Raw genomic sequence first — 72,089 nt, 5'->3', positions numbered from 1 at the left:
AACGAAGCAATGCAGCGCTACGATACCAGATGTCTGCAAGGGACACTGGGAGCGACCACTCAGCCCGTGAGAGAGGAGCGAGTCACGGCGCCTTCAGGGAGAGGAGCGCTATTTCTGCTCAGTGGGAGGGCGTCTCAGCTGGGAGGCGGGCCGGGCACACGAGCAGGATAACAACAAACAAAATGGAGGCGGAGGGGGGAGCACAGCGGAGCGCTAGAGGTAAACGCGCTAGCAGACTTCAAAAGCACAATTACATACACAAAGCGCTATTTCAGCAAAGCGGTAAACCAGCACACAGTAGGCAAAAGTAAATGGCAGTGTTTAAAGCAAAACGAAGCAATGCAGCGCTACGATACCAGATGTCTGCAAGGGACACTGGGAGCGACCACTCAGCCCGTGAGAGAGGAGCTTCTTGATGTCCCCCATACTCCTGGAGGAGATATCAGACGCGCTGGATGGCATGAGGTCTGAAAGTGCCCCCGGGACTGACGGATTAACTGTGTCCTTCTACAAGGCGTACAAAGATAAGCTATTGCCCTACCTCTCCACCCTCTTTGACGAAATCTGTGAGGAAGGCGCCATGCCGCCCTCTATGAGAGAGGCACTTATTGTAACAATATTGAAACCGGGCAAACCGCATGACCTTCCAGGCTCATACCGCCCCCTGTCACTTCTCAACGTGGATGCCAAGCTCTATGCTAAGGTGCTGGCGGCCAGGTTGGCACTTGTGGCCCCTGAGTTGGTGGCCCCAGAGCAAGCGGGATTTATTCCAGCTCGGAATCTCACATACAACATCCGCACAGTGATGGGTGCCATGCAGCACACCAAGCATGACGCCAAGGCCATCGCAGTCTTCCTAGACATGGAGAAGGCGTTTGACTCCGTGGAGTGGGCATTCATGCGCAGAGTACTTAAGAAGTTGGGACTTGGAGACCTATTCCTCCAACTCCTTGGCGCGCTTTACTATAAACCCACTGCGCGAGTTAGGCTGGGCGATGCAGTCTCGGAGCCGTTTGTCATCAGCAGAGGCACGAGACAGGGATGCCCCCTCTCGCCGCTACTTTACGCTCTGGTGGCGGAGCCTCTGGCCTGCGCGTTTCGGGAGTACCACTCTTATGAAGCTATCAACTACCCCACCTACAAGATTGGTATATCCACGTACGCGGACGACACCCTGCTATACATCAGAGATCCGGTGAATAATCTCTCATCGGTTCTGAGGGAGGTTGTACGTTTTGGAGCGCTCTCGGGGCTGAAAGTCAATTGGTCTAAGTCAGTGGCGTTTCCCCTGACCCCTGTCACCGAACCTTTCGAGATGGAATACCCGCTCCAATGGTCCACAGAACCGATAAGGTATCTGGGCATAATGCTACACACGGATCCCGAAATTATGCGGAGGGAAAATTACGGAGCTGCCTATAGCAAACTCGCAGATGACGTTGAACTCTGGATTAAGCTCCCGCTGTCATTGATGGGACGAATTGCTATGATGAAAATGGTGGTCCTGCCGAGGTTTTTGTTTCTCTTTAATAATATCCCGATTGTCCTCTCTAAAGCCTTCTTCACAACCATAGACAAACTTCTTGTGCGACTGGCCTGGGCTGGAAAGCAACCTAGAGTGCAGTGGAAGGTCCTTAAGCTGCCATACGAGCAAGGGAGGCTGGCTGCGCCCGATATGGAGCGCTATTATAGGATTGCGCAGGCCTCACACCTCCACACTTGGATACATGGTAATCAGGACATTCCGCACGTGATTCTGGAAAGGCTGTTCGCAGACCCAACCCCGCTCCCAGCGACTATCTGCGGCCCTAGGGACCGTAGAGTAGGAACACTGGACTCCCTCCTGTCTACTAACCATGCCTGGCACTCCATACTACAGAGGCAAGATAAAGAGCTGATGTACGCACCCAATATGCCGATGCATTGGGCGCTATGGCTCCCCACCTTGGCGGAACCAGGTGTACACAGGGCCCTCAGTGACCTGGGCGCACGCACTCTGGGAGACCTATTCGAGCATGGGAAGGTAAAGACATGGGACCAGCTGACACGAGGGAGGGAGCGTCCCTCGTTACTTCAGCGCTTCCAGTATCATAGGGTTCGTAGTGCCCTTCTAGACCTGCTAGGCCCCGACATGGAGGAACCCCCTGAAATACCGGAACTGGTATATGTCATAGATACTGCGGCACCGCAGAAGCTGATCTCTAAGCTTTATAAGATAGGGCACGGACATACGGCACTGCAGTACACGAGGGCGCGCTTGGCCTGGCAGACCGACCTGGACACCCAAATAGACGACAGTATGTGGGCATACTGCTGTGCGGCCTCCAGGCGGATTTCGCTGAACGGGCGACACCGTTTGGTCCACTTCAAATTTTTACAGCGAGTGTATCATACGCCAGAAAGGCTGCACAGGTATGGTCTCCGTGACACGCCAGGCTGTGAGAGATGCCACGCCACAGTTGCAGACTTCCTGCATTTAGCATGGATGTGCCCGGGGGTTCAGAGATTCTGGTGCAAGGTATTCGCTGAAATGAGCATTATCGTGGAAATGGAATTAGCCATGGACCCAGCCCTCGCCTTGCTAGGCTATGCAAGGAAGGTGCCCGGGCCTGTGAGAAAAATGGTAAGCATGGGCGTGCTGCTTGCCAAACGAGTAGTTGCGTTATGCTGGATGAGGGCCCCTCTGCCGACGCTGAAACGGTGGTCCAACGACATGATGTTCTATAATACTCAAGCGGAGCTTTACAGTGAGCTGCTTCCACCCCGAAGTCGACCCAAGAACTTCTGGGGGTTATACCAGACCTACTTAAACTCTAGGGTAGACGAAGATGACCTTGCAGCGGGGGAGGGGGAGGAACAGGGGTGCGACCCGCACCTGGACCCTGGGTGAGTCAGCCAGGGTAGTCCCTTACAAGGCAGCGCGACTTAGACCTGTGGGAGTTACAGCTTCCCTGGGAGAGTGTGGACCTAGGAGGCGTCCCCTGGAGCTATAGATGTAGCACGCAGCACAAGCCACAGCACGTCAACAGCTTATACACTGCCACACCTGAGGAGCACTGACTGGGGAATAGTTGGGGAGAGGCGGGGTTCTTGGGGTGGGGGGTAGGTTGGGAGAAAATGTTAAAAATATATAGATTTGTCCATATACACGCAATGCACATCACACTATCGATAGTATCAGCTAGCCGGAGAGGTCCCGACTCTGGATGAACATATGCTTGGCATGATGTTTGGTTTTTTCTTTTGGTTATGGCTATGAGTCACTGATAAGATAATTTGAACTACTGCCGGCCCGAGAAGGGATGTAGGCGAATGGCTACTTGCGCTTTGTGATTTGCTGTTTTGTGATAAATAAATTTAAATTTTTTTTTAAAAAAGTAGATAGTCAAACTGCTCCAAACCACCATGTGTTTGCTAGAGCAAGTGTGGGCATATTTATACCTTGAAGGTGCCTGGTTTGACGTAAAGTCGGACATAATAACGTCACCAAAGAACCCCAAGGGAATGGTAGTTCTTTGCAAATGCCATGATTTCTAGGACAAACCAATATTCAAGAAAGGGGATGTCCCTGACTGCTGAAGCCGAGTTTTTCAAGAAATCGTTGTGGCTTTTTGGAACTAGTTGAAGTAGCCATGCCTGTATTAGGACTGCATGGGCTATCTCTAAAGCTGGGTATGATTTCTATAAGGGTAATGTGAGCTATACCTATATAAGGGCATGAATCGTGAAAATTACACTAGGGTCCTAAAAAGCTATACAACAGTGCTGCCGGGACACTACCCAGATGCTCCAAAGGCCTCTGCGCACGACCGCTCCCTCAGCTCTGTTGTCATGTAACTTGACGATCATCAGGCACAGGTTACTGGGGATAACCACATTCAGTAGCGGTGCACTTCGCGCTGAAGTGGAAACAATCTCAGCGCTGCAATGTCAGATAAATGCAGGATATTCTGGGCTGTTGTCCCGGCCTCTGTGGAACTCTCCTGTTACATGGCCATTTTGGCTGACGCCAGGCCACGCCCTCTCAATATATTTAATATTAAGTTAATGCAAGGGTCACAAATACACCCATAAAGGTAATCATGCATGTTTACCATATACTGTCATTCGTACAGGTACAGTATTGGTGAAAATAGAGCTGTGCAGCGAAATGGCCGCACACCTGCAGGCCGAGTGTAATTAATCCGGCATAATCTGCAACACTACAGAAGACTGTGGTCGATTCATAGAGGAATGACTTTGGAAAGTGCCAGCAATACCGGAAATCAAATTTTGGCTGAGGAGAAGCATTTAACAGTCAGACGGATCGAAACTGGAGGAGGCCTGCCCGTACGGCCTCGAGTTGGTGTCACCCCGAAACATGGAATACAGACGCGGAAGAGCGAGAGTCGCAGATAGCTGTAGCAGCAACATGGTTGCGATGCAGGTTGGTGAATCATCCCCGAGAGCAAAGTCGTGTGCCTGAAGGTGGGATTGCTGTGCTCTGGGCTGGTGCGAAGCGGGTGTTTGTGCCGCTGGTGAACGGTGTCTGCGAGCATGAAGAGTGGCCAAACGCTGCCCGACACAAAGTGAAGAGGTGAGGCACTGATTTCCGACTGAGGCACAGCATGGAAGGAGATGGAAGGCACTGTGTGGGTAGATAAGCGTTTCCCCACGATCACAGACAGAAGTACACTGCTAGCTGTCGCCTGGCTGTATCGCTATACGGAGAATAGAGCTCCAACGAGGCCACCATTTTTTGTGGGACGCTGTGGAGATTTGCTTGGACGGTCAGTGTGGGGCCTGGGCTCACTGCGGCACCTGTGGGAGGACGCTCCCTGCAAGAATTAGACCGCAAGACTGGGAATAACGGCTGGGGAAGACACGCATGATCGGCATTTTCCTGCTGCAAAGTAGAGGCATCCGCTTCAAAGACTCAGAGGGGCGCTGGACTAAGACGAAGCAAATGGCCCATAGGCACGCATGTGGCCGATGCTCTGAAGTACGGAATATTGTATGAGGTATGAGAAGGTGTCAGCATTTTGGAGCGCACTGGTGACATTCTGGCTTTAATGCAGGAGTATGACTCAGACACCAAAGGACGGGTGAAATAACGGTCAAGGTGCGTTTGAGGACTGCGGTATAATTGTGCTTACCAACACAATCGCAAAGGATCGAAATTGCTGCATTGGGAGCAGCTGACGGTAGACAGCCCTGTGTGTGTGATGCTGCTGCCATTAACTGTCCCACCCTTTTGCACGGCCTGGTACATACTAACGTTGCAGGGGTGTTGACCGGCTGCATTGTAGTGGGTGCGGTTATTGCTTCGACCAGCGCTGGTTGCGGACAAGCTGCAAAGACAGGAACTTCCGGCTCGAGCGTCACTGGGCAGCAGCTAATTGCATATGGTTATTCGTGAAAGTGCACCCTAGATTCCCAAATACGGACACCGGGTGGGAGCGCCTGTGTGGCACAAGAAAAGGAACAGGAAGGGACCCCCGAGTGGCAGGGGAGTGACAGGACATGTGGCGGACGACATAAAGCACCCGGCGCAGGTACAAAGAGTAGCGGGCTTGAGGCCTACACAACAGCGGAGGCGGTTCGCTGCGATGGGGAAATCAGACACGCGCCAGCCAAAGATAGCCTTTGACAGGAAGACCAACAAAACAGCAGATAGTGATGCCGATTTTTGGGAGCAGCCCGAGGACAAGCCCACAAGTCACCGCCTGAAGAAGAGATTCGAGCAACGTTCAAGGATCTGAAATCTAGTCTTCAAGGCATTAATTCCAAAATGGACTCTCTGGCGGAGAGAATGGACAGGATAACACAGCTAGTTGAAAAACAAGAGGGTCGCTTAAGCGTACTAGAAACGAGAGTGACCGAGATGGAGGAAGGCCAAACAGATATAGACAAGAAGCAGCGGGACATGGATGGGGTCCTTTATGCTATACAACAGAAGAATGAGGACTTGTAGGCCCGGTAAAGGAGAAATAACATAAGCATCACCGGGATTGTAGAAACAACAGATATTCAAAATATGGAGCAATATATCGAGACGATGATGACCGACCTCTTTGGGCCAGACCTTCCGCTATGTTTTTAATTGAATGTTCACATCGATCTTTGGGTCCTAGACCTATATCGGGGGCGTCAGCAAGACGGATCCTGGCAAGAGTCCTTAACTATAAATAGACTTTCCTGTTTTCAGTTTCTATTTATGGTAAATTCTGGTGGGGTTTTTTCAGTTTTTTCAATACCTTAAAAAACAGTGTTTATCAGTGGTTACACATTTTCGTGCCATTAAAAACAACAGAAACATTGTTTTTCCAGTGTTTATGGAATTTATTTTATTTTTAATTATTGCTTGCTTTCTGCACTGATAGTGCATGTGTGTAGGTAGCGTATGCACAGGGTATATGAGGTCCAAATACATTTTTACTGCACCAGAATGGACTACAAAGTTAGTAGCATTCTTCATTAACTCTGAAGATTGTAAAGATGCTTTCAGCATACCATCTAGCAAGTGACAAGGATCTCTTAAAGGGAAGCACTTCAGCTCAAGTATCAATTTTGACAGACCATCATACAACTTTATCCTATACGTAGCTGAATTACAGTTCAAACAATATCACTCCAATATTTATTGAACTTTGATGGAATTTTTTTCAGCAGCATTCCAAGTGACACTGCATTCCATGTTTACCAAACACCTGGTGTCATGTTTTCACCACTATCTCAAATGCTTGGTGACAACATTCTTTTCACATATATCTGGCACTGCATCTTGCATTGAATGTTTAAAGACTCTGGTGTTTGGCAATTCACTTACAATCAATACTGACTCACTAGAAAAGGGGGCTGATGTATCAAAGGCTTTCACCCATTCTCTGTCTGCGTGTAAATGTGATGGTACATATTAGGAAAGATTCTTATGAAACAAGCCATTTTACCTATTAGTGAAATTAAATGTAACCAACATTTCGAATACAGTTTATAAAATAAATAAATAAGACCTAAAACATACTTCTAAACACTGCATCTTTAAACCAAAGACCACAAAACTGAAAAAGCAGAAGGACTAAGAGACAATGTTTTAGTGAAATCCCTAAACAACAAAACTCAAGCAGAATAATGTTAGCCCAGTCTTTCTTGATGCTATCTTGTATGACAAAGTTACATTGTATTGTCCCCTTCAGGAAGCAATAAAAATGACTCTTTCACTCATCTTTTCCTTTCCATGAATGGCGCTTAGTTTGTGGTTACAAAGGAGTTTTTTCAGTGTTTATATGTTTACACCGGTGATGGCTATTTGCCTTTTGGTGGGGTTTTATCAGTTATTATAGGTTTAAACCTAAAACCAGATACCCTAACTATAGAGATCGGGATACGATACTCCATCTGGTGAAGGAGAAAGGAGACATTCAATACAAAGGTAATAACATTGCCCTATATCCAGACTTCACACTGCAGGTGGATGCGGCCCAAAGAGAGTTTATTCCTGCAAAGAAAATCTTCTAACAGCTCGGAAGCAAATATGCTTTGATATACCCTGCTAAACTAAGGATACAGGGACATGGTAAGCCCACCTTTTGCACGGACACGAAAGCTGCCCTGGCATATGCGAAGCAGATGGCAAAGGAGCAAAAACAACGGGCAGCGACTAGTAACTTACAGACTGAGGAGAATCTAAGTGATAACGATTGACGGAACTGACCTGGACCCTGGATGGGCAGATACGTGTAATACATGGAACAATGTATTAATGTCAATTAATGGTCAGTTGTTGAAGTTGATATACTGGGACAACAGGTATGAATATGTACCTCAAATGCTTGTCACTTACAGTAACACATCTGGCGCATGTGGCTGTTTAAACTAGAATGGTTCCATGGTTCAAAGTAGCACGTTGTCTGCTCGGCCACCCTGCCAAAAGTACAGGGGTGTCTTGCCAGTGGCCTCACGTACCCCCATGGGATGATTCCCTTGTGATCACTACTGTGGACAGTTTGTTTACAGTTAACTGGGGAAAGGGAGGGATTGTTACAACCTGATTGGGGGGTTGGTGTGGGGGGATCAAGTTTTGTATCATGGGCCTGCCGTATCATGTACTTAGACGTACGGAACACAAGAGATTGATGACCACCTGTTTATTTTCACCGGAAAACCAGAACATAGAGGTCGGTCCGCTTTACACTACCACCACTTCACGTACTTTCACCTTCATCTTGGGCATACGTGATCAACCAGTGGATCACACATGCACGTATCACATGCACCGCTCATGACGACCCTAAAATGTATCTCATGGAATGTTAGAGGCCTAAATGATCGTAGAAACACCAGACTGATCCACTCTTATCTCTTGAGGCACGGTGTAGACATCTGTTTGCTACAATAGACACATCTAGTGCCCACAACGATGGGTACCCTCAGGAATAACAGATGGGAGGAGGTGCTGAAGGCAAGTTACTCAATTTATTCCAGGGGCGTAGCAATCCTAACAAGTAAAGGATTACAATGGAAACCATGTCACATGATAACAGATAGGGAAGGCCAGTATATTCTCCTACAGGGCACACTATACACCATCCCCAGGGTGATAATCAACACTTATGGTCTGAACATGGATAGCCCGTATTTCTTTCAGCACATATGGCAGAAAATTCAGGCACTAGGTGACGTGTCAATACTGTGGGGGGGGGGGGGGGGTGACTTTAACGTTGTTCTTTCTGCCATGGCAGACAGACAGGGAACGTTTTGTGAACACCACCTGAGAGTAGCCAAGATGCTGTCAGGCATCATGGAGGATCTTCAATTAGTAGACTCCTGGAGAGCGTTACATCCGACAGTCAGGGAGGGCATGTGTGTGACGCATCACCGAAACGCATGGTCCAGGCTGGATTACTGGTTGGTCTCTAAGGACAGACACACCTGGGTTATAGGACCCACACACTATCCACATACATTTTCTGATCATGCGTCCACTCAGATAACATTGCAAATCCAGCGTTGATTCCCATCACATGCATTATTAGATCAGGTCTTCCGGGAAGAATTGCGTGAAAAAATTGGAGAATACTTTGAGTTGAATGAGGGGACAGTGGATTCGCCTGGAACGCTGTGGGAGGCATTCAAAGTGGTCACTAGGGGCAACTGCATTGCACTCAAAACGGGGGTGCTCAAGGACATACGCAATACACTGGCTACATTAGTGCGCAAAATTGGAGAGCTAGAGCAATCGTTTCTACTACATCCCTCCCATGCAACAACAGCCCAAATTGTAACAAAATTGCCAGAATTCCAGAAGGAGGCAGAGAGGAAAACAACATACATGCATAAATACACACAGGCTAGACGTTATGGCGAAGGCGACTGTGCTGGGAAAATGCTGGCAGGTCTGCTCAGATCTCCGCGGGGAGCTGGTTACATCACAGAATTGCCAATGCCCGGTGGTGAGGTAGCCAGAATGCCACAGGACATTCTGCATACAATGGCCCAATTCTACCAACATTTATATACGTCCCAAACCAATCCATCTCAGTCAGACATGACAGACTACCTAGATACAGTGGCTCTGGCATGGTCTAACAGGGGTGCCCGAGAATATATGGAACTGCCAATTACAGTGGATGATGTTAGGCAAGTGATAAACAGTATGCCGGCCGACAAGGCCCCTGGGGCGGACAGGCTCACTGCTGCCTTTTATAAGGAATATGTAGACATCCTGGCTCCCCGTTTGTTGTTATATCTGGAGGCGATGGACACGGGGGGTGTCCTCCCCCCACTTTAAGAAAGGCCACCATAATCCCCTTATGAACCCTAATAAAGACCCAACTAAACCAGATTCTTATAGACAGCTGTCGCTAATTAATCTAGATTCTAAGATCTATGCCAAACTATTGGCAAATAGATTGCAGCCGATTCTCCCGCAGATAGCATTCCCTGATCCATCTGGTTTTATACCAGGTTGATCGACCGCGCATAATCTGAGGACGATATTTGAACTCCTGCATTACTTGGCCCATCATGTACAGGCAGTGGCTGCGTTGCTGGACGCTACAAAAGCGTTTGACTCTTTGGAATGGAAATTCCTATTCAGCCTACTGACCAGAATGGGAATCAGCCCCATATTTATTAAATAAATACAAATAATTTATACGAATACGATGGCGAGAGTGAGGGGGAACAGCAAGTATCGGATCCATTTATCATCACAAGAGGGACTAGGTAGGGCTGCCTTTTATCACCATTATTGTTCGCAATCGCCACGGAACCTTTGGCAGCCAGGCTCCGCCAACATCACATGCAGAGAAGTATAGGTTTTACATCTAGAGTCCTGCTGAAATTCATGTATGCAGATGATATGACAATATACTTAATTAATCCTAGAGCTAACTTTGACGTAGTCATGAGGGAATTAATTCGATATGGAGGTCTAACAGGATTACAGATTAACTGGGCAAAATTCTTGATGTTATCGCTCAGAAATGACACTGTACCATGCAACACTGAATTTCCGATTCAGTGGGCGGTTGGCGAAACACGCTATCCGGGTTGGATCAGCAGGTCCATACAGGAAATATGGTTAGCCAACTACGGAAAAGTGATAGATTGGATAGCAAGTAAAGTCCAAAGATGGAAACAGCTGCCGTTATCCCTTACAGGGTGTATAGCAATCACGAAAATGGTGATCTTGCCCAAAGTCCTATACTTGTTTGTAAACATACCAATGCCATTAAACACCCACTTTTTCAAACGACTCCGCACTACTATCCTTGAATTGGTCTGGGCGGGCAGACAACCTCGGGTCTCATGGAATTTATTGACTCTACCATTTGCTCAGGGGGGCCTGGGAGCGCCAGACTTTGAGCTCTATGCATATAATGCACAGGCGCAATATCTTCATTTCTGGCAGCATCCAACTCCTTTCCAACCTCATGTGGGGATAGAAATAGACAGAGTTGCGCCTATCCCACTAAACGCAGCGGTATATCAACCCTACAAGCTACCTCTTGAGGAAATAGATACTGTGGAAGCAACACGATGGGCATGGAGAGGAATAGCAAAGAGGTTAGGGCTTAAGGTACTATATGCGCCATGTATGCCACTAGGGGGAAACCCGCTTCTAGCGCCACTAACTGATAAGGTTATCACAATGAGGGCAAGGGCTCATGACTTTATTAAAGGTGGTGACCTGTATCCAGACGCCACATTCATGTCCCTTCAGCAGATGTGCAAATCGCACGCACCTTCAGCCTCAAGCACGCTATTGTGTTACCAATTTAGGGTGGCATGTAAGGCAAGATATACTGATTTCCCCCAAGCACCCCCTGCATTGCCAGCATTGGAAGGTGTATTGTCAAACTTGTCTCCCCGCAAATTGATAATGCGTATTTATAGCATAACACAGAATAAATCTCACTTATCTCCACTATATCTAGATAAGATTGGGAAAGAGAATCTGATTCAGCAATCACAGACAAACAATGGCTATTCTGCTGTTCCCAGCTAGAACATCTCTCCCCGAATTATAGATTACAGCTAATCCACTTCAATTTTCTACACAGGGTTTATCGTACACCACTTCAATTAGACCGCATGGGCCTATGCCCAGGCACAAGATGCTAGAGGTGCAGAGCTCAGGACGCCACATTTATACATTTGGCATGGTATTGCAGACCAATAGCGCAGTACTGGTCGGATCTCTTCAGGCATATTGGTAGCATCAGCAATACACATTTACAGGTTACACCATTGGTGGCCCTGCTTGGTTTTGTATTGGATGTCCCAAGGTGTTCTAGTAAACTTATTTCCATGTTACTGATATTGGCAAAGTATCAGGTGACAGTACACTGGAAGAAACAGCAACCTCCTAGGATAGCCGAGTGGTTAAATGCTGCAGCATATTGCAGAGATCAACTATCCCACTATTGGGAACTAATGCCTAGCAAATCCAGACCTAATGATATATGGGGGTCTTTTGCAAGCTGGTTGGAATCTGGGGAGGCTGACCTCCGAGGTAATCGCACCACGTGAAGATGGACGGTCCAGCTGTAGATGTTTTGCTGGTTTCCTTGAAATGTGCTAGCAGAAGAATGTATAATGATGCTTTGGGAGAGATGTCAATGACAGTGTAGGTGGAAAATGCTGGTTGGATCATACAGCACCACGATAACGTAGTCCCAAGATTTGACAGATGCTAGTCTGGTAACTTGAGAGAATGGCAGGACGGTGGGGGAGGGGGGAGTTTCAGTGTTTTAATTGTTGGTTTATGTGATTAAATAAATGTGATCGAAACTGCAACATTACTCATAATAACAAATCCTACTGCGGAAATCCAAAAATCACTGCCGGACCCCTGGGTTGTTGGAGTAACAGCTGTGCTCTACATGTCGAGATCATTCTGATACATGCTGCCGGCCCCAGGGTTGTAGTCGTAAAGCTGTGTAAGTTGTGTAATTTGCAATAAAACTTTATTAAAAAATTTTTTACAAAAATTAGTTCTTACAATATTGATCCATAACTTTACATTTTGAAGAAGAACACACAGATTGCTAAAGTTATTAACACCTCTTGGCACATATCAGGACATCAACTCACACAACCAGTTACACACAGACAAAGGCACTAACAGACAGAGGCTCACACTGATAGAGTCACTGACACACCTCAGCAGACGTTGATACACTTGCTAACACACCCAACTATACACTAATACAGCCACTGACACATCCAGCCAAACAGTACTGCATCCATTAACACACCCAGGCATAGACTGACGTATACACTTACACAATCAGGGACATAGCAATGCAGACACACCCAGGCATACAACAATACTGGCTATAAGACAGGTAGGCAGACATGAATGCATCAAATAACACACCCATGAATACTCTAATGGATACAATGACACACCCAGGGACATAGCAATACAGACCATGACACACAGAACCATATAGGAATGTAGACACTGACATAGCCAGCCAAACATTGATATACCTAATAACATATGCAGGCATATATTTACGCATGCACTGACACACCCAGGGGCATACCATTGCAAACACTAAGAAACCCAGGCATACAGCAGTGCAGACACTGAAATACCTGCTAAACAATAAAGCATGTTCTAAAACACCTAGGCAAACACTGACACAGACACTGACCCACCCAGGGACATTTCAATGCGCACACTAACACACCCATGCATACTGTAATGCACAGACACACAGCCATACAACATGAATGCATCCAATTACACACACAAGCATACACTGTTGCCTACACTGACACATCCAGGGAAATAGCAATAGAGATGTTGGCACACCCAGGCATACAGCAATTCAGACACTGACACAGCCAGGCAAACATGAATGCATCTAATAACATACCCAGGCATACACTGACACATACACTGACACACCCAGAGACATACGTATGGACACACTGACAAGTCCAGGCATATAGCAATGCGGAGACTGACTTAGCCAGCCAAAGAGTAATGCATCCTATAACACACTCAGGCAGTCAATGATGCATATGCTAACACACTGAGGCATATACTGATGCATATACTAATGCACCCAGGGACTTATCAACATATACACTAATAAAATACATATAGGCACACATTCATGTATATTCTGAAACTGACACATTAAAACAGAGAGTTATCTCTTTGTTTGTGTAGATGGTGGTTCTAACAAAAAATCATTTATTTTTCTAGAAGGGTTTTTTAAATAGCTTTTTGACTTTTTTCTTGTTTCTAGTTAAAGAATAAGTAATGAAGGTAGCGAATTAGGTAAAGATGGGAAATGTACAGAAGTAAGTGGCTTCACTCTTCAGCAAACATTGTGTACAGCAATGCTTCTTCCCTGTATCCAAGAATGCACCCATAGATGACATTTGTACAGTGACAAGCATGTGGCATTGTGTGCAGTGAGTAACCATGTTAGTTATCCTCATAGGAAGCTGGTAATGTAAGGAGTGCATCTGAAGATGGTTCTCCCGAAGCTGCTGTAGACTTTGTCTGTCCTGTTGCACATTCTTTATCTTGCATCATCTGGTTGTGCACCATCTCATGAAGTGTTTTTAGGTACATCCACATATAACTTATCCCATGGGAATATTTCTTTGCAGTTCTTCTGGATAACTACTTGCCACAAATTGTGCACTTGACATATTTTGCTGATCCCTTCTTTTCCCCAGTAGGTAGAGTTAATTGCTTCCACGCATCCCTTTCTTTTCTGTACTGTGCTGTGTCTTCTTCTTAATCCTCAAGAGGTTATGGATGCTCATCTTGGACGGATGATGTAGCTCAGCCATTGTCTAAGAGCACAGAACTCCTGATTTGCGGTTCCAATGTGTGAATTTGTGAATCCGCAAAACTGGAAAGTTAGTACATTTTGGGAAATCAGGTATAAGATGGTTTGTAAATACCTGTAAATATGTTCCCATTGATGTTATCAAGGACAATGGAAGGGTTTACATATACGCAGTAACTTGTAAAATTTCCATCAAATCTGTGGATCCAGAATCACATGGTTGGGAGTAAACACCGTACAGTAGCAGGCCGTCTATGTTTTGGGACCCCCGAAGGTACCGTAGTACCACAAAAATATATATTTTATTTAAATTCATTACATCATGACAACTTATTTTACTTTACATTAAGTACAGAAGTGATTTTTATAGTTTTAAATGGAAAAAAAGTTTATTTGTAAGTAAGAATGTCTATATGAAAAACGTAATAATAAAATAAAATGAGTAATAACCTTACTATTTAAAATAACCCCTACAAGCTAACTGAAAGAGTAAACATTCGAAGTAAAAAATATTTTGCAAATGCAATTTCGGAGCCCTTAAAAAGTCACTGAAAAAGTGAAAGGTTACAGGAAAGTTGTAGTTAGGAAATAACGTTAAAAAACCTAAACAATGTACTGAAAAAAGCAAAGGTTACTACAACATTATAGTTAAGAAATAGAATTTTGAAAACTTAGAAATTCACTGAAAAAGAAAACAAGGTTAAACACAAAGTTTTACATTTACTCACAAAGCTGTAGAAGGAAATTGTAAATGCCTTATTTTGTATTTAAATGTGTGATTTGGGTTTACAGATCTGTGATGGATCTGCAGGGTAGAGTAAACATTTTTTAAAAGAGGATTTAAAAAGAAAATGAGGAAGCGTTTGGGAAAAGTGGTTGCTCTGAAAATTTTGAGTTTATTGTGTGTAGATTATAACTACACATACAACAGAATGCAGTATTTCAAGTTGTTCAGGTACACCCTGTTGCCTTTCTCTGCAAAAGGAACTCCATCACCCGTCCATGTCAAAGTGTAGGTTGTTGTTGTAGATAGAGCCATGTGAAGGTCTCTAAGGAATGCAGAAACAATTGTATTAACATGCTTCCTAACTTTGTCCAGCTGAGCATAAATGACAAAAGAATTACAATTTTAAATAGCCATAAAAGAAAAACAATCCCCAAAAAATGTAAACTACATAACCATCTTATAATGTGCACATAATATCTTAAAATAAACGTTCTAAAAAAATTGAAAATACTACAGATAAAGTATTTGAACTTAAAAAAGATTTTTTTTTTTAAATCCAGAGGTTACGTAATTGTACTAAAGAAAAGAAAATTTGGAAAACCTTAGAAATTCACACAAAAAACAAAGGTTACAGACCATTATAATTAGGAAATGGAATTCTAAAAAGTTAGAAATTTGTTGAAAAAAACAAGGGCTCAGGGACGTTATTCTTAGGCTCAGATTTTACTCATACAAAAACATAGAATTTCAGCAGTCATATTTACGTGAGCTAACTATAACTCATGTCCCCTCAATGCACTGCTTATAGTCAGTGACATCACTGATGACATCACTGTTGACATCTCAAGCAAACCAAGCAAAAGCAAACAGGATCTGACCTTGGGGAGTGGCGGTCCCCAGGGCCATGTATGGGTCAAGAGGGGACATAGGCCTCCTAGGTGAGGTGGTGGTCCCTGGGGCTGAGAATTGCCCAGGAGGGGGGACAACTGGCCACCTCCTTTTTTAAAAATAAAAGAAATCCCAGGAAGGTGGTGGTGCATAGGGCCCAGGGTGGTCCATACAGTCCTCCAAATATTTTTTATAATTACAACCCCACTGAGGTGGTGGTCCCTGGGGCATGCGTGTGTCTGAGAGATCCCCCTGCGTCATAATACCATAAGTCCTGGGGAGGTGGTAGTCTCTGGTACACAAAAAAGCCCTTGGAGAGAGGCGCTGTGTGCCCCCTTTAATTTGTATATCAATATTGTCTTGTTCCGGGGCCATTGCCAACCCAGGGGCTTCTTGACAATCAAGCAAGAGAGACCACAGTCGCTTTTTTCAATTCATGGTCTTATTCACAAATATTTAATTAAAAACACTGTGGAATACAAAAATGCCTTTTTACAGTGCTGTGTCCCTCTTAGACACCCAGACTAAGGCTTGGGTTCAGGGTATACTTACCCTGCTTTCTATTCTATTGTCTCATGTCTTTTTGTGGGACTTGACTGAAGCTGAGTCCCAAGATGTTTGTCAACAGTTGCTGTTTGAAGTGTTGGCAGCCAATCAGAGCTCTGCGGGATTTCTGTATCATAATTAGTGAAGATATTTACAATTGTAGATATACAAATTTGAATTTGATTAATATCTCACAATGTACTAAACAGAATTATGCCAAATAACAAAAAGCTCAATTTGTGGACCAAAAGCTAACTTTTTGCCAACATTTGTTTAATTCCGTCCAGCAGTTCAGGCTGCAGGTGTGTCAAAAGAGTCTATAGGAATGAGCATGCGAAACACACTTCTTTTGACCCCCAAATTTTTTGTGTCCCCTACTTGACAGATCACCCCAAAACAATCCATGCACAACAAGACCCAACATGACAATTTTCTGGGAAAAATGTTGTGAAGATTTGTCAAATGGCCCCAAAGATATAGGCAAGTCAAAATGTACTTTTCCTACGGAAACATGGTCTTTGGGAGCCAACTACTCCTCTTATTACCTTCAGTAATTCTCACACTGTGGGATTGCTGAGAGGTCTTTGTGGCCCTGCCCCCTTTCTCCACCACTCTGCAAACATGACTCCTGGTGCACTACTATTTGGGGGATGATGTCCCCTTGGCTGCTGAGGGACCTTGGGGGCCAAAATGTTCTTCTGATTACTACTGTAAGTTCTACATAGCGAGATACCTAAAAGCTGGTTGGAGACCACACCCCCTTTCTCCACCACTCTGCATATGCAATTATTACTTAACAAACCATCGAAATTCACTGAAAAAAACAATAGTAACATGGACGCTATAGTTAGGAATTGACATTTAAAAAACTGATAATTTTCAAGCGCTGGCTAATGTAATTAACTGGGAATACAAGCTTCTCCATGCTCCAGTGCCATCCTTAAGAGCTCTTCTTAGTGAGGATCTAGTTAAGCTACCAGCTGATCAGATTACCTTCCTCAGAAAGTTACAATTTGCAGTTGATTGTAACATTGAACTCCTTAGGTTGTGGTCCACTGGGAACCTGCGATTATTTTTAAAAACTCAGGTTGCCCAGGTATTTTTCCCAAGGTGTGGAGTATTATGATAACCTAAAAATGTATACAAGTCTATTTTTTTTATATTTTGTTTGGCCAGGTCCAAACCGTATTTTCTTTTACCAAATCACTCACACCTAATAATGATGCCTCAAATGGGAAATCTTCACCTCAAGTTTTTGATTGTGAGAATGGAGGAGTTAGTTACTCCCTAGAGTTTTCAACTTCTAGTCTCTGTAAGGCTAGAACTCAAGATCTGTTACATCTTTGGCCAGTTTTAATGTATTTTCAAACTCTGTATTTATACCATTAATTATGAACTTTAGCATTAATACTCAACATAAATAAATTTAATTAATTATGTATCTTCTGAATGTTTTAATGTTCTTACTTTTTTAGGTGCTTCTTTGAAATATTCCAGATGCTGTTTTAAAAAGACTCTATTGGATTGTGTTACTTTGTACTTTATATGGTTTTACAGAATATAATTTGAATAGTTTTGCTATATAATAATATGATATATTGTTGATCTCAGTTAAGGAATATAATAATTTTTTGAATTTTGTAAGCAAGCGTTTCTCTTACTGCGTGTGAGTAGGCGCCTTTTTTCTGTCTCATGAAAGTACAAGTAACAAATAAAAATTCCTTTAAATTCAGTGTTTATTTTGTCACATTTGCTGCACTTCAAATACAGATTTCAATGTCAGTCTATGTCTTCTGCTGCATGTTTCTTTATATGGGGACAGTAGTTTACACACTCCTCTCACTTTGCAGTCAGAGAAAGGAAAGGAACATGAATTATGTAACAATGTCGCTGCAGTATATAAAGTCTGAAAAGAAAGGCTGTAGCATGTCATTCTTTTATAACATACAACAACATGTAAATACCAGTAAATTAACTATACACCTTCAGCAGTTATAAAAGCCAAAATGAAGCACATGTTTTTGTAATTCTCACGTGTGATGGAAACAATGGTTTTATTAGGATCAGAACAAATCAAGACACTTTATTTGGTGTTTCACAAAAAGTAAATGTTCACTGAAACCCGATTTCCACACTTCATTATTTGTGTGCAATATAGTTTTATCAGTAAAACTGTATGTCTGTGCAAATGTGGCAACCATTTCAAAGGGAAATGTGCTATCTGTAAATGAAAATGCACATTCACACAATACTTTAGTTACCTTTAAAAAATTGCCCCCCTCGGTCCATTAAAGAAAGAAGGGTTGCAAATGTGTGTTGTACTAAAAAGTGTGTCATGCTTCTAAAATGTTTGGGAAGCACTGATTTAAACTATAAACTAATTTAGAATAGGGAGTAACACACAGTGTACCATAGGTCTGACATTCCTAATCCTTTCTTTTATTATAATATTAATAATAATAATATTTATAAAGCGCATGGTTACGCCATCTCGGCGTGTCCCCCCGCTAAGTGAGAGGGAAAAAACAGAAGCAACACCAGGAACTACCTTACACTAAGCAGAGAACAGGTAGGTTTTCAACAGCTTTCTGAACTTAGTTTCAGAGCACTCCAACCTCAGGGGGATCGGCAGTCTGTTCCAGTTCTGAGCTGCTAGACACCGAAAAGAACAACCACCCATTTTGGCCTTTTTTATCTTGAGGATTACCAGCTGCCCCATCCCGCTGGATCTAAGAGATCTATTGGGAACATACTTGTTAACTAAGGGGCCGATTATGATGGTGGACGGACCTGAGTCCGTCCGCCACCATAGAGTAGCAGGGACCGTCCACAGGGGCTGCGGAGGTCCCTCCGTGCAGATTAGGATGTGACCGCCAGGGTGGCGGTCACATCCTCAATCTTTAACATTGCGGCGGGTGCAGCTTCAAGCTGCACACGCCGCAATGTTAAAAAAGCATGCACGGCATTTGCGTGCACAAAGCAGCAGGCACCGTGCGGTGCCCGGCGCTTTGTGCACGGAAATGCAGGGGGGTACCATAGGTACCCCCCATGTGCACCCCCTCCCCCCATCTCCAAGGGGGCCCACAACGGGCCCCCGAAGGCAATCTCCGTATGCTTTTCCACGGCGGAAAAGCCGCAGTGGAAAAGCATATGTTTTCAGCTATCCTAATATGACTGGCGGTGTATGACAGACACCGCCAGCCATGTTAGGGCTTTTCCGCCGCGGTCGGAAGCCGACTGCGGCGGAAAAGCAGCGGACGGATTTTGAGACCCACCGCCATCCTAATTTGGCGGTGGGTCTTCTGTGCCTCCGCAACGGTTTTCCCGCATCCTGCGGGCCGGCGGTGGCTTCCGCCGGCCCGGAAGATGCGGGAAAACCGCAATCTTAATCAAGCCCTAAATCTCCTAAATATGCAGGACCCTTGCCCTGGATAATCCAGTGGCATATGACATACATTTTGAACAGTACTATTTTCTTAACTGGGAGCCAGTGCAATGAGTCAAGAGGCTCCCAGATAGAGTACATTCCCATAATCAAGGCAAGACGTAATTAGTGTGTGTATCAACGTCTTCCTAGCCCCTAATTGGAGAAGATCCAGCGTTTTCCGTAGTTTTGTTAAAACGCCAAAACATTTCCCCACCACTCGTCGAATATGACCCTCATACGAGAGAGTAGGATCAACTCAAATCCCCACATTTTTTGCCTTGGTGCAAGTGGTAGGGATAGGACCCAAACTCGGAGGCCACCATTCCGAGGTCCAGCTGGAGTTATTGCCTCCCAACACCAGCACCTCCGTCTTGCTTCCATTCAATTTCAGGCAGTTCTTATCCATCCAGGAGGCAAGCTCCTGCATGCAGGCTCTGAAATCGGAAGCAGCCACTCCAGGTGCCTGGGATAGGGAAATCAGTAGCTGGGTGTCATCAGCATTGGAGACTACATCTACTCTGAAGCCTTGCACAATCTCCGCCAACGGAGACCTGTATAAATTGAACAGGGAGGGACTGAGGGCAGAGCCCAGGGGGACTCACTGCTTCAATTTAATGTCTTCAGAGTAGTGTACACCCTGCCTGACCTGGAAACTGCACCCAATTAAAAAAGATCTTAACCATTACAGGGCTGCACCTGAGACACCACCCTTGTTCAGACACTGTAGCAAGGTGTAGTGTGCCACAGTGTCGAACGCGGCACTGAGGTCAAGCATGATCAGTGCCATGGTGTGTCCCGCGTCTGCCCCTTGTCCAAGGGTTTCCGTAGCGCGAAGTAATGCACTTTCTGTGGAAAGACTTGCCCGAAAACCAGATTGTGAAGGTGCAGGAGACAAGCAGCTTCCAGATGGGCCACAAGTTGGTGATTGACCACCTTCTCAGCCCCTTTAGCCAGATAAGGCAAGAGAGAAATTGGACACAGATTTTCTAATATGTCCAGGCTTATATTCGTTTTTTTCCTGATAGGGATGACAATTGCTCACTTCTAGCTATCAGGCAATGTATGCTGTGTGAACGAGGTAGTTAATACATGCCTGAAATACGCGTCAAGGGCGTCCAAACTAGCCCCCATCACTTTGGGTGGGGCAGGGTCTCTAGGAGATCCAGATTTTACGCTCAGACAGATGCTCTTTAAGGACTTATACCCTTTTAACTTATCAGTTCATGGAGTTCGCCAAGTCAGATCCCTAGGATTCTTTGTATCCCCTGGCGGTGTCTAGCAGCCAAGGATCCTGACTCACTAAGGTCCAATTCCCAGAGAAAAGGGCTAGTCTCCCCCCCACCTTTATAGGGGTATCTGAAGGGTCTTTGGGAGATCTTACCGGTAGAGAAGGGTCTCGTCTTCCTTTCACCTCTAAATCCTCTTCCTCTGGATCGTTGTCTCTGGGGAAAGAAGAATGACTGGAAGCCATAACCAGACTGAAAGGACCTTCCTCCTTGTCCTCCAAAGGGTCTTGTTGAGCCATTTCCACGGCCGGGGAATCGACCCCGCATCCTCCCGGCCCGGGAAAAAACTCCTCTGTTATTGAAAACCCTCTTTATATCCTTCTGAGATTTTTTAATGGAATTAAAGACTCCCACATATTTGGCGATATCCCTGATGAATTCTTCTCTGAAGAGGAGACCTTGGTAGGAAGCACTGCCTTCTTTGTTAGATAGCTCAGCTAGTTTGGGGTCAATCTTGAGAAGCACGCTCTTACGCCTTTTGTTAGAAAGAGCAGTGTTAGCGTTGCCCAGGAGGCATATAGCCCTTTGCGCCCACTATCGCAGTTCCTTCGGGTCGATGGGAGAATCAGAAACATAAGCTCCTTCGGCCATTTCAAACATTTTGGTCAAGGGGCCTGTAATATCCAGCAGTCTGTCTTGGCAGGTTTTTGAGTCCTTTGTCAAGCTCCCTCCTCGGGTCTTTCCCCGTCTTGGCAATGAAAGCCACTATCTTGGTGTCCAATTCAGGGGTCATGGCTATTTTGTCGGGAGGGAGGGGCGGGGGCATTCGGACCTGAGCCGGGCCCAGACCTCCTTTGGCATTTCTTTACGGAGCCAAAAGGACAAATATTTGCCAATATGTTGGGATGGGGTCCACTCAGGGGAGAGCGGATGTTTGATGAGGAGCGTGTCAAACATATGTTCCCCGAAGGGGTCAACTATTCCCATCTTTGACCCTGAGGCCCCTGATGCCTCACCAGATAAATCTTTACTTCCGCCTTCCTCTTCATCGGAGTTAAACTCTGAGGAGCAGGACAGATCAATTCAGTCTTCTGCCTCATCGTCGCTATCAATGGGGATAGGAAGGCTAGGGCCTCTTAGCTGCCCATCCAGGGTGCCCGAGGCACCAGCATTGTCACCGCCAGAGCGTGAATCCAAAAACATGGGCTTAGAGCTTTTGCGTTTTTTAGGATTTTCAGAAGGATTAGGGGTGGTTTGTCTTTTTCTGTGGCTCGTCGAAGCCTCAGTAGGATCCCCTTGGGTCCTCATAGGTGGCCAGCCTGATTTTGCCAGGGATTCTAGTTTTTTGTTAATGGTGTCATCCAGGGATCCCATTACCTTATCTATAGTTTTGTTGATAAGGCCCTCCAATCTGCCCTCCATAGAGGAGGGAGAAGGGTTAGAGGACATAGCGACAAAGGTGAGGTCTAAAGGGATACTTGTTAGTGGCAACAACTGACAAAGTAAGAATGTTGTCAACAAAATGGATGTTATGTAGTCAAGGCAACAAATGTAATGGCAAGGGTCTTTCCTCTAACCATTAGAATAAAGTTGGTAAGTCCTTTATCGATTTTGTTTAGTGTATCCTGTTGACATTAAGACCTTGGTAGTCCTTCTTCATTGTTTATATTCTCCCTTTTTTTTTTTTGTGCTTTATCTATTTGCCTGCCGGGTATCGGAGGACGCGAGGCCTAGCAGCGTGAGAGGGGCAGAAGAAAAAATGGGTAAGTCAGCTTGAAAAACGGCAAATATCGGACGGGAAAGGCCTCGCGCATATAGCGAAGCTCAATTTCCCGTCCTCGAGTGAAACTCGGTCCCCATGGTAATGCAGCGCGGCTCTAAGTAGGAGAGAGGCTGCTGCAGCGCCGCCATGGAGACGCGAGTGATTATGAAGCACGGGCCGGTGTTCAAAAGACACCGGTCCCGAGTAAACTCGCATATGATTAGAATCGGCATGAAATGGCCGAGGGGGACATGTGAGGAGGTCGAGATGCGGGCGAAAGCCGCATCCGGTAATAAAGCCACCACGGAAGGGAAAGGAAAAGAAAGAGAGTGCGAGGGGAGGCAGTAAGCACCGGAAGCGAGGGGCTAAGAAGAAACAGCGTGTAAACACGCGAAGGGCACTGAAAGGAGGCAGAGGGCACAACAAGAGGGGCACTAAAGCCTAAAAGGCCCAACACAGATAGCGGAAGGCAATAACTTGAAAAAAGGTTAGATATATCAAATAACAACACTGCTGCCAGGAGGTGGGAGGGAGAGGGTAGACACGCACTCGATCAAATAACCTCCTCTAGTCCAGAATAACCCATATACAAGAGTACAGGGGAGCACAAGGGTAAGAGACAAACAGAGTACTTATCTTGTGAGCAGCAGCAACAAAGTAGGAAGTCTACTGTGTGTTCATGGACTATATCCTCTCTATTGGAATGTTTATTCAAGTTCTAGATCTTTCATTGTTGCTGCTGTGACCTACGCAATAAAGGAGATTTGCATAATCTTAGCCTCCGTGTCCTTAATAAAATTCAGATTTTCTGCCCAGCAGGCTGTGAAAAATCTAAATTCTGCCCCCAGTGCAGCACTGAAACAACCATGATCAGAATACTACATGATGAGCTAAATACTGAACATTGATGACCCCAAAATTACAAATTTCTTTTGACACTCGCTGAGACTTAGAACAAGTTTGATCATTGAAACAATGAAATCCAAAATATCCAGGAACATGAGATAAAATAAACAGGTCTATTGAAGTTGGCTCCAAGTACAGTTAAATAAAGTTAAATCCCAATCAAACTGTCCCTGGACAGTGTATATTCGTGCTCACCCCATTTCCTTTTGAGACTAAAATTCTCACTGTCTGAATGTCCTAAACCATTTTTTATATAATTGACGCAACAATAAAACACCATCAAACACAGGACACTGACAAGGGACTTAAGAAGGTATCTGTCCCTTTAACAGTACATAGGTGTATGAAATAAGGTCATGGGATGTTTTCATACTTTTTAGAAATCAATATCAATTCATCAGGATATGAAACAATATTCTGATCATACTATTGTGACATGTGGGATCCTCCAAGGTTTTCTATTAGCCTAAACCCTGTATCTTTATGGAGCCAATGAGAACTAGAAGTTAACTGTCACTGTTCACCAGTAGTAGTAGTAGTAATAATCTTTTTTCGATTCATAATACGACCATGAAAGTACAAATTTCTTATTAGCGACATACATACTATTGCTATAATAACAGTATTAAAATCAGTGAAAAATGGAAAATGGAAAATTCTGCTCACCTTAATAACTTAACTTAAAAACAATACGTGCAATGGACATAATTAATTAGTACACATTATGTACACAATAAAACCAATCACAATGTATCACATACACAATTATTTGAGAGTCATCAGAAATGTAACATTTGACCAATACATGAGAAGAGCCCAATTATTATAACTCGTTTTAAGGTCCCAACCACTCCTTAGGAGGCAACATCAATTCAGACCTGCACAATTTTTACTTATCCTGCCCTAGCATGCTCTTGCATCTAAAATGCCATGTGTTTAACAAATATCTTCATAAAGCGAAAATCAACCATGGATCAGTGTCACTTCTAAAAATCCTAATAGTGGGCCTCTTTTTTCTTGCAGACATTATGCGACAAATAGGAACTAACCAAGATCTTCTATTTGCAGGATATCTAGGACAAAGAAATAAAATATGCTCTTCTGTTTCAATACTATCTGGAAAGAAAGGGCATAGGGGCGAGATGTTTTGGCCATTAGAGCTGCATCGAAAGACAATAAGTGGTAAAATGCAGTATCTGAATTGTAAGTATGGGAATTTCGCTTTCAGGGATTTAATCGGGTTCAAGAACTCCTCACAATACAGGTTGTCTTTGAAATCCAAAAACCTGCCAGTTAGATCCCCCACGGTGTTCAGGTTCAACCATTATGAAGTTGCCAATCAAGTGTGCCCTGCACTGCCCTCCATCAAGACCATACTCTTACTTTGTTCCCTGAAAAATAAAATACAGTCCTGGATGTCCTAATACCTTTATGATTTGTGTTTGTGACTCCAAAAAACAGCAACATGTTATTTAAAAAAATATGGACAATTTCACTAAGGTCAATTCCCCTGGTTTCTATACTAGATGACTAGCTTACCAGGCTTCCCACAATAATCAGACCTTAGCCATACAATGTACAAAGCATTTTTATTTTTTGAAAGCTATAGAATCAAATATTTAACACAAGCTACAGCAAAGAAATGCATGTAATTTAGAAAACCCATTCTCATTTAACTCCTTCAGCCATCATAAGGCCTATTAAAACCAACCTCCATTTGGCTGTAAGATTTATCTCTGGAACAAGAACATTAGACCATGTATCCTGTATCTCTAAAGAGGCTTTGGCTACCATTCCAAATTAGGATCATTTTAAAAGTGGCCTGTGTCAGGAATCTCCATCAGAACACAACCGAATACCAATCTACCTTAAAAGTTGTGATGTTAAAAAGATGTCTAAACCAGACAGTTCCTCTGTTATTAAATACCAAAAAAGTAAACAGGCTCAGGCTATAATGTGAATGTGAATGACATACCTGAATAACGAATGGTTCTATCGTAATAAATAACAGTAAATTTAGTTTAAGAACATATTTGATGGGAAAGGCGCTAAAGTTCTTCTTTTATCCAATCTTCATCAGCTCAGTATCCTCAGCTCCCGCTCAATCCCTTCAAACACCCCCCCACTCCCCCCCCCGCCGCCGCCTTCTAACACCAGAAGAGGGTTCCACAGTAGAAGGGAGAAATACATGCAACCATACAAGGGAATTACCTACAGATCAAGGAAATGTTAGACGGTTGGTATTAACATCTGCCCCTTCAGATGTGAACCGCATCACCCCTATGTGGCCTTTTTTTCATGAGGTCTTGAAATCTGTTCTGGTGACTGTAGTGGTGCCACTGCCATCCTAACTTAGCTGGCTCACAATATTTAGATATTGTTGATGAGTTGATGGCCCGTTTCCCCCTGATGAAGGTCCTAACTCTGTATGTAACGCCATTTTAAGGGACAAAAAAATGTAATGGCAGTTCTGCCATGCAGTCATGGTACAAATTTCGATTCTGAAAGCAAAACTGCCAAACCAGCATCTATCTATTGTAGAACAAATAAACAAATATTAACTAATTGTAGAACAAATAAACAAATATTAACTAATGTCGCCGACATGCTTGGGATTTTCTCCCCAAGTTGTGGGACATTTGTGGGTTTTTCCTATTTGGAGATACATGGCAGACCGGAACAAAAAAAATAAAAACACCAGTGGAAATACCATCAAAGGGGCCATCCTCAATCGGGCACCTTCTCTGACGCCATTGTTGTTTTTAAGCCCAAATTATTTGCCCTAGCCATGCCTTTCTCTAAATTCTTCTTTTGTGCGTTCGATTGTTTGTCACTTTGACCTTTCTTGTAAAAATCCTGCCGGACTTGTTGGCGTCATAAACTTCTCTTCCCTTCAGAATGCACCATATGTAACGCAGTTCTCTACAAAGCCCTCTGACACTGCGCAGTCTGCAGTACCACCATATATAACAAATATATCAAATATACATAGGATCAAATAGCCCGGAAAAAGGATTCTAATTTCAGCACGAGGTGTACATATGATCTGCGCATCTGATGCTGAACCTCCCTTTAAAACAGTCCTTTCTTTTTGTAAGAGAGGAACATGCTCATGTAGCATGTGTTCATGTGTGTGGGGTGCTCATTACGAGGGGCGTGGTTCATTGTGATATATGCAGTAAGTGCCGATACAGCAGGTCCCGCAGTTATGACTTTGTGATAAATATAGGCAGGTCAAACCTGTTGATGTATTTCGGTGGAAAATGCACTAGGACAGATTTACCATGAAAGTGACACAATGCGTTTCGCAAGCCATCTAGCTGCGCCGCACTGAGTCACTTTCAAAGCACAGGGTTGCAACATATTTACTACAATGTGTTGCATCTCTGTGCATCCCCTGGGCTGGCGGACAAACTGCAGCCATGCGCAGGCACCCTTGCACCATGGTGCAAGGATGCCTGCCTCATGGGGAGATTGTTTTTGTGCAGGAAGGGGCACCTTCCTGCACAAAAACAATCACTACAGGTCTTTTCCTCTTTCAATGCGTGTTGTAGAATGCAGCACGAATTGAAAGAGGAAAAAACTAGGAGAGATTAAAACATTTCTCCTCGTTGCGCCTCCATACGCCTCCCCTGGGGAGTCGTAGCATGCACACGCATTTTCAGATTTACGACTCAGTGTGAATCTGGAAATGTGTCTCATTCCATGGGTGTTGTCTGGGAACACCCACAGCAACACCCATGGAACGCCCCTTTCATGCAAAGTGCTGCGTGTAAAGGGGCCATATTTACAAGGACAGGAAAAACCAGGCCGGGTGGCTTTTCCTGCCCTTGTAAATATGGAGCAGTAAGATACGCCACCAGTACGTCACAAAAAGTGATGTACTGGTGGCGCAGGGGGCTTGTAAATCTGCTCCACTGTATTTACCGGAACAATCTGATTTTGGTGCAATAAGCTCCAAAAGCTGCTTGCTATAGTCCATAAACTCGAAATTGGGTGGTATATATCACCCCAATAAAATTTAATTTATCAGGTGCAATAAATATCACAGCAATTACCGGGCCGCTCGTGATGAGGGCCAGAGAGCCCATCAGAAGAAAGCTTGTCAAGGCAACAGTGACTTGTCAGAGCTGTTTTAGTGGCCAGTGATTGAGTTGTACATGACACAGTAGAAGATGACCATCAATTGCACTAGTATTAAAAAGTATGTATGCGAGGAGAAAGCATAGTTGTAGAAAAGCATTCGCCACAGAGGTATCTTTGGAACTCGAAATCCACGGCTTCTTTCCAGTAGAGTGGTTTTAAATTGAAGTGCTCCTGAACGATGGAGAGGGCGTGTAGGCTGCCATTTCTTGAACACAGCGAGATGTGTTCTTATTACCTCATCTCTTTTAGGGCTGTGCTATAAATTATTCTGCTCTGTGTGGCATACCCGCAGCGCTGCCGGTGCAGTCCGCTCTCTACATTTAAAGGGTGTTTCTTTTCTCTAATAGACCCGTGATGAGCAGCAACACTGGCTCAAGAGTATTTTTTTCATATTTCCATTTAGTTTTGTCAGATTTTTTTATTTCAAAGCTGTCATCAACATTCTTTCGCAGATAAATCATGAATTTAGCCTTGATTGACTGAATGAATTTAGAAACACCATAGATCACAAATGAGTTTAAATTGTGTTGTTTTAGAACATCTTTAACCGAAGACATTGCCATCAAAACTCACTACATTTACAATTGATGTTTTTGCCATGCACATTGAATTACATTTATAGTAGGGCATGCTTCTAAATTGTAATAGTGTGTTACCACCAAAGTACCCAGGGCCTGTCAGTTAAATGTCACTAGTGGACTGCAGCACACACTGTGTAGACACTAGGGTGACAGGGCAAACATGACTACAAGTCCTGCCACCGGTAAACTGGCTGTTCAGGTTTAAACAGCAAAACAATATGTGAAAATAACTCCTTTTAAACATTAACAAGTAACGCCTAAGTAGGCCTTAATGCCCAATAAGACAGTGTGCGTGGTATTTAAAAGTGGGACATGAAAGCATTTAATGAAAAACATGTCCTTACTGTGACAATGCCCCAAAAGCTATTTTCACTGTATCAGGTTTAGCTGCTCCATAAGAAAGCATTAAGAGTTAAGAATAACATTAAATAATGTTGGGCTGAGAGGAGAACATGGCGGCGGTCGGCTGACTCGCCGCAGTACTCCGTGACCTGCGCTCCTGTAATTGAGCCTTCCCTTTCACAGACATGACACTACTTACCGAAAGTGCCGATTTTGCTGTGTAGGAGTGTTTTCTGGCCCCCACGGAGTTCCTGTCGGAGAGGTGCCGGTGAGGAGACATCGGATTGAGGGTCCCCGAATGCGGGCTGGGTCTTGCAGTGTCTCGAGTCTCCCAGGCGTTTCCTAACTCGGCTTGCTCGAGGAGGCGGGGTGGAGTCTGCTTTCCATGCCAGATTCAACGCAGAGAAACAGAGGAGGCTGCAATGATCGTCTAGAGCCCCAAGGGAGGTTTGATTTTAGTTTGTTTTACGGACCTGAGCCAGTGCGCCCCCGGGTTTCTCCAGGGCAGCAGAAGTGGGTGGTGGCCGCCCTGGAGTTGCGGAGGGGTAGAGAGCGCAAAGTTTGATTCCAGCGGTTGGGGGCAAGACCGGTGTGGCGCAGGGGCAAGATAGCAGCTTCAAAGAAACTATATCTGAGGTTGTGCCTGTCTCTTTGCCTGAAATCACGGCGGAAGTTGGTACTGAGGTGTCTCCCAGGAGGGATTGTGACGGGGCTAAAAAAAAAGTGTGCAACATTTAGCTTTACCCCTCTCCTCTCCTAAGCCTCATAAAATAAAAGGCAGACGAGGGCGAAGGAAGAAAGAGGTATCTAAGGAAGTAATTGTGGAAGTCGAGGTGGATGATCTTCCTACTCTCCCAGGCAGGTCTGAGTTTGTGAAAAAGAAGGCCTCATCCTATTTGTCTTCAGAGGTCAAAGCAAAGAGTCTAAGATCTGCCAAATCCTCTAGAATTCTTGGGGGTAACCTGGGCGTGGGCTCCAAAATTACGCCTTCGCTCCGTTCCTAATTTAAGGTTGTCCCACAGGTGCTTGACTTAGGGGAGGATACTCTTAAAATGACTACACCTCCTGCTACATTGCCTGTATCATCTGTATTGCCTGCATTGCCTGGGTGTGAAACTGTGACCCTTCCATCTGATGTTGCCCTCTCTCCTAACCAAATTTGTCTGGCCTCCTCCGAGGGATCTTTGGGCCCAGTGTCAACAGTCATGGCGATAGCCCTCTTGCCTGGCTCATCTGTCTCAGTCCTTAATCCTATTAGCCCTGATTTTCAGGTGGGTCTGCAGGGTGATTTTCCTGATCAGCAAACACTGGTTATACCCACAGGGGGCCCTAGTAGGGTTGGTCTACCTGAAAATGTACATCCAGGACCCTCAGTGCAGATATCTACCTCTGCAACAGACGGGCAGGCGGCTATTTTAGACTCCCTAGTAGTAATGTTTTCTTCCTTGTCTCAAGACATAAAAAAGGGTTTTGAAGAGTCTTCGGCTAATCAGCTGGAGATTAGGAACTATTGTGAGCTGCTGGACAATAAGATAGATGGTCTTACTGCCAGAACCGTAGCCCTGGAAGAGACAGTAGCAGTTTTAACAATTCACTTGGACCAGGCTAAAGATGACATCTCTAAACTTTAAAAAATGGATATGAATTAAGCTGATAGAATGGAATTGTTGGAAAACAACTCGAGGCGAAGTAATATCCGCATTCTTAATGTCCCGGAGGGCTGTGAAGGGTCCGAAATTAAGCAATTTATTGTCCTTCTGTTAAAGGAGTCTTTGCCCCTAATCCACTCAGTGGAGGATCCTGCCCTTGATATCCAACTAGTACATAGGGACCCCTTTCGACGTAACCCCCAAAGGACTAAACCACGCAAAATTCTAGTGAATTTCCATACGTACGCTGTGAAGGAGCATATTCTAAATCTTGCCCTGAAACAGCGTTCACTGGAAGGTAAAGGATTTGCCTTCCTAAGAAGATCTGATTTATCACACACCACACTTGAAAAACAATGGGAATTCAGGAGGCGCTTGGATGCCTTTAGGGGGTTGGGGGCAACAGCGCAATTGATGTTCCCGGCGGCTTTGAAAGTTATGCACAATAATAAAATGTTTAATTTAAGATCTGTGCAGGCGGCCGACGAGCTCTTACTGTCATTGGGTAGCAAATCCTAGGAGATCCCGAGTGAGTTCTTGTATATCAGGAGTAGGGTATGGGTAAGCATTAATACTCAGAATAGGGTCAGTAGTGAAATAAGTTTTGGAAAAAAAAGGAGAGAAAAAAAAATTCTGTGTCAATTATATAAAAAAACAGAAGGCAATAAAAAAATGGGTTTAGGAAAACACAAATTACAGTGAGTATTTCACTATTTATATATGGTGCTGACATCTTTAAATTCTGGTGTCCGTTTTGTTTTTTAGGCACAAAGAGAGGTAGGGGGGCTCTTACAGGAGCGCAGGGAGGGGTGCTATTCTACTGGAATTTTCCGGTTAGATATAGCAAGGGTTCTTCATGGGGAGGGGGGAGGTGAGGGAAGAGGATACAGGGGTTTGTGGGTGGGATGGGTGGTAGGAAAAAAAAAAAATCCTCATTTTTCAAGTCTTAGTTCATTTGTATTTATGGTGGTCCGTTCTGGCATTTTCATTGTGCTGGTTTAAATATAGAATGGTCATAGGGGTAAGGCGGATGTTTTTTCTTTATGGGAGATATTAAAATAATTTCCTGGAACGTTAACGGTTTGCGTTCTAAACCAAGAGCTAATAAAATCTCGTAGTATCTGCGTGACTCTGAGGCTCAGATAATAATACTCCAGGAAACTCACTTGACCCTGGCTGAATCTATGACAGAGATTAATAAAAAGAGGTGGATTGACTTTGCAGTCTCCACTTCGCAAAATCTTAATATCAGAGGAGTATTGATTATCTTTAAAAAACAACTTAAAGCGAGGATGGTAAAGCAGATTGTCGACCCAGGTGGCAGATGGGCAATTGTTACGGTCTGTATTGCCGATACCCAGTACACTCTAATCGGCTATTATGGCCCTAATATAGACAATCCCTCCTTTTTGGAGAGTATTGTGTTCCATCTTTTGTCATGTCCAAATCCTATCATATGGGCAGGAGATTTTAACATTGTCCTGGACCCTTATTTGGAGAAATCTCCTAGCAGCCGCCCCTTGATTCCTTCCAAATATAGGTTATTTCTTCTTGCATCTATGAGGCAATATGCCTATGTAGATATCTGGAGATTAAGATCAGGGAAACAGCAGGGTGTTTCTTTTAGGAACTATAAGTACCAGCACAAGTCTAGGATCGACTTTGTGCTGATAAGCCAAAGTTTGACCGACGCTGTAAAATCTATTACTTACCTTCCCCTACACTTGTCAGATCACTCAGCGATTTTTTTGGTGTATAAAGGGTCGTCTAGAACAGTTCCAAGAGGTTGGTCCCTTGATCGCTGTCTCCTTACGAAAGCTGAGGTCAAAAGTTTTATTAGCATTAATGTTGGCTTAGCTGCCTTGGATGTTGTTTGGGACTCCCTAAAGGCCTGTTTGAGAGGTTTGATCACAGGGAAAGTGTATTTCCGTGCTAAACAATACAGGGAGGAGGTCGCTACCATTGAGGCAGAGATAGTTAAGATCCAAGCTGATATCGATTTACTGTCAACCCCGTCTGAGGCTGTATACAAGCCGCTTAGAGAGAAATTGTTTAGTTTAAAATCATCTCTGGGGACAGTTCTTGGTAGGAGAATTCAGCAGAGATGGGAGGCCAGTAGGTTGGTGCATTTTGGGTATGGGAGGGCGCGGGCAAGCTATTGGCATTGAAGGCCAAAACAGAGCAGGTTCGGAACAACATTGCCACAATAGTTTCTGGAGGTTCTATAATCTCCTCAGATGATGGTATTAGATCTGCCTTTAGAGATTTTTTTAACGCGATATATCATGAAGATAAATCCATTAATCCTGCTTTAGCCAAACAGTGGCTTAGTAAAATCTCTCTTCCTGCCCTATCTGCCGAGAAACGTATGCTTCTAGATAGACACATTTCAGAGGAGGCGGTCAGGACTGCCATTCGGAGCAGTAAAAAAGGTAGAGCTTCAGGACCGGATGGTCTCCCGGCTGAAATGTTTAAACTTCTGGAGCAAGAGATAACACCTCTGCTGGTTGCTCTATTTAACTACATCTTGATAGAGGGTCATTCTCCCCCTGAGTCATGGAATGGTGCCTCCATTACGCTAATTCTGAAACCGGGCAAGCCCGCCACATCACGTGGGTCCTATAGGCCAATTTCTATACTTAATGTATTATAAGATATTTACTACAATATTGGCCAGGCGGTTGGCAGGGGTTACTCCTGAGCTGTTACATCAGGATCAGAAGGGGTTCGTAAAAGAACGACAGCTGTACGAGCTAACCTACGATCTTATTGGGGCCATTGATATGGCCACGACTGCGTCCCTCCCCCTGGCAGCTATAACATTGGATGCCACCAAGGCCTTCGATATGGTAAATTGGATCTACCTTGCGGAGGCCTTGGTGAAATTTAACATCGGGGAGGGTTTTCGGCGCACTATTGAACTTTTGTACAAAAGGCCCTTTGCTCGAGTCCTGGTTAATGGGGTACTTTCTGATCCGTTTAATATCTCCAGAGGGACGAGGCAGGGCTGTCCCCTTTCCCCTTTACTTTTTGATTTATACATCGACCCCCTAGCACAACGCTTGAGGGATGCCCTAAATATTAAGCCTTTTGTATATCATGGCTGGGTAGCGTAAAGTTGCACTCTATGCGGACGATGTGCTTATTTTGACATCTAATGCACAATCCGCAATCCCAGAAGCCCTTTTAATAGCTCAGGAGTTTGGGGATATAGCGGGCTATGAGGTGAACGCTGCAAAAACTGAAGTCCTGGTTTGGAATGACGACATCGGCGATACTAACATCTTACCAGGGTCTTCAATGCGATACTTGGGCTTAAATATCCCGAAGGATATAAGTAATCTAGTTACATCTAATTTTTCTGCTGTAGCAAATCATTGCCGCCAGTTAATGCGTTCTTGGGAAATACTTCCATTAACTCTTTTAGGAAGGGTTAATTTAGTTAAAATGACCATCCTACCTAAAATTTCTTTTTTATTTAATACAATACCACTATATTTTGAACCTGCCATGATTGCGAAGTTCCAGTCAGACATTACATCTTTTATCTGGAACAGGAAACAATCACGGATCTCCTGGAAAAAACTTAGGAGGCGTTGAGAGAAAGGGGGGTTGGTGGCTCCGGACCTCCAGCTCTATGCCTGGGCTTTTCAATTATCGCATGTTAGAATGCTTTTAAAGATTTATTTATTTATTTGTTTATACGATTTGTAGAGCGCATACGTTTGCCCTTGGGCGTCTTGGCGCTAAGATTACTAAAAGGATCTCTGAGTAATGGCAGCGTTTAGGCGGAAGATTCATTACTGGTTGAATAACCAAGTCTTCACCAGCTTCCTAAACTGAAGGAGAGACTGTGCCGATCTGATAGTCAGCGGAAGCGAATTCCAGAGTCTGGCTGCAGACACTGTAAAGCGCCTGTCTCCCCAAGTAAGCGTTCTGGTACGGGGTACTGCTAACTGATGTAACTGCATCAATCTCAGTTGTCTTGATGGGCAGTAGATGGAAAGCTGCTCTTGCAGAAACCTTGGGCCTTGGTTGTGAGTAGCTTTGAAAGTTAGACACAGGGATTTGAATTTAATGCGGTTTTTCATTGTTAGCCAGTGATAACTCTTAATTATGTGACTGACTGATTTGAATTTAGGAGTTCTGGATAATGCCATTAGATTCGGGGGTAGGTGCCCATTTGTCAGCCTTGATTGATGGGGAGGGTTTAGGTAATTCAGGTTTATTATTTAAATTTGGAAATCAATGCTTTTTTAAGAAAATTAAGTTAAAGATCCTACAGGGTGTATCCAAAACATGGGCCAAACTGATGGGCACATTAAAAATAGGCCATTATTGCGATAAGACTCCCTTATGGGGACTGCCGGAAAGTCCAGAGTGGCTGGGTGATAGCTTGGCGATCCCGATTAAAGATGCAGGGTTGCTGGTTTGGGGGGACTTGTTCTCTGAGGGCAGCCTGCTCCCATGGGAGTGCTTGAGATAGAAAGTGGGTCCTAACTTCTCAAGATTTAAATATCTTCAGATATCAGGTTGGACGCAAGCCTTCTTAGCGCGGCCATCTTTACTGAATAGGTTTCCTATTGGAGCCTATAGTTATCTGGTCTAACAGCTAGTTGACACTCCACCGTCTAAGAAAGAATTCTCCTTGTGGTACAACTTGTTGCTGGATGAACTTGATGGCGACTTTTTGTTACCAGAACATCTTTGGGGTTGTACGTTACCTGGTCATAAGGTGACCGAGTTGTGGTCCATTTCATTAAAAAAATTGTGGGAGTTTGTAAAATCGGCTTGGTTACGTAGGAACCACCTATATACGTTGCATAGGGCCTATTACTCCCCACTCAGGCTCTCGAAATTCAATCCCGGAAACCCTGTAATGTGCCCAAAATGTGGATCACCGTTGGCGTCAGATGGCCATATGTTCTTCGAATGTTCCTATTTAAAACCTTTTTAGGAAGATATTGCCCGTTTTCTCTCATTTGCTCTTGGAACTATAATTACTTTTGATTTGGCTATGGTTATCTTTGGGCTCTCGCCTGAGGTCCAAGGTCAGGCAAAACAATTATTTTGTTCTATGCTGCTTTGCTTGCCCGGAGAGAGATCTGCAAAAAGTGGAAAGAGGTAACACCACCTGCATTTTTAGATTGGCAGATCTCGGTTTTACATGTTTCAAGAATAGATCTAGAAAGATCTGGTAACCAGGCCAAGAGAGCCTTTTGCCACCGTTTGGTATGGATAAACTGAATCCCGGGTTTTTTTTTTTGTTCTCCCCGGGTCCAATGATTATTTACTGTTGGGGTTTCCGAACCTGAATACCTGGACTCTTTTGTTTGGTGTCCTTGGTTTATATCAGCCCCATCAGCCGGGCATGGTGGTGGTGGCACTTACCCCTTCCTATCTGGATTCCTCATTAGATGGCCCCTGAAGGCATATCTTTCTGAGGGTAGTGTCAACCTTGTGTTGTTACAATCAATACCCTGCCTGGTTTCTAACCTGAGACGGACTGTTGTGTTCTTGTAGGTGGCCACATCTGGAATCAATAGTGATTAATAAGGACAAAAAAAAAACATTAAATAATGTTGGCTCTGTCTAGAAACTATATAAAAAGTTAATTCTTGGACTTTTTAAAATATGAATTTCAAGTCCAATGTCTTGGTAGAGTCAGATTTGTATTACATAGTTTATAAAAGGTACTTTTAAAAAGTCACTTTTTTTCTTTCTAAAGTCTCTAGAAACCACATTACATGAGCTGTCAGCTGTCACCAATGGGCTGAATCTTCTACTTTATAAAGTGTGAACTTGCTCCCAGAGGTGAGACAAAGGCCTTGCATGTAGGGAGGTTTTATGTTCCTCTGACAGGATGACCATCTTGCCAGTGCCCAGAAATCTACATATCTTCAAAAATGTAGCCAGCACCTGGGTCTGCCCCCTCTTTTTTCCATCTAGCCAGCTACGCACCAATACCAGGGAAAGAGCAGCTGCCCCCAGAACTGGTTTTGAATGACCACAGTGGAAAAGGTCTTCAATTCCCTTGTCCCACCTCCTGTGTGGGCACTGAGCTCTGCACAAGTGAGGAAAGGTTCTGCCATATTTGATTTAGGTAGAGAGGGGGCTGTGGGATTGTCTGCAGTAGGGTACACAGAAACCTCTGGGAAAGGTTGTAGGATTACTCAGGGGAACTTTTACCCTAATGGTTAGTGAGGGGGCAGAAGTCAACCCCACCCAAAGGCTAGTGCCAGGCATATAGTAACACCTGTGTGCCCCCTCTTCAGGGCATTACTGGTACTGTGAAAGAAAGAAGAAGCACTGCACCTGCTGTTGAGACTTGCATGGAGAACCCTAGGAGCTGGGCCTTCTAAAATACACACAAAAGACTAAGAAGTGGACTCCAAGGGTCACTTGACTGACCTCCTCTTAAGCTACATGGACACAAAAGCTGCAAGACACTATTTTGCGAAAGAGCCCATTTGACGAGTTTCAACTGGCCCTGCCCTGAACCTTTCTAGTCGCTTCTCCTGAAGTAAGTCTTGATCCCCAAGACCTGAGGTCAAGGGACCCTTGACTGGTGTCAGAGTGTGCTCCCCCTGTTTAAACTTAAAAGCTGAGAAATGTACCTTTTTCAAGGGTTTTTGCTGGGAGAATGAGCCAAAGATCAGGACCAACCAGTAAAGTTGATCCGCCAAGGGTGAAACGCTGGTGTGCATGACTTTGCCATAGTCCTGATATGTTCTTCTCCCAAGTAGCAAATCAATGTTAGCTGGCCAGACGCAGAGCTGCGTCAAATGTCATCCAACCCTCTTCAGCTACAACCTGCAGCATTGTCCCACTGCAGTAATCTGACTTCCAGAAATGCATCCAAGTCCAAAGATAGAATTCTTCATTGGATCCGACACAGAGGGACACAACAGCAGTTCATTGTAGACCAACCACAACTTCAGATCCAAACTGCTGTCTTGTCCAGCTGTATACTTTACTTTCTCAGAAAATTTCTATATCTGAATGTATCTCTTTGAGAAGTATCAACCTGGTCTATGTATCTGACCGACTCTCCATCACGGTCAGCCCCAAAGCCTTACCCATGGCCCGGTCTAGGGTGTCCAATTGCTCAAAAGTTAGCACTTTATTATTTGTAGCTATATTTTTATTTAAAACTTTACAAATTCATATCTCCGGGTCCCCTTATTGAATTTTTAGCATTTTTATGTCATCTTGTTCCCTAAAAAAGTCCCTATTTTATCATTTGGATTCAGATTTTAATTGTGCTGCATTTTCTACCTGTTAGAACTGGCTATTTCTGGTAGGCTAAGGCTGACGCCAAAGCCAGGCAGAAACCACCAATCTAGTCAGGGCAAGGAAGTCACACGCCAAGATAACCCCTGCTCACCCCCTTGGTAGCTTGGCACGAGCAGTCTAGGCTAAACTCGGAGGCAATGTGTAAAGCATTTGCGTCAGCGCACAATAGCAACAACATACTGGGTACACCACAAAAGAGACTCCACACAAGGTTATTATAAAAATACCTTTTGTATTGTAAAAGCACATCAGATAAAATCACACATATACATGGTGCCAATTGGCACGGGCAATATTCACATGGGATTATTCACAAGACAGGGCCACATGGGCCACTGTCATATTCAACACTTTCCGAAATAGAAATACTTGTCAGAAATTAGAATAAGCATATAAAATCACTGTAGCACAAAGTAACAGTTATGAATCACATCCAGTAACTACTGGGAACAGGTAAGTACACACTACGCAACCCTAAACACCTTAGGAGCATGTCACGCAGGTAACCAGGACCTCCCTAGGACCACCTGTACTAGAAAGAACAACCACCTAAGGATAAAATCCACTTAGGGGTATAAATCAGAACACATTACCCATGATGCATGAATATACATTCAGAGGAGTAGTAAAGAAAGAAAACACATGATGTATAGACCTACACATTCAGCGGTGTTAAGGACAGAGCACATGATGCAATCAAAATACATTCAGGGGTGCAGCGCCAGAAGACACATGATGACTAAACATTCAGAGGTGCAGCGCATGAAAAGACAGACACATAATGCATCAAACATTCAGAGGTGTCAAGAGTAATACCATAGCGCAAAAATCACATGAGGCCTAAAAACCTTCAGAGGTGCAGGAATAACACATGATGCAAAAGATCACATTCAGAGGTGCAATAACCATACCATTGCGCAAACTCACATAAGCCACCACCTGTGGCAGTCCCTAGGCCAATGGCCTTGGTGGGGCTCAGACGCCCTGAGTCTCAGTGTCAGGGTGCGCTGCCATGCAGCGCCAGTCTCAAAGTTCCAAAAAGCCTAAACGTAGCAGGTGCCCACTAAGTGCTGGGCACCTGGAGAACAATAAAACTGCGCCAGGGCCCTCACTGGCCCTCAGGCGCCAATTGCGCCACTGCTGGAGCCACACAGGCTCTGGGCGTAGCACATGCCCCAGACGTTGGAGCCACAGAGGCTCTAAAGCAATGATGCCAACCGTTGGAGCCACACAGGCTCTTAAAACAATGATGCCCCCATGAGCCTCACCGGACTCTAGCCCTCACACTCAGGGGCAGGAGGGGACGAGCACCGAAAATATGCCCCGAAGCCCCCGCTTAGCTATCATGGCCCCCACGAGCCTCAACAGGCTCTGAACACGACTTAGGCAGTTGGAGTCCCTCACGGGGGACTCGAGTCCAGAAAACGCCCTTCTGAGCCTCAACAGGCTCACTAACCAACATGCGGGCACGAGCCTCTCACAGGGCTCCAAGCAATATGCCCCGCGATCGTCGGGGTGGCCCTCTGCCCAGCGGGGCCGCCCAAAGCCTCCTCGCTTCGTGGGAGTCCCTCACGGGGGACTCTGTCACCAATACTGCCCCCGGGTTGTGGGAGCCTCTACCGGCTCTGTGCGACGTTGGGGCGGCCCACTGCCATCTGGGGCCGCCCTACCTGCTCTCGCTCCCGGTGCCACTCTCCGGCACCAACAACCGCCGCGTCGAGCCCCCCCCTAGCCCTTCCAACTCACCGGGCTGTCTTCGGGGCGGGGCTCCTCCGGGCGGCGGCTGCACGCGAGGGCTCTCTGCTCCTGCCGCCGGCTTCACTGTGGCGGCGGGGGAATCTCCGGTCTCCCTCTGCACACGGGAGACCGGCAACGACCATCAGAGCTTCCCCCAGGCAGGGGGAAGCGGGAACAGCTCTCTCCCGGCCGCCATGCGTCCTTCCTCCTCCTCGGCCTCAGGGTGGCCCAGCCAATCACGTCGCGGCTCCTGCGACGAGCCCCTCATGACGCGAGGCCGCCAACCAATGGCAGCGCGGCCTCGCCGATGACACGACGATCCACGGGCCAATCCCGTCGCGGCCCCTTCATAGTTTGTTTTTCTACAAGGCAGATCGAGGTGGGCACTCGTAATTGATTAAATCAATGCAGGCAGGAATCCGCAGCGCATCCAGCGCTATGGACGAGCAGGAAAAACGCTCCTAAGCGCTACAAAGTCCAGAGAAGGCGCTCTCAAGCGCTTGGGGGAAATGAAGCGCCCCAGAGCTCTAGACAGCAGGCAGAGCGCTCCCAGGCGCTCAGGGGGAAGCACAGCGCCTCCAGGCGCTAGAAATCAACTCCAGCGCTCTCCCCAGGAAAAGGCAGCTTCTCCATGCTGCCAAGGTCCCAGAGCTTCCCCAGGGGCAAAGCCAAGTCCCCCCTTCAGCCCAGGCAGGGCAGAAGGGTCCCCCAGGAGTCCAGGAATCCAGGCACCCAGGGGCTGGGCAGCGCCCACCCCTGGTAGATCCAAGTCAGCCACAAGAGCTAGAACAAGAACAACCTGGAAGGAGATACATCCCCTTCTTATACCCAGGAATGCCTTTGAAGTACTTCGTGCAAGGGGCCCAGAGTACTGGAATGTTTCTGGCCTTCGTCTGCCTGACAGCTTCAGGGCCAGAGGTGACAGTGGGCCGTCAGGATGGAGAGCTAGCAGGGTGGGCGACAGGCACGGCCCGGCACCACCAGACGCTCTTTCCTCCCATCCCTGACAGCAGAGGGGCCTTTCATCCACGGCTGACTCAGACCCCCTCCTCTGGGGCCTTGCAGACCCTGCAGACCCTGTCCTACTCAAACCGGACAGTCCATCCACCAGCAGGTCCAGGCACTCCTGGGCAGACTCACCAGCCAATCACACGCTAGCACCAACTTACACAATTATGCCAACTTCCAAAAGTGGTACTTCTAGACTAGACACAGTCATGCTGCATACATCATTTTGCAGCATTCATTCTCACGAGTTTACACATATCAAACTCGACCCCGCACTCCCCACGCATCAGGAATCTACCATGGGCATACATATTCCCCATTCATTCCTATGAGAGGGCAGGCCACTCACCACACCTATACAGAGAGCTCAAGCACTTTACACTGTACCACAGTGAAAAAGTGCGCAGAGGCCTAAAATCACCAACACCAGGTTCCAGAAAGAGGCTAGGAAAAAGCAAAAAGTCTAGGGGTGAACCTGCCTAATGGGCCGGGTCCAACACGACCCCCTTCCAGCCAAAACGCAGGGTAGACCAATCACACCACTGATGGGCTTCACTGCTTTGGGCGACAAAAACCACGGACACGGCCCGGCACAGCAGGGAAAGCGTCCAGTTTTTCGCCACTCTGAACCTACCTGGTTACCTCCAAACAATAACTCTCTGACACAACTAGGATACCCTACTTGTATTCACTAGTCATCTACAGCCAAGACCATCCACATATCACAGGTCCTAACTAATCCACAGAGCGGGGGGCAATAACCCCTGGCACACCATAGCCATTCTCCACTCTCTCTCTCAGTGTAGCTACAACTACCACTGATCCAACAACCTAGGGTCCACACCCCCAAGCTGACCAGAGGTCATGGGCAAGAATGCCCCAACCTACCTCTACTTCTGGGTTTCCGCACCCTCACAGAGAAGCACTTACCAGAACACAATTCTCCTACCAGATCAGGACCTCACTCCATCACTGGTCTACCACCTGGAAACTATTTCACTTCTGAGGTACAAAGCACACAGCACAGTTCCTCTTCAAGCAGGTGGGGGGACACAGCACACCGCAAAGCCCCCTTTCCTCTACCTTAGTGGAAACAACAAACTGCAGGTGGGCCCCAGACCACACAGATAGGGCAGACCCCTCAGTCTCTTCAGCTGATCCACTTGGGCAGAGATTCCTCTTGACCTAGAAGTTTCCTAATCTCCCAACCTAAGATCTAAACCCTCAGGTTGCACCGGGGTCAGAAGTAAGGACACCGTCCCTCTGCACCCCCTTCCAGTTCCAGTATGTCTCAGGCTAGACAGAGCACACGCCAGCGGCGTATCAGCGACACACTCTCCTCCAGTACTCCCTATCACAGGGTGATTCTCAGTATGTCCCAGGCTAGACAGAGCACACGCCAGCGGCGTATCAGTGACACACTCTCCTTCAGTACTCCTCCCAGGTCAGGCCACAACCCCAACCCGGCTTTCCCCCTCCTCGGGGAACGACCTCCAGAGGCCCCACAAATGGTCAAGCACTCTAAACGGTCAAATGCTCAGCGAGCCAGGACTTCTGCACCCTCCACTTAGGAGCGGTACTGCCCAACACTAGGACCGCCGGAGTTCTGGTTACAGACACTCCCCGTCCTCTAGACACAGGAAAATCCTCCTCAAATGACCTGTATGTACAGCCTAGGCCCCTGACCTGGCGCTCCCTTAGGGAACCCTCCGGGCCCTGGGATAGGGTTTCAGGCCAACGCGGGACACACCGTCCCACACTCACTCCGCCTCCGCTGAGACAGGACGTGAGCCCCTACACCCCTACCATCCTACTGGGATCTAGCTGGGCTACACATGAACCTCTTCACCTACACGGGATCATCAGATACACAAGCCACTGCTTTTAGAATCACTCCCTAATGCAAGACATCTAGCACACCGCCAGACATCCACTGTCTTGTCCAGTTCCTCTGCAGGACCTCCTGCACACCACCAGAGGTACACCTCGCGTGCAAGCTCCTTTAAAAAAACTCACACCAGCTCCTCCAGTTCAAGACACCACCCATCCACACACTCCCCCCCCTCGGACTGGTAAGGCAGTTTCTACCACCCCTGATTCCTCAACCTGACCACACGTGACACAGGTACCAAACTCTGGGAGCGGGGAATGGGATTTCACACGCCCTGGACAAATTTAAGCTGCCACCACTGGATCCTACCACACTGGGGAATCCAGACACACACACTACACTCAGGGAACAACCATCCTCCTGAGCTAGTCATTTCTCCTCACACTCCCTCTCTTCCATCTACCCATATAGGTACAGGATTTGGGATTTGACAAGGGACCCAGCAAGGGTTTCCTAATCTATGGGAACCTCCCCCTCTACTGGCGTCCTGCCCTGTCACTTTCTCTCATCTGCCACTAAACATAAAGCGCAGGAACACATTTGAAAATGACACTCTTGAGGAAAAAAAATCAAAAACAATAATCCCAAACATGTGACTATCTGAAAAACACAATTGCAGAGTTTTGTAATGTAGCCAGTTGTCGCTATGGCACTGCGCAAACACCAGTCCAAATCCGCACCGCTGACCCACCAATGTTAGAACTGGCTATTTCTGGTAGGCTAAGGCTGACGCCAAAGCCAGGCAGAAACCACCAATCTAGTCAGGGCAAGGAAGTCACACGCCAAGATAACCCCTGCTCACCCCCTTGGTAGCTTGGCACGAGCAGTCTAGGCTAAACTCGGAGGCAATGTGTAAAGCATTTGCGTCAGCGCACAATAGCAACAACATACTGGGTACACCACAAAAGAGACTCCACACAAGGTTATTATAAAAATACCTTTTGTATTGTAAAAGCACATCAGATAAAATCACACATATACATGGTGCCAATTGGCACGGGCAATATTCACATGGGATTATTCACAAGACAGGGCCACATGGGCCACTGTCATATTCAACACTTTCCGAAATAGAAATACTTGTCAGAAATTAGAATAAGCATATAAAATCACTGTAGCACAAAGTAACAGTTATGAATCACATCCAGTAACTACTGGGAACAGGTAAGTACACACTACGCAACCCTAAACACCTTAGGAGCATGTCACGCAGGTAACCAGGACCTCCCTAGGACCACCTGTACTAGAAAGAACAACCACCTAAGGATAAAATCCACTTAGGGGTATAAATCAGAACACATTACCCATGATGCATGAATATACATTCAGAGGAGTAGTAAAGAAAGAAAACACATGATGTATAGACCTACACATTCAGCGGTGTTAAGGACAGAGCACATGATGCAATCAAAATACATTCAGGGGTGCAGCGCCAGAAGACACATGATGACTAAACATTCAGAGGTGCAGCGCATGAAAAGACAGACACATAATGCATCAAACATTCAGAGGTGTCAAGAGTAATACCATAGCGCAAAAATCACATGAGGCCTAAAAACCTTCAGAGGTGCAGGAATAACACATGATGCAAAAGATCACATTCAGAGGTGCAATAACCATACCATTGCGCAAACTCACATAAGCCACCACCTGTGGCAGTCCCTAGGCCAATGGCCTTGGTGGGGCTCAGACGCCCTGAGTCTCAGTGTCAGGGTGCGCTGCCATGCAGCGCCAGTCTCAAAGTTCCAAAAAGCCTAAACGTAGCAGGTGCCCACAAAGTGCTGGGCACCTGGAGAACAATAAAACTGCGCCAGGGCCCTCACTGGCCCTCAGGCGCCAATTGCGCCACTGCTGGAGCCACACAGGCTCTGGGCATAGCACATGCCCCAGACGTTGGAGCCACAGAGGCTCTAAAGCAATGATGCCAACCGTTGGAGCCACACAGGCTCTTAAAACAATGATGCCCCCATGAGCCTCACCTGACTCTAGCCCTCACACTCAGGGGCAGGAGGGGACGAGCACCGAAAATATGCCCCGAAGCCCCCGCTTAGCTATCATGGCCCCCACGAGCCTCAACAGGCTCTGAACACGACTTAGGCAGTTGGAGTCCCTCACGGGGGACTCGAGTCCAGAAAACGCCCTTCTGAGCCTCAACAGGCTCACTAACCAACATGCGGGCACGAGCCTCTCACAGGGCTCCAAGCAATATGCCCCGCGATCGTCGGGGTGGCCCTCTGCCCAGCGGGGCCGCCCAAAGCCTCCTCGCTTCGTGGGAGTCCCTCACGGGGGACTCTGTCACCAATACTGCCCCCGGGTTGTGGGAGCCTCTACCGGCTCTGTGCGACGTTGGGGCGGCCCACTGCCATCTGGGGCCGCCCTACCTGCTCTCGCTCCCGGTGCCACTCTCCGGCACCAACAACCGCCGCGTCGAGCCCCCCCCTAGCCCTTCCAACTCACCGGGCTGTCTTCGGGGCGGGGCTCCTCCGGGCGGCGGCTGCACGCGAGGGCTCTCTGCTCCTGCCGCCGGCTTCACTGTGGCGGCGGGGGAATCTCCGGTCTCCCTCTGCACACGGGAGACCGGCAACGACCATCAGAGCTTCCCCCAGGCAGGGGGAAGCGGGAACAGCTCTCTCCCGGCCGCCATGCGTCCTTCCTCCTCCTCGGCCTCAGGGTGGCCCAGCCAATCACGTCGCGGCTCCTGCGACGAGCCCCTCATGACGCGAGGCCGCCAACCAATGGCAGCGCGGCCTCGCCGATGACACGACGATCCACGGGCCAATCCCGTCGCGGCCCCTTCATAGTTTGTTTTTCTACAAGGCAGATCGAGGTGGGCACTCGTAATTGATTAAATCAATGCAGGCAGGAATCCGCAGCGCATCCAGCGCTATGGACGAGCAGGAAAAACGCTCCTAAGCGCTACAAAGTCCAGAGAAGGCGCTCTCAAGCGCTTGGGGGAAATGAAGCGCCCCAGAGCTCTAGACAGCAGGCAGAGCGCTCCCAGGCGCTCAGGGGGAAGCACAGCGCCTCCAGGCGCTAGAAATCAACTCCAGCGCTCTCCCCAGGAAAAGGCAGCTTCTCCATGCTGCCAAGGTCCCAGAGCTTCCCCAGGGGCAAAGCCAAGTCCCCCCTTCAGCCCAGGCAGTGCAGAAGGGTCCCCCAGGAGTCCAGGAATCCAGGCACCCAGGGGCTGGGCAGCGCCCACCCCTGGTAGATCCAAGTCAGCCACAAGAGCTAGAACAAGAACAACCTGGAAGGAGATACATCCCCTTCTTATACCCAGGAATGCCTTTGAAGTACTTCGTGCAAGGGGCCCAGAGTACTGGAATGTTTCTGGCCTTCGTCTGCCTGACAGCTTCAGGGCCAGAGGTGACAGTGGGCTGTCAGGATGGAGAGCTAGCAGGGTGGGCGACAGGCACGGCCCGGCACCACCAGACGCTCTTTCCTCCCATCCCTGACAGCAGAGGGGCCTTTCATCCACGGCTGACTCAGACCCCCTCCTCTGGGGCCTTGCAGACCCTGCAGACCCTGTCCTACTCAAACCGGACAGTCCATCCACCAGCAGGTCCAGGCACTCCTGGGCAGACTCACCAGCCAATCACACGCTAGCACCAACGTACACAATTATGCCAACTTCCAAAAGTGGTACTTCTAGACTAGACACAGTCATGCTGCATACATCATTTTGCAGCATTCATTCTCACGAGTTTACACATATCAAACTCGACCCCGCACTCCCCACGCATCAGGAATCTACCATGGGCATACATATTCCCCATTCATTCCTATGAGAGGGCAGGCCACTCACCACACCTATACAGAGAGCTCAAGCACTTTACACTGTACCACAGTGAAAAAGTGCGCAGAGGCCTAAAATCACCAACACCAGGTTCCAGAAAGAGGCTAGGAAAAAGCAAAAAGTCTAGGGGTGAACCTGCCTAATGGGCCGGGTCCAACACTACCTTTTAACTGTTTTGGTACTTCTAAATGCTTTACATATTTTCTTAAGTTAAACCTGTCTGCTATGTGCCATAGCACCCAGGTGTTACTGTTAAGCTCAGGTTTCAGTTAACAAAACCTTTTCTAGATCTAACAGGAATAATGACATTATTACTCTTGACGGACTACCTTATACCCCAACTGGTAATCGTTTGTCTGGCAGACACAAATGACACACATTGATATTACTGACTAACTTATTGTTACTTAGGGGATGATGGAAAAAAAGATGGACCTCCCTTCCTTCCACGAGGGGGGATGGTTCAAATTGCTCCAACCCCCTGGTGGAGGGACTACTTGCCACATGTATAAGTTATCGCCAAACAGGTGGCAGTTCCTACCAATGCATTTTGCTGTTTGGTGAAGGCTGCATCATGTTGATGCAGCCCGCACTAAACAGTTTAATCTTTTAATTAAAAATATTTATTTTATTTATTTATTTATGGGATTTTTAATGCGCAGCTAATACCCTGGGGTGCCTAGGCGCAGTGAGATACTCTGGGATACACAGGATTCAGGGCACAAACTTATTGATTAAATAAAATCCTAAAACTGGATTTTTACTTTTTTAAATAAATAAATAAATAAATGTAATGCACCTCTCACCATGGGAGATAGGTCCCATGGTATGGTGAGTATTATTATCAATTTACTATCCCTCACCACCAAGATTTGCTTTGCAGTGACAGACATTAACAAATTGGCTATATGCCCGCCCATCCTAATTGGGTGGGTGGAGATATAGCCATTTCTGAGATGGCCCTTACTCCATCAGGACTTGAGACAGGTTTGGCTCTGGTGGTGACAGAATAGTCACTGACATATACAAACATGTAGCAGGCTCACATCTAAATAAGATGGGTGGACCATTTTGTTTCTGGTATGTGTACTCCATCACCATTTTTTAAACAGCACTAGCCATCATTGAGAATTATTTTACAATAAATCCCAATGCTTACAGATAGATTTGCTAAATGCTGTAAAATCGATTTCTATTAAACTAAATGTCTGCAAAATACTTTATTTTCTATCATCCAAGTGGTTGTGGGAATGCATAACTGGCATTTGTTTGTCTCATCTGCAATAAACAGCAACAACATTTGACATTCCAAGATTCTGTTTTGGAGGGTTGCACTGCATATTTCGGGCTGTATCACACTTAGGATCTGATTACATCTTTGGTGGTGCAGCGAGTTGTCCACTCCGCTGCTGCACCTCCAAAGCCACTCCACAATCTTGCAAGTCTGGCAGTCTGTGGACCACCAGACTCGTAACAGGGTCCTTAGTGTCCTGGGGTCACAACTGATGTGTACACTTGCTTTGGTATTCCCCGGTGTGCTATGGTATTCCAGAAGGGGCAGTAATCACTTGTGCATCCACTTCTGTAATAGTGATAGCACTGACTTATATGTAGTGCCAGCGCTATATATAGAGGATATTCCATTCCCTCATTTGCATGGGAGTGTGGCTCCATGTAAATGAGAACATTTCTTTGCCTCTGTGCCTTTGCCATATTATGGATATGGGTGTAATGGCAAGCAGGCTCTTAGGAGGTGCACGTACAATGCACCAAAAGAAGGCGACACACTATCCGTGAGCCCCTGGCAAGCTAGCCCTCATGGCCCCCCAGACATGCCTCTTTTGGCAGGTGCAGACACTCACTGCTTGCCTGAAAGGGGATCTCTCTACCCTCTTGAAAGTACAGAAGCCATACTGACTGTACTGTGAAACATGGAGAGGTTTGTACATGGTCTCTCTGTAGTTCACTAAATGTGCTACCCCCAGGGCAGGCTCGGCTTTGTGGCTTTCCTGAGGGCAGCACATCAATTGTAATAGGGTGAACCTTCTCTGTTTGCACCCAGCTCACTTTTTTAAAGGTTAGCCATGGGGCAAACAATGACAGGGAGCGCTATCTGTAGTACAGGGTCTGGAGGGTTATTTTTAAAGAAAAGGTCACACCCCACTGCAAGACCCTCAACCTCACACTAAACATATTTGCTGGTTAATGTAATATGTGATCCAGGAGCCTAGTTTTCACCGAGATGACATTGCCTTGCTTTATCTAAAATGACATTTAAGCATGATTACAGATTCTGGCTTGCTTTACAGATACTTTATCCTTTGAATTCATAATTGTAGCTACTGGCTACTTATTTTGTAATAGTTTAGCGATGGCCAACCACAGCTGCAGTTGTTAGCACTGCATACAACCGGCAACCTGATTAAAAACATGTTTTGCCACTGGACCTCATGTATTAAACAGGTATTTTTATCAAAATAGATCAGTCTACAGAGGAGTCAAGTTCATTGTTTATGATATGCTGTTCTCTTATCCAGGATGCTAACTTTTAGATTTTTTTTACTCCATTCATCTTTTTCAAATTATAAACTGACATGGGAAATACACTATTTGGCGGTAAAAGTAATTTACTAGTTAGTGCAGTGTTCTTTTTATCAGATTTGGAAGGGTTCCACTTACAAGATCTGCCAGGATGAGTGAAATAATTGGATTCTTTGACATTCCGTACTGCCTATGGTGGTGATGTCATTTAGAGAGACATGAGCAAAGCAATAAAACTTGCTACTGAACTATCAGAGTAACTCCTGTATGTTGTACAAATGCTGCAGAATACTCTGCAAGGATTTGAACTACCCCTCAGAAATCTGAACAACTGTTTTAGGTTCAGAAGATCCCTCTGATGAGACAGCAATAGCTCCTAAAAGGCAATTCTGCTGTTTATTTAGTAGCAGATTGAATGTCACTCTCCACTTTGTGGAAGATAGACAGGTGGAACTGAATAAATAATGCCATAAAATGTAAACATTTCAAAAGAGGAAAGAAGCAATAATCAGTGTACAGACACATTCAGGTAAAAAGAGGCATGGCTTTGTCTAAAACCTTAGTGAGAAAAGAAGGCTTTTTGAAGGCCTTGGCTCACAGAATAGTGTATTTATCTATAATTACCATATTGTGTTGTGATGTAGCAAAGCATTACAATCAGTGGGGGAAGATGCAGTAATGATGGGAATAACAGTCAAACGTCAGAAAGGTTGTTTCCCAATCAAGAAGGAAAGACCAGGTCTAATGTCAAGGGATGGGAAATAACTCTCCAAAAGACTGGAAACATGCAGCAGTCAACACCCTCCTTAAAAAAAACATTGGCCGACCTAGCAAACTGAGCAGCTTCCATTTCATCTCTATGCTCCCCTACCCAGCCAAAGTGTCGAAGAAGGCCATCCACAGATAGGTCATCTCTCACCTCAAAAACCACAACCTACTGGACCACAACCAATCAGGAATTTGGAGCAACCACAGTACAGAAATAGCATTCATCTAGGCCACATACAACATCTGCACCATATTGGATGTGGGGAAACCATACCCCCCATCCTACTTGACCTCTCCACAGTCTTTAACACAGTTTCCAACCCCTCGTTAGAAGACTGCACAACATAGGCATAAAAGGACCAGCTCTAAAAATGGATACGCTTATTTCTCACAGGAAGAGGACAGCAAGTCAGAACACCTCCCTGCACGTTGAAATCAAAGAATATGATTTGCGGAGTCCCTTAGGGTTTATCGCTCAACCCGACCCTGATCAACATCTACATGATTTCACTCCTCAACATTATCAGATCCCAAGGCAGCACAATTATATTCTACGCCAATGACACCAAGCTCAAACTTGCTTTGACCTACAAGCCCACCACCACAAGAACCAGCTTCTCCAGATCAACGTAGCAGACTAGATGAGATCTAACTCCCTGAAACTCAACTCCAACTAGATGAAAGTGCTGATCTTCAAGAACACAAACTCTCCATGGGATTTCAGCCTCTGGCAATCAGAGCTTGGAACCACACCCTCACTGACCAACCATGCCAGAAACTTGATATTCATCCTGGACGACAAGCTCAACATGATAGTGCAGGCCAACACTGTAGGCTCCTACTGCTTCCACATTCTTTGCATGCTCCACAAGATATTCAAATGGCTTCACCTGAACAAAAGCCACACCATCACACAAGCCCTCATCACAAGCAGATTTGGTTACCGCAACACACTCTATGCCGGGATGTCCAACCATCTCCTGGCCATCCAGAATTCAAACTTGTCACACACTCATTCAAGGTACTACACAACTTCAGGCCAGCATACCGGAACAACCGCCTGCACTTTCACTGAACCACTAAACACCTATGTTCAGCCACCTTCTCACTCGCACACCCCTGCATCTGGAAAAGCAGAATGGGAGGCCTAGCATTCTCCTGCATTGCACCCAAGATCTCAACGCTCACACCCTACACATTAGGGCCTCACCCTCACTGCTTGAATTCCACAGCAAGCTAAAGACATGGCTCTTCGACTAACTCTGCGGGATCTGCCACGTGACACCAAACACATCACACAAACACCTACATGCCCACTCCAGCACCAGTTTACCCTCACCAGTGATTAGTGCACCATACAAATCCACATAGCATAACATACCAAGGGAGAGACCCAAATTCAGAAATGAAGACAGATGAATGAAGTGGTGATTATATTGAAGAAGGTCTGCAAGTGCACTCTGAACTACTAAGAAATACATTTCATGTCCAGTGAATGGATCATCTGTGCTTTCTTTCTTCTGATTCTTCAGTTTATATGCATGTTATTATTCTAAAATATGTAGACATCCACTTCCCTTAAATCTTCTTCTCCATTGCTGGTACATATCACATCAAGAACTCTTGGATCAAATAAAAACAACAAGTATCTATTTGGTGGGATTTAAGGAAGGTGACTTGTACAAGCATCAGTTGATGATTGGGAACAACTGCATACTTCTAATTTTCTCTTTGTAGTGCCTATACTTTTCAAGAAGAGATAGGTAAGTGGCATTTACTTTGCACGGCTCTGCAACATAATATAGCAAATGGTACTCTCCAGGAAACTCTCTGACCATACTGTTGCAGACAGCAAGTTTTATTTAAATCAGACAAAGTAAAGCCTCAATCCTTACAAACATTTGTGGTTCAGATATGTTGGGCTTATGTTGTTAGTAGTGTAGCCACCTTTGAAAATTCACCTTTGAGAATGGTATCGACAAGCAATTACCTTTGACGTCAGTGACATCAGTGAAAGTGACATCAGTATAGATATTGTGTCCCTCGTTACAAGTTTTGTTATTTCATCCAGAGTATTAACTTCATGCACCCAATGATTCTATGGCCAGCAGGAGGTGGAGGTCAGATTATGCTAATGCTCCGCTCGGACATGCCCCCATTCAAGGTCAAATGGAAGATGACTGTGGTGGTTTTTGACCAAAAAGGTGATACACTGCTCCGAAAAGATCTTGCAAATCCCAATTTTAGGGAAAGACTCGTAGTAGCCGGACTTTGCAAAAGAGATAGCAGCATCTCAGCTGAAAAGTTCAACACACTTGTAATGAGGAGCTACATGTGACAATGTAGAAGCAACTGTATGGATAAAATAAGGCTGATTACTTAACTAGGCCACTAAGGCAGAGGTGGATAGAGTGTGCAAGGAAAAAATACAAGATATACCTCCCTGAATCATTGCCTTATCAAGGAAAGTATGAAAGGTTTTCAGAGAACTCTCAAAGTACTTAATATTTCTCTCTCTTGCAAAGCTCTTAAAACGTCCCACCTCTCCGTCTTTACATCTTTTTTCATTTAAAAAGATCTAGTTTACTAATGTTGTAAGACATCTTTCCATTGTTAGAGACTGAAACAGCTAAGGTGTTAAGAAGCATATATATCATGTAGTTGCGTCGCTCTTGCGCCATGCACTGGGGTGCAAGGGCGACACAACTTCTAAGTGAGCTTTATCAAGCCACGCAAGGCCACCTTGCATGGCCCTGCAGGGCTTGATAAATCTAGAGTAGCAACGGAGCACAAATTGCTGCGTTACGTTACACTGCCCAAGGGAGTCGTTCCATGGGTGGAGCTTCAGTGTTCCCATGCATCCTCCCATGAATTTCGGCGCACTCCTAGATTTACCATTACTGGCAGACCTGGGAATGCGTCAAAATGCTGCCTCCCAGGTGAGGCGTAATGAGGAGAAATGTCCATTCCTGCACAAAAACAATCCTGCTTATAACGTAGGCCCCCTTGCATCATGGTGCAACTGTGTCTGGCTTGGCAGTAGGCAACACATTGTGCGCCAGCACAGGGAAAAGACAGGAATGCTCTGTTTAATGTTAAATACGGTGCATTCCTGCCCTTTCCCTAGAATGTCTGATTTTTGGGTAAATGTTGCCCCTAAATACATGTAGGCTGCGAGTCCTACCACTTGATTCTAGAAACATTTTTATTGACATAGAAACATTTTACTCAGGTTCAACTCAGATCCTCCAAGCCTCTGTTCCTATCATGGGGTTTGCATGTCCTGTGGTTGGGTTCAAATTACAGCATCTCCAATTGGAAATCTGTAATGGAAAACATGTGCAATGTAAAAGACAAATGTACAGGGCACAGTCCAATAATGTGTCCCTGAAGTTACTAATTCCACCTCCTCATCACATTTTAAATTTTATATCCCACTGCAGTCAGACCCCATGCACATGCTATTGTTCTTTGGGAGCGTTGGGGAGATTAAATGAGTCAAATGATTTTGAGCTAAGCTGCTGCCAGCAATCGAACCATGACCCCTGTGATCTGGAGTCACCGCTCTGGCTGCTGTGCCACAATGGATTCCAGGTTTTCAATGGACGGGTCGGCATGCAATCTATCGGGATGTTTATTCTGCCCTGCTCCTCCATAAAAACGCTGCAGAATAAATATCTAACTATTGTCCACATGACCAAAGCACAGATGAGGCTAAGAGCTGCAAGCCCAACTGCTGAGAGTCAATGTGACTGTAATCTAGTGCAAAACCAATGTCCCACCCCATATATGGGCAAATCAGGGATGTCCCACTCAGTTTTGATTAGGGGTATCCTGAGAAAGAACTACGCACCCTTGTGCCTCTACACACCTAGGTACCCAGGATTCCTGAAGAAAGAGCCTTGATGTTGAGTCAGGTACAGCACAAACCCATGACCCATCCCTCCCTGACACATGTTCACAAGAAGTGCCCACTATTTACCACACTTTTCCTAAACACTCCCTGCTGATCTCTGCCCTTGATCACAGTGCTCCCCAGGATCCATTTGTGATCATAACTTTCTGTTAAAAGTGCCCAGGCCTGTAATAGTCTCATCTCATCCCCTAGCTTCCTGCCCTCCACTACATCCCAAGACTCCTTTTGCAGCACCCTCTCACCACTAAGCTCACTACACACTAACCCTTGTCCAGGACTGCTTGTCTATGTGGTGTGGAGCTGTGCCCTCCTTCCAGCTCCAGCGTAGAAACAAAAAAGGGGAACAGAGTCTGCCTTCCCCCTGTGGTGCACCTAACATGGTTAAAATTTAAGTCGTATGGGAGAGGCAGCAAAGAAGTGGTGTAGGCGCAGACAGTAGATTCCATCGATGCAGCAGGAGCACTGGCTCTGACGCGCCCACTAACCCCTGATTACGTCTGTATTTTATCGTTCAAACAACAGCCGGAAGGCCTATTTCTTTCCTTGCACAAGAACCCATGACGTACTGCCAACTATACTGTGTAGGCAATATTTGCTGAACCCCAGGAATGGGGTGGTAGGAATCTATCAGGCCCTGTTAGTCATTATCCATTCTTTATAGTGTCATGATCTGTGTGTAACCTTGCCCCTTGCTCATGGTCACATAGCTTGCAGTACTGGACGGTCGGCCACTAATAGTATCTCTGTTTGTGTCCTGTTCAAGGTCCCTTTGTTTTGCAGCCTGGAAGGAATCTAGCTGCAAGTAAAAATTAATCTATAGATTATCTCATTTCAATGTACATAACTCACTTTCAAAAAGACAGCTTCCGTTCTCCCAGAGGTCGAATAAATCATTCGGGAGAGGGTTGGCCAACTCTCCTGCTTTGTCATCATAAGCCTTTTCAAACACATTTAAGTTATGAAGAGTGAGTTTCAGTGGTGTACTTGGCATCCACTGCGTTTGACAGTCATGTCTCAGTGAGTTGTCACACACTGGATCAATTACGTTACACATAGGATCAAACTTAACATATTGTAAATGATAGAAACCATACAACTCAGTGGGGAACAACTAACATTTCTTATTCGTTGCTGGCATGTGCTATTGTTCTAACAAATCATTGTTGTAGTTTATTATTAGAGACAGAACAATGTGAAGTATTCAAGAGGTTTTCTTTTAGGCTTTGTAGAACAAAGAATAAAACATAAAACTCTTGGGAAGTAGGGGGGATGAAATATATAAGTATTGTTTGAAAAATTCTTTGGTTATTCATCAATACTCAAATAGTAAGTATTATAGAATTTTAAATTTGAGCAAATGAAATTATGAATAATTTAAATACAGTACTCATGCAATAGACAAAGACATTTTCACCAGTTATCATCAATGTCTCAATGGAAAACAACCATTACAATGCAACTTTCACAACGCAATTCCATCACAACGCAACTTTTATAACGCAAGATCCCTTACAACTCATGCTATTACAAAGAATGCCATTACAACGCAGATGCTATTACAACGCATGACATTACAACGTAAGTATGGGTACGTTTTTACATTTTTAAATTTAATTTAATTTTAATTTACTGCAGTTAATTTTTTTTTACTTTCATCTAATTTTTAATTAATTAGTCAATTAATTTATTTATTTTTTAAACCTTGGAGTAGGAATAGTAATTTTAACCCCTAAACTATCCTAAACCTACCCCACTATTACACCCCCCTGGAGTAAGAATAGTAATTTTAACCCCAAAACTATCCAACACTTACCCTACTGTTACACCCCAGAGGAGTTAGAATAGTAATTTTAACCCCAAAACTATCCAACTGTCAGACTCCACGCTGCCGACTCCGTTTGATGCACATATGACTCCACCTCCCGATCCCACCAACACGCCAGTAATAATAACACAGCGTGTTCGAGCGATAGGGCGAGGGAAAAAACAGGAAACAGAACAAGGAAGGGACGGAAGGGGACTGCAGGGAAGGGACAGCTGGAAGACAAGAAAACAGTCACACAGGTTATTCAGATTCACCTTGAAACCCTATACTCAGTATAGTCTTACTAAATACGAGCAAAGTTTCACCTTATATAAAGAAGACTGCTCCTCCTCCTCCCTGTGTAGTTTTTCTAGTCTGAATGTTGATGCACTTCTCCCTAGTCCCTGGGGAACACAAACACAGTTAATGACAAGCTCTATTTCTAGAACTATTTCTATATGATACTGTAATCCTAGTAGACCTACCCTGCCTTGTAGTGAAAAGAATTTAAATCATAATCCAATACGTGACCCCACAACACCTCAGTGTATTCCGCACAATACTCTTCTCAGAAAGGTCTATTCACAACTATATACAGTTCCAACAAAGATCCAGGAAGGACACGGCGAGACGTAGCCTCCAACTACTGTCTCCCGCTCTCTAGTCACACTCAGTGTATTTTACTAGTCCCACTCCAAACACGGTAAGGTGTAGGATCTCCCCCCACTACCTTCCGCTTTGGCACTTGCAGCGGTAACCACTAGTGATTATTTTCGTAACGGCAGTACGCTGATTTGAATAATCCGCTGTACTCCGTTCTCACCAAACAAAGGTTCAATGTCCTTCCCTCTCCACAAATAACAAACCAGGCTTCTTGATTCTTTTAGCCTGTATCCAGACAGCTTGAGCGCAAATTAATTCTCAGCACACGCGTTAAACCTCACGCGTTATTCGGGGAGAATTACTCACGACTCTGGAGCTGCGTAACTCTTCAGCGCTTCCTCGTTGTCCCGGCTTCTCGCTCTCTAGCAACCTCGGCACTCCGGCGAGGGATATGAAAGTTCAGGCGGCGCTGACCTCGCGCTGCCGTGGGGAAATTGTCATGAAGCGCCGTCCTCGCGCTCGAAGGATGTTTAAAGTTGACAGTTCACCAGCGCTTAGCTAATCCTAGCTAACGCGCACAAAACGAGTCCAGAACCAAATTCTTCCTTTCAAGGAAGCCAAGCTCGCGCTCCTCACAGTCTCTCCCAACACTGTTGAAAGACAAAATCACGAACACCTTGCAGAGGGGCCGCCCTGCTTATATAAGGCCCCGCCTCCACACTAGAATTCTGGGATATGTAGTTCCCAATTTGGGTGGCGCAGCTTGACTATCCTGACAGAATGCCCCCCTTTCTAGCGCCTTCTAGGGCCAGGCTTATTCGGAAACCTCCTGTGGAACGAACGCACCGCAGCAGGAGCGTGCACATCCGAGCTCAGTTCCCAGGAATCATCCTCAGCACTATATCCCTTCCAGGACACCAGATATTTCAGCCCTCTTCCACACCACTTGGCATCTTTGATACTCCTCACTTCATATTCCAAACCACCATCACATGCCACCGGAGGAGGGGCTACTCTGCGGGAAGTAAGGGCAGGTTTCAACAGTTGCACATGGAACACTGGGTGTATGCGCATGGACCCCGGCAACTTCAACTTATAGGTCACGGGGTTCACCTGTCGCACAATGGTGTACGGGCCAATGTATCGAGGATGGAACACACTGCGCAACTTAAACCTGATGTTCCTCGTAGACAGCCACACCTTATCCCCCACCACATACTGGCGGCTCTCTATCCTGTGACGGTCTTCCCACTTCTTATACATCGCCTTCGCTTTGGTCAAATGCACCTGTACCCCCTTATGGACCCTTCTCAGCATCCTTATCCTGTCTTTCACCGCTGGCTGATCACTAAGATCTGCGGGGATGTCCACGGGCAAGGTATTAGCATCAAATCCGTAATTGGCCTTGAAAGGGGACATTCCCGTTGAGCTATGCCAAGCGTTATTATAGGCCAGCTCCGCCATCCAAAGCAGGTCCACCCAAGACTCATGAGCTTCTTTGGAATAACATCTGAGATATTTCTTTAATGTTTGATTCAAACGTTCTGTTTGCCCATCAGTTTGGGGGTGGAAACTGGTAGATAAATGGGACTCTATTTTCAGGGCCTTACACCACATGCGCCAAAAACGTGCAATGAACTGTGGCCCTCTATCGGACACGATCACTCTAGGTATTCCGTGTAACCTGACCACATGACTAGCTAGCAACTGGGCCGTTTGACTGGCATTAGGGAGGGTCTTACAAGGGATAAAGTGACCCATCTTGGTGAGGCTATCTATCACTACCAACACGGCTGATGAGCCCTTATCTATTGGTAACCCTGACACAAAATCCAGACTGATATGCTGCCATGGTTGACGGGGGGTAGGCATGGGCATCAGTTTCCCTACTCTTTTGGTCGTCGTACCCTTGGCTCTAGCACACACCTCACAACGGGCCACCCACTCCGTAACATCCTTGCTCAGGTTTGCCCACCAGAAGTGCCTTTTGACTGTATCGAGAGTTTTCCTTATACCAGGGTGTCCTAACAGTTCCCCTTCATGACACCACCCTATGGCTCTCTGTTGCAATGGGATAGTGGGTAAATACAGCTTGCCCTGAAAGAACGGCAACCCATCTCTCAATTTGCAATCCAGTCTGTCATGGGCCCAAGACCCCCATCCCCCCGGATACTGATGTTTCCTCACCTCGTCCAGAAAGGATTCTGCCCTCACCACACACAACACCTTGCATGATGGAATGATTGCCTGCTTCTCGTCCACACACACCCCAGGCATTGTCTGTCTAGATAGGGCATCTGCCTTCCTATTCTCGGACCCTGGGCGGAAAGTGACCACGAAATTAAACTCAGCAAAAAATAGCGTCCATCTCATCTGTCTTGCTGTCAGATGTCTAGCCGATGACATAAACTGTAAATTTCTGTGGTCTGTGTACACCGTAATGGTGTGCAGGGCCCCCCATAGATAGTGCCTCCATTCCTGAAAAGCTCTCTTAATAGAAAGCAATTCCTTTTCAGCTATGGTGTAATTGAGTTCAGCCGAACTCAATTTCTTTGACAGGAAGGCCACCGGGTGCAACTGACCTGTTTGACTGTCCCTCTGAGATAATACCGCCCCTATTGCTTCATCTGACGCGTCCGCCTCGACCACAAAAGGATGTTCTAAGTTGGGATGTGACAGCACCGGGGCAGTAATAAAGGAAGTTTTCAGTGTTTGGAATGACTCCCCTGCAGCTGTTGTCCACTCGAAAGGAACTCCTTTCTTCAACAGGTTTGTAATGGGCACGGCCAGCAAGGAAAAATGTAAAATGAAGCGCCGATAATAATTAGCGAAGCCCAGGAAACTCTGGACTTCCTTCACATTTTTTGGTACCGGCCAATCTCTCACTGCTTCCACCTTACGCTCAGACATTTGCAACCCTGAGGGGCTGATCATCACCCCCAGAAACTCCACACTGTACACCCCAAACTCACATTTACTGAGTTTAACGAAGAGACAATGTTCTCTCAGTTTCCTCAGTACCTTACAGACATGTTCTACATGGTCACCCTCATCCATGGAGTACACCAATATATCGTCGATGTAAACCACAACGAACATGTCAATAAATTCCTTCAATACATCGTTGATCAGAAATTGAAAAGCCGCGGGGGCATTACACAGCCCAAAGGGCATGACCAGATATTCGTAAAGGCCATACCGCGTCTTGAAAGCCGTTTTCCACTCATCCCCCTCACGCACCCGGACCAAGTGGTAGGCTCCTCGCAGATCCAAGCGAGTATAGATCACTGCCTCCCTCACTTGGTCAATCAGTACCGTAATGAGGGGGAGAGGGTAACGGTTCCGTATGGTATTTTTATTCAAGACGCGGTAGTCCACACATGCCCTCAGATCCCCATTCGCTTTAGCAATAAAGAAAAGTGGAGAAGCCGCAGGGGAACGGGACGGTCTTATGAAACCTATGCTTTCGTAATGATCGATATATTCCTTTAAGTGCACCGTTTCCGGAACAGATAAGGCATAAACCCGGCACGTAGGAATCACTGCCCCATCTATCAGATCTATCCGGCAATCATAAGGTCTATGCGGCGGCAGCTCCTCCGCTCGCCTTTCACTGAACACGTCCTGGAAATCTTCGTATTGTTTTGGAAGGGTCACCTCCTTCTCAGCGGCTGTAGCCACCATAAACTTCAAAGCCAATGCCTCAACCGGGGAAGATACGTAAGGTACCAGATGCTCTTTACAATACCCCGAAGTAAAATGCACCGTGCGAGATTTCCAGTCAATGGTAGGGTTGTGGAATGTAAACCATGGCATCCCTAGAATTATTTCATATTGAGGAGCCTCGATGATGTTCAGCTCCACTTTTTCCACATGCCTCCCCTCAGACACCTCAATAGACAACTCTACCTCAGCCGTTTTTTCCGTGATCAACCCTGATTTAATTGGTTGACCATCCACAGCTAAGACCTCCTCTGGGTTTCCTCTTGGTACTCTAGGAATCATTAAACGAGACACCAACCCATTGTCAACAAAATTTCCGGTAGCCCCGGAGTCCAGCATGACCATGACTTGATGTGCTTTGTTTTCACACTCCAAAGTCATAACCAATACTAGATGGGATTCAGTTTCCCCTATGCCCGAAGAGGACAAAGACGTAAGTTTCCAATCAGGGTTCTCCTCTGTGGTTGACAAAGGCACCAAACTTTCCTCGCCCTCCCTGGCAGTATTGGATACGGCTACTCTCTGATTCTTACTCCAAGTATTCGAAGCTTTTGGTTTGGAAGGGCACTCTCTTACGTAGTGACCCTTCTTCCCACAATACATGCAGAGGCCTTTTACCCTCCTACTCTCTCTTTCTGTTTTGGACAGGGGAGGTCGAATAGCTCCTATCTCCATCGGCTCTATTCCTGCTTCTGCTGACCCCAAAGCTCTAGTAGGGAAACTCGCATTCCGGTTATATCCCCTGTCCCATTTCCTTCTATCCCCGCTTCTCTCAGTCAACCTACCATCCAACCTCATGACCAGATTCACCATATCTATACATGTCGTGGGCTGAGGATCTACATGGGCCACTGCGTCTTTCAATTCCTCCCTCAACCCCTGGTAAAACAGAGTCATTCTTTTGCCCTCCGGCCATTCAGTCTCGGCAATCAAACGATTAAACGTAGTTAAGTAAGTTATCAAATCACTCCTTCCCTGCCGCAGGGACAATAACTCCTTATCCGCACTGAAATTGGTGGCCCTCCTGTCAAAAACCTTCTCAAACTCTTCTCTGAAAGCTGTCCAATTGGACAGCATAGCATCATCACGTTTTATTAGAGGTACAGCCCAATTTGCCGCATCTCCCACTAAGTATGATATGGCAAACGCCACTCTGGAATGGTTATTGGGAAACGATGCAGGTTTACAAGAAAAATGGAGCATTATTTGCGTCATAAAGGCCTGCGTTTTGCTGGGATCCCCCCCATATCTCTCAGGGGTGGCTAACGGGATAGGCGGGGGAACCGTAACCTGTATCTGCGCAGGACCCGTAGAAAAAGGGTTCTTGGACAATTGCTCTACCCTGTCCTTAAGCAGAACAGCCTCTGCCTTTGAAGCCGCCAATTCTTGCTGAACCACCACCAAGGCCCTCAACACATCATCCAAGGTGGCCATATGTACTCCAAACAGACCCGGCAGAATGCAATTCGTGGGTTCGTGATTCTGTCAGACTCCACGCTGCCGACTCCGTTTGATGCACATATGACTCCACCTCCCGATCCCACCAACACGCCAGTAATAATAACACAGCGTGTTCGAGCGATAGGGCGAGGGAAAAAACAGGAAACAGAACAAGGAAGGGACGGAAGGGGACTGCAGGGAAGGGACAGCTGGAAGACAAGAAAACAGTCACACAGGTTATTCAGATTCACCTTGAAACCCTATACTCAGTATAGTCTTACTAAATACGAGCAAAGTTTCACCTTATATAAAGAAGACTGCTCCTCCTCCTCCCTGTGTAGTTTTTCTAGTCTGAATGTTGATGCACTTCTCCCTAGTCCCTGGGGAACACAAACACAGTTAATGACAAGCTCTATTTCTAGAACTATTTCTATATGATACTGTAATCCTAGTAGACCTACCCTGCCTTGTAGTGAAAAGAATTTAAATCATAATCCAATACGTGACCCCACAACACCTCAGTGTATTCCGCACAATACTCTTCTCAGAAAGGTCTATTCACAACTATATACAGTTCCAACAAAGATCCAGGAAGGACACGGCGAGACGTAGCCTCCAACTACTGTCTCCCGCTCTCTAGTCACACTCAGTGTATTTTACTAGTCCCACTCCAAACACGGTAAGGTGTAGGATCTCCCCCCACTACCTTCCGCTTTGGCACTTGCAGCGGTAACCACTAGTGATTATTTTCGTAACGGCAGTACGCTGATTTGAATAATCCGCTGTACTCCGTTCTCACCAAACAAAGGTTCAATGTCCTTCCCTCTCCACAAATAACAAACCAGGCTTCTTGATTCTTTTAGCCTGTATCCAGACAGCTTGAGCGCAAATTAATTCTCAGCACACGCGTTAAACCTCACGCGTTATTCGGGGAGAATTACTCACGACTCTGGAGCTGCGTAACTCTTCAGCGCTTCCTCGTTGTCCCGGCTTCTCGCTCTCTAGCAACCTCGGCACTCCGGCGAGGGATATGAAAGTTCAGGCGGCGCTGACCTCGCGCTGCCGTGGGGAAATTGTCATGAAGCGCCGTCCTCGCGCTCGAAGGATGTTTAAAGTTGACAGTTCACCAGCGCTTAGCTAATCCTAGCTAACGCGCACAAAACGAGTCCAGAACCAAATTCTTCCTTTCAAGGAAGCCAAGCTCGCGCTCCTCACAGTCTCTCCCAACACTGTTGAAAGACAAAATCACGAACACCTTGCAGAGGGGCCGCCCTGCTTATATAAGGCCCCGCCTCCACACTAGAATTCTGGGATATGTAGTTCCCAATTTGGGTGGCGCAGCTTGACTATCCTGACACCAACACTTACCCTACTGTTACACCGCCAAGGAGTTAGAATAGTAATTTTAACACCAACACTTACATTACTATTACACCCCTCTGGAGTTAGGATAGTAATTTAAACCCCTACACTATCCAACTCTTACCCTACTATTCCAACCCCCAGAAGTTAGAATAGTAATGTTTACACCTACACTATCCGATACTTGACCTACTAATAAACCCCCCTGGAGTATGAATAGTAATCTTAACCCTTACACTATCCAACACTTACCCTAATGTTACTCCCCCTTGGAGTTAGAATAGTAATTGTAACCCCTACACTATTCAACACTTACCCTAATATTATACCCCGCTGGAGTTAGAATAGTAATTTTTAAAAACTACTCTATCCAAATCATACCCTACTATTACATCCCCCTAGAGTTAGAATAGTAATTTTAACCTCTACACTATCCAACACTTACCCTACTATTACACCCTCTGGAGTTAGAATAGTAACTTTAACCCCAACACTATCCAACACTTACCCTAATATTACACCCCCTGGAGTTAGAATAGTAATTTTTACACCTACACTATCCAAAACTTACCTTACCATTACACAACCCTTGGAGTAAGAATAGTAATTGTAACCCCTACATTATTCAAAACTTACCCTACTGTTACACCCCCATGGAGTTAGAATAGTATTTTTAACCCCTACACTATACAAAACTAACCCTACTATTACACCCCCTGGAGTAGGAATAGTAATTTTAACCATTACCCTATCCAACACTTACTCTACTGTAACACCCCCCTGGAGTTGGAATAGTATTTTTAACCCCTACACTATCCAACAATTACACTACTATGACACCCCCCTGGAGTTAGAATAGTAATTTTAAAAACCTACACTATTCAACAGTTACCCAAACAATTAAAACCCCGTAGAGTAAGAATAGTAATTTTTACCACTACACTATCCAACACTTACCCTACTATTACACCTCCCTGGAGTTAGAATAGTAATTTTAACCCCTACACTATCCAACATTTACACTACTACTACACCCCCATGGAGTTAGAATAGTAATTGTAACCCCTACATTACCTTACTATTACACCCCTCTGTAGTTTGGAGAGTAATTTAAACCTCTACACTATCCAAAACTTACACTACTATTACACTCTCCTGGAGTTAGAATAGTAAATATTAAATTAATAAAGAACTTTTTTTTTAAAAAATAAAAATTATTCAATTTCATTTTTGAAATCTGTTTTTAAAAAATTAAAAAAATAAACTTTACATTTATGTTGTAATAAAAATATTAGATATTAAATATTTACTTTTAATAAATATTTTTAATAATTTTCCCACACTGAATGTAAAAAAAGTCCTTCTTTTATTTCAGTAGATGTCAAGGTGATTGCAGCGTCTATGTTATAAGACGTCATTTTCAGAGTAACGAGGGAGGGAAAAAAGCATAATGGAGCATCCTAAAGGTAAGACTGTTTTTAAAACTAAAATACATATTTTGAAAGTTAGTAGTACATTTTCAATATAATATTTAAAAAAAGAAATGTAACAATGCGAGAATGTTTAAAATAGTTTATCTTTTCAAATACTTTATATCAAAAATTGATATTTTAAATATTTATAAAATATTTTTAAAACATATCGGTAAACATTATTTATGAAAAATATTTATTTACAAAATAAATTAATAGTAAACATAAGTAAAAAATAAATTGTCAGTTTTCTTTTTTTGTAGCTCCAGATGACGTATACGCGTGACCATGAATCTTGATTGCAGCCATTTTGAGGAGCGTGGCCGGACAGAGCAGAAGCAAGGGAGACCTGCGCTCAGGTGAGAAACTTTATAAAACTTATATACAATAGTGCATGAGCGTGTGAGTGACATATATTGCAAGGAGAGAAGAGGGAGGTTTACTTACGTTAATAATATGCATAGTTTGTATGTTACTAGCATGTCCCCACCCTTGTTGTTAGTGTATGCCCACGTCGGGTCACGTGTTGACCGATGTTAAAAAAAAGTGTTTGTAAATAAATATTTAGTAAGGATATTTGAAAGTAAATATTGTATTTTTATTGGTTAAATGCAAAAAGTTTATCATTCTTAAAGACCGGAGAAAGAAGATCGATTATTAATGAAAGGATTTATTTTTTGGAAACCAGATTGATTTTTGGGGATTTTGTATTCGAGGATGACTTCAACGTTATTGTTTTGGTTTTTTTTGGAACGTTTTACAACGACTGAGGACTTCGATGGTTTGGATTACATTTACAACAAAGAAGATGGATCATTAAATTGAATATTTGGAAATTCGCGAAAATTTGGATATGGAGAAGAAATATTTTTGGGAATGTGTTTTTGTAAATTGATATTTTTCCAAAGGATGCATTTTTTGAATGGAGTATCAATTTCTTGGAATGGTTTTCGTTTTGGAATTTGACTTTTAAAAAAGATTTTGAATGGGTTTTCGGAATGTGGTTTTGAATTTAGAAAAAAAAACAAGCATGGAAAACATTGTTATGGATTGGATTATTAAAGAAAAGAAAAAAGAAGACATCTAAGGTGAGGTGACCCGACTTTTATTTTTTTATAAATGTTTAGAAGAATGCCAATTTAAAAAAGAATTTGTATAATTTACGGTAAAACAGGAAAGGAAAAGAGTAGGTTGTATTAGTAATGTAGGATGTGTGCAACATAATCCAGGTAGTTTGAAGCCACACACAACTAAAATTGTTGTAATGCACCCAATAGACTTTCAGACATTTCCAAAGTGCAGTTAGTTTTTTTAATTTGAATTGCAGTTTGCTATCCGATACGTAATCCACAACTAAGGATGTTTTTTGTATCTTACGCCAAAATGCCTGGGAAAACTGGAAAAAACATTCTTGAATTTGGGTGTTCGTGTACGTTTTTGAAATAACATTTATCATTGCGAATTCAAAATCAATAATAATTTTCCCAGGTCTTTTGTTTGATGTTTTTGATTTTAACACTCTGAAAAGCTCCATGTAAGTTGTGGATTGTTTATCAGCTAGCAAACTGTATACTAAGGGGACTACTGTATTGTTAATTTTAGCAAGAATAGTGTTTGTTTGGGTGAATGGATGGGGCGTGCTTTTAAACGTCCCATCCATCATCCAAACATCACTATTCTCTAAGTTTACAAGATTACGGGGTGTGCTAAAGATAATTATTCGTTTTTTAGCCTTTTTGTTGTCATGCAATACAAAAGGTTTGTTAGATAAAGAAACAGAGAGTCTAGGAGAAATACGAATATCAGAGGAAGTTTATGGTGTAACTCTTCGAAGGTTACTTGCCTGTTTTTTTGCGTTTCATAATTTATTTCTGATTGGGTATGATGGGCATACTGCTAGCAACATGATTAGGGACATGCTGGGCAACCTCCCTCAAAATGGAACCAGAGGAGTCATTGGAGGTGCTTGCAATTTCTTTAATTTCATTTATTGTTTCTCTCACCTCAATCTCCGTTGCAGAGGCAGAGTGGTTATGCTCTGTTGTTTTTACAACTGAGTCACCAAGAGTGACCGCTCTGCCTGTGCAATGGGTTGAGTAGTATAGCACACAACTCCAATGTCTCTTTGGTTCTGTTATTCTCTCCTTGCAATAAATGTACCCTGCATGTTTCAGTAGGCGGTTTCCTTTGCTCAATGTTATTTAATGGGCTGTCTTATTTGTTAACATTATCTGAAATGAAAAGAAAATGTAAAACAAATTGTCAGAATTGTTATTTATAAATTCATTATTAATATTTGGCTTTTTCTTCACTTGGAACATTTTTTTAAAAACACAGTTATGAAACATTATCTGCTTGGCTTTTTTTGTTAGGATACTTTGAATTGTTCCTCTTGATTGAAATATACTTTGTAACATTTTAATCAGTTTTTTAACCTTTTGAATTGGTTGCCTGTGCTTTTAGATGGATTCTGTTTGTCTTCTTGATGGTTTTTGTAACTTTTAATATTTTATTCTGTAAGAGAATAGGATATTTATTTGTTTTGTATTATTGTCATTTTGGTATGTTGGACTAAATGGAGAATAATGTAGTACTCATTTCATTTTGAAAAAAAACGTACTTTTAGTATTCTTTTAGGATGTAGTGAAGATGTTGGTGATTCTCGTTAGAAGGTTTTCAAAAGCTGGTGTTCTTTTTAGTTTGACAGAGCTCTATACTGAATGTTGTTATCTGTTGTAGGATATAATTTATACATAAAATTAATTTTGTTTTATTTAATCTCTATTTTTAGGAATACAAAATTGCATTATTTCATGGAAACAAGGAATTTCATTATATCAAAATGCATTTTTGTCAGCAAATAAATGAAAACTATATTTAGAAAAAAAACATAGATATCAGTTTTGAAAAACAAGCGGAAATGTACAGGATTTTATTCATCATTTTTTTCACATTGCTTCCTTATTGCACATCTTTATTAAGTCTTCTTTTAAATGTATTTACCTTTATAAGAGATGTGGCTCTTTGATGATGGTTTACTTTGTTTTGAATCCTGTATTCTTTTTCAAAGTAATATTGATTTGGTCAGCAATATTATCTGTATACTGGAATTATGTAAACATTTGAAAAATTAGAATTTTTCATTACAAATGATTTGGTTTAAAAAACAAATCATTAGTTTTCAGATTTTTAATTTCTTTGTACCCAACACTTTACATTTTGAATTAGAAATATTAGTGCTGCACTATTCAACAGTCTTACCTTTTTAAATCAAATTCACATTTTTGTACATTTGGACGTTTCAGAATTAAAACTTGTATTATCTTTTTATTGTGAATCTTGCAAAAACATTTACATTTTTTGCAGTCACTATTTACTCTTGCAGCTTTAAAAGAAAATTATTCACACACTTTGCTAGACCTAATATTTATTTTAATAAAAATAGGTACAGCACATTTCATACTTATGCTTCATTTTGAAAAAGTGTTTTTGATTATTCTTTTATCGAAAAATTAATATCAACCACCAATATTTTTACCATCATATGACTCTGGTTCATTTCAACATTTCATATTTTATCTTTTTTTCCTTTTGGAAACGAAAAGTAACTTAATTTGTAAATCCATTCAAAATTGTATTTAATTATTTCACTTACTTAGCAGTTTAGTAATGGTAAGCAAATATTCCGCTCCTTTCATTAAAGTCTGTCAAGTTTTAAAGAAACTGAAAAATAATATATAATGGTAAAATACTTTTTTCTTTGGTTTAATATTTAAAGTTATGATATAAGTAGCAATGTATTATAATTACTTGCTTGTTGTCAAAGGCTGATATGCTATGCCACTGTGTTAGTTTCTGTGGGAGAGTGAGAGGCAGCGTTAAAAGCATGTGCTCTCGCTGGTAGTCAGTTGACCACTGATTTCAAATTGGTGGTCAACCTTTATTTATAAGTTTTTTTGTGTCACATCATTATTTTTGTAAAACTATTTATTTTGATTCTTCTATTTTTTTGGTTTGTTTCATGTGTGAACTTATAATTTAATTTACGTTTATGAATGTGCCTGTTTATTGAGTTCGACAGTGTTTACTCCTCCATTTTGTTTGCTAGAGGCTGTGTTTCTTGTCATGGAAACTGTTTTAGAACTTGTGTTTGAGCCAAGCTCATAAAATGGTGGTCCGCTTTCAGCTATTTGGGTTCTTTTCTTTGTTATGTATGGTATTTCACGATATGAAAATGTTTTTTTTATATTTACTATTTAGTCAAATATTTTGGATTTAAAAATGTTGAATTATTATCATATGTTTATTACTTGATTAATACTTGAGTATTAAAATTAATACCCGGGTATTCATTTTAAAAATTAGTTTGTTTCTTAAAAATTATGTGCTCGGTTTCAACCCACATTTTAATACACTTACCCCCCCAACCCCTATTTTGCATGCATCCGTGCCAGCAGGAGTTATTTTACAAATATTTTTAATATATATTTTTTCAAGTTGTAATGGTATGCGTAGTATTTTTTTGCGTTGTAATGGCACTTTTAATGCATTCTATATATATTGCGATGTAATGGTATGCGTTGTTAAAACATTTGTTGTAATAGCTTTTGCGTTATAAAAAATGCATTGTAAAGGCATGCATTGTAAAAGCATGTGATGTATCATCATACATTCCTCTCAGTCATCTTAAAGCGTCAAATCTTATGGCGGGTGATATTATTCTGATTCTAAATGGGGCCTTCCCTCTCAAAGGCCCTGCCACAATTAAAAAGGGGAGGGGGCCATATATCACCCGTCACTAACCATTAATGGCTGTGGGGACCCGATGCCCCAGGGCCAGCTCATATGCTTTGTCCAGGGTGACTACTCCTGGGACATCGCGGGTTCCTGCCCACACTGGCACTTGCAAGGAAACTTATGTTTGCACTTGCTTGGCGGGAGCAATTAAAAACTCAAACCAAGCGGGAGCAAACATGAAGTGCCTCATTTACAATATTTTAATGCACAGCAGTGCAGCAGCTTTCTTCTGTGCAGCAGTGCGTAAAAATGAAAGAGCAGGAATGTGCTGTATCTACAATATATGGCACATTCCTGTCCTTCTCCCCTGCGCAAAAACAGCAGCCTTGCACCAGCACAGAAGCCTGTGCGTCATTTGCATGGGTGCCTGCCCAGAGAGGATGATTGTTTATGTGCAGGAAGGGACACGTTCCTGCACAAAAAGTAATATTAAAGGTATTTTCTGCATAGATAGAGGAAAAAATTAGGAGAAAAAAGTATTTCTCCTCATTGACGCATTTCCAAGTTTGCAAAATGTTGTAAATCTGGGAATGCATCAAGCTCCATGGATATTGCGCGGTAACACCTACAGTAGCACCCATGGAATGCCCCTTTCACGTAGAGTTATTCTTGAAACGGGAAACATATTTACAAAGCCATGAATAGTCAAGCAGGGTGACTTTACATTACCTTGTAAATATGGGAAAGCCCATTGCCCTGCAGGTGCATCAGTAAAAGTGAGGCATCAGCGATGCAATGGGTTTGCAAATAAGCCCCATAGTCCATTGACAGCAGGGAGGAGCATGAAAAATGCCCCCGCCTGATGGGAGCGGGCTTTTCATCTGTTTCCCTACCAGCACTGAAGCGGGAAGGGAAACGGATGAAAAGATTGCTCCCAGCCGCAGGGAGCACCATTTTTACATGCACCCTGTGTGTGGGAGAAATACCAGCTTCTGCTGGGGACAGGGATTCAGATTGTGCTGTGGGGGCTAGGGGTCACCCCACATCCCCACAGTAGTGTTGTGGGTGCCCTGGGTAGGTCACAGGGCACCCACCCTTTATTGACTGGACCAGAGGGGATGGGGTACCTGTGGCCGAAATCAGCCCAGGGAGGGGGTTGCTCGCCCCCTCCCCCTTTGGACATTGGCTGAGCCCTGGGGGATGACTCTATGAGGCCAATATTGTCCCAGCGAGGGATCTACATTCCCCTTCCCACTATTGCAATATGGCTGGGTGTCATGTACTTCCTACTAATTTGTAGGATCTGCATATTGTTTGGACAACATAAACTAGGGTCTTGGTGCCAAGACTAATTCTGGACACCCTTGTCAGACATGTTGACCTTTAGACCTGCTAGCTCACAGTCCTACCGTAAGCCCCCCTAACCAATCAGGAAGTGAATAGTTTCCTGGTAACCACTGAACATGACAACTGTGACCCCTCAGAGATTGTGGTAACAGTTCAGACCTGAAGTGATCACACTGAACAAGGTAAGTGAGGAAAACTCCATTGTATTGACTGTTCATCTCCACAGCTTCCAGTGAATGAGCAACAGTCCCTTGCAATTCAAACATGAACATTCTGTAAACATAGTGCCAGGCTAGCATAAGACAAACAAGTTATTGAATTACTACAACAGCTCCTTCTTTACCACAAGAGCAAAAAAGAAAAGTATAAACAAATACCCAGCAAAAAAATGAAGAAGAAAACATAAAAATAAAAATAAGAATAGCAACAGAAATCAAAGTACATAAGAAGCAAAATACCTCGTATACCCAGGCCCGAGGGTCATCCCAAACAGCCCAAGATATTTAATTGTTTCTTCGCTACAGACACCTCCCCACTAATGTATCTCCCCCTGAAGAACAACTTAGTTTAAAAAAATCCTTTTTATTCATTCCTCCTACCCTCAGGATTTCTAATAGGATTTTCCAGTTGTTTATCTGTCCAATTTCATTGAAAGAACTCTTCAGTAATCATGGTCATACGAGCTCCAGAATCTACCAGTAAACAAATGGATTTCCCCTCAACAATCACATCCACAATAGGATCCAAACAAGCATCATAATCATCTTTGACAACAAGCATTAAATCACTCATGGAACTAACAACATCCATTGACATGTCACCCTTATCCTCATCAACGTAAATCACATTCACATTTCCTCTGGAGTTACACACTTTAGCAAAATGTCCTTTTTTACCATACTTGCGACAAGGAGCATTCCTTGCAGGGCACAAAAGAGAGTTGGGAAAATGAGAAGAGAAACCACATTTCGGACATAAATTCCTTTGCTGACCCGATTTTTTCTCAGGTCTATTGATAGAATATTTACTGCCCTCCTGCTCACTAAAAGGTCCATTAGGATGTCGGGCGGTGGCAGCACCGTGGGGCTGGTGGGGCGGAAAAACTTATTTTTCCAACTGCGAGCAGCGGTACTCACATTCGCCATATTAGTATAGCAAAAGATAGGTCATTTCCTGTCCGCTACGGAGCTCCAAGCACCGCCATCAAAGTGCGCCCGCCACCGCGGCAGTGGGAGCGAATGGAGACTCTCCGCCGTGCGGAATGATGTCCGCCCGCTCCACAAATTAGGATGGCCTAAACAGGCAGACGCACCACAGCGGAAACAACGCCCAACCAGAGACGGCAGAAACTCGACAGCGGAGCACGAGAGCAGAGACCCAGTCCACACCACTCGGACGCGATCGCCATGGACCCAGCTCTTTATGTGTTTCCGGTGCTGTACTTGCTATACTACTATCATCTAATGGGCCACCGCAGACGCCGCCGCAGGTAGGCAAATACATAAATATACAACACACAAAAAACGGGCTGACACAGGGTCCAAAACCATAACAGACACCCTGCTGGGGGCAACAACACATCCACAAGGGCACCCACACATGACCCACCAAGTCACCCCACTGCATCCTGGACACACATTGACCGTGAACATGCAGCAACGTCCGGGTCCCGGCCACGTCACAGCAGCAGTCAACACATGCACACAATGCACAAGGCAGGGTCAATCCAAGGCATGGGCAGGGCACAAACACCACAGGAACACACTTCCCCCAACCACACATCAACACACCCCATCAAGTCACAGGCCAGTTGCCCATCCTGTGCACCCACATGCACAGCAACAAGCAACTAACACAGCAACAGGCAAGCACAATACACACCCAGCACCACACAACAAACAACCAGGGAGACAGCCACTGTTGGATTGGCTGACAAGGAACACACAACGCCAGTACCTCACACACTGAAGGCTGCCAATACTTGCCAGCACATACACACACAAAAAACACATACCCTGGGTATAGCCATAAACAGAACACACACACACAGGGATTCCTGAACAGATGCCTGCTCAAGAACCACACACAAACACTACAGAACACACACAGAACCACATCAGAAAAAGAAATACCCTGTCAGCC

This window comes from Lissotriton vulgaris, chromosome 12 (genome assembly GCF_964263255.1).
Source record: "Lissotriton vulgaris chromosome 12, aLisVul1.2, whole genome shotgun sequence".
NCBI lineage: Eukaryota > Metazoa > Chordata > Amphibia > Caudata > Salamandridae > Lissotriton > Lissotriton vulgaris.
This window is presented reverse-complemented; position numbering follows the sequence as displayed.